This window comes from Lactuca virosa, chromosome 1 (genome assembly GCF_052849685.1).
Source record: "Lactuca virosa cultivar CGN04683 chromosome 1, Lactuca_virosa_CGN04683_v6, whole genome shotgun sequence".
Classification (NCBI taxonomy): domain Eukaryota; kingdom Viridiplantae; phylum Streptophyta; class Magnoliopsida; order Asterales; family Asteraceae; genus Lactuca; species Lactuca virosa.
This window is the reverse complement of record NC_136426.1, coordinates 95,804,452-95,876,540: the sequence shown is the minus strand read 5'-3', so window position 1 is coordinate 95,876,540 and position 72,089 is coordinate 95,804,452. Positions and strand designations below refer to the sequence as shown.

The 72,089-nt window shown below is 37.7% G+C and overlaps 2 long non-coding RNA genes and 3 pseudogenes across 2 annotated transcripts; 4 read left to right on the top strand and 1 right to left on the bottom strand.

The window, feature by feature from the left end:
• The first annotated feature begins 37,483 nt into the window (after positions 1-37,483).
• LOC145105715 (uncharacterized) lies at positions 37,484-38,349 on the top strand. Its single transcript, XR_013707401.1, has 4 exons — positions 37,484-37,528; positions 37,730-37,779; positions 38,019-38,170; positions 38,250-38,349. It is a non-coding gene; the product is annotated as an uncharacterized LOC145105715 (long non-coding RNA).
• A 389-nt stretch (positions 38,350-38,738) lies between these two features.
• LOC145105712 (uncharacterized) lies at positions 38,739-39,090 on the top strand. Its single transcript, XR_013707400.1, has 2 exons — positions 38,739-38,780; positions 38,876-39,090. It is a non-coding gene; the product is annotated as an uncharacterized LOC145105712 (long non-coding RNA).
• Positions 39,091-39,865: 775 nt separating this feature from the next.
• On the top strand, positions 39,866-41,547 carry LOC145151930 (UDP-glycosyltransferase 73E1 pseudogene; annotated as a pseudogene).
• Positions 41,548-41,903: 356 nt separating this feature from the next.
• On the top strand, positions 41,904-43,735 carry LOC145151914 (UDP-glycosyltransferase 73E1 pseudogene; annotated as a pseudogene).
• Positions 43,736-48,642: 4,907 nt separating this feature from the next.
• Positions 48,643-50,352, bottom strand: LOC145151898 (UDP-glycosyltransferase 73E1 pseudogene; annotated as a pseudogene).
• Between the last annotated feature and the right edge of the window lie 21,737 nt (positions 50,353-72,089).

The window sequence follows — 72,089 nt, the reverse complement described above, 5'->3', positions numbered from 1 at the left end:
TGTGTTATGTGGTAGAGATAGCTTTTATAGCTAATATTGTATGTGTTATGTGGATTGTGTGTGGGGTATGCTCTGGGGGACTCACTAAGCTGCGTGCTTACGGTTTACAGTTTATTGTTTCAGGTATCATCGGTTTTGAAAGGAAAAGCCCGGATTGATCGCAGTGCATACACCTATGATTTCCGCAATGAATGATTTTGGGATGAACTCTGCTAAATGTTTTACTTAATGATGATTTTAAATGTTCGAAATAAATGGTATCAATGTTTTAACTATATTAAAAATTGAAATTTTACCCCTGATTTTTGGGTCGTTACATTCAAAATTGTTTCCTAAACAAAATTACACACGAAGATGAACATGAAGATCCATGGTTTGGTGTATTGGCAAATCACTAATGAAGAATAGTGTCCCAGATCAATGGGAAATGGAGATTGAGGGTTCCAAATATACGTTCCTAGAACTTTCATTAGATTTGACTTCACTTTTTTAGAAATCAAGATTCACAGCTGATTCTTTGGAGATTTTGCTTGGAAAGCCATCATTTTCATCACCGAATTTCTCTAGAGATACACCGGATTCAATATTCTTATTGATTGTTGTAAGTTAACACACAAATAGAATATCAAAATCGAAGAACACTTCAACCCTATAAATAGACACAAAATCACACTACATATTGAACGTGTGTGTGTGTGTGTTCACTTCGTTCATCCGTAGAGAAGCTCTTGAAGTCAATACTTTCCTCCCTTAACAAAACCCAAAAATCAATTTACATGTTTGTGTTAACCGTGTTCATCTATGAACCCATATATATTGAATTAATTTGTGTGTGTTTCCAGAAACTCATTCAAGAAATTGAAGATCTTTGTGTATATGTATTTGTATTGATGTTTGGGGGTTGCATTCTAGTGGTTTGGTTGGAGAAGATGAATCGGGTGGCTTCGTACAGGAGAGAGGGGGGAGAGAGAGAGAGAGAGAGAGAGAGAGAGAGAGAGAGAGGGGGGTGGGGGTATATGGGCCCTATCTTTATTTAATATATAAAAATACTTATAGAAAAAATCAAAATGAAAAATAAAAATATAACAAGGGTAATTTAGTCATTTCAGTTTGGGGAAGGGTCAAATTCACATATAAACATGGCCAAAAGGACTACAAAGCAAAAAAAAAAGTTGAGCTTTGGATTAAACCTCGGAAAAAATACATACCACAATGACCATTTTTGCAGTTTTGTTTTTTTAATCACTTTCAGTTTGTTCACTTTTTACCTTGCGACGTATTCTCATCTCCAGAATAGAAGAAGCTATTTCTTGACCAATTTGCTTTTGTGTGCATGGCGGGTCCAAACCAATTAGGAAAAAAACACAAACAATATAAGTTGGGGAACCGACTTGGGCCTCATGAAAGCTTGAAGCCTAACTTTATATTTGTTTTGATTAGTTTATAGGGATAATGACTTAAAAGAATAATATCTCTTTCGATTGTACATATTTGGTCATTTAAGTTTTTTTTGTCTACATTTGCCCCTTCAACTTGTTTAACTATACACATTAAGTCCTTATAACCGGCTAGTTCAGGTAAGTCGGAAAAAACGACTTAATAGGTCATTGTTGTTTTTTTTACACATTAACTTATAAATGGTTTCTTTAGGTTTTCTCACGACATCCTACACTGGACAATCGTTAATGAGGTGTTCGGGGTTATTCAAACTTATGGTCACCACAGCCTCGATTGTTTGGTGCTTAGGTCTTGTCTTCTGAACATCGTAACTTCTTCATACGTTCTCGGACTTTAACGATCTTTTTATCCATATGTTCGTATTTCAGTCTACTACGATTCATTTAGATTACTTCCATTAAAAGTAATATATTTTTACTTGCGATATTTATATTCATGCATTCGTTATGAATATACGTATGAACGTTTTTTATAAAATCATAGGTACAAATATATTACTTTTTAAAGGGAATAATCTAAGCTGCTTAGTTGCTTAGATCTTGTTATTTAACTTAGGTCTTGTGTTCTAAACGTCATAACTTCTTCATACGATCTCATATTTTAACGATTTTTATATCCACATGTTCGTATTTGAGTATACTCTAACTTTCGTTTAGATAACTCCCGTTAAAAAGTAATATATTTTTACTTATGATATTTATCTACATACGTTCTTTATGAATGTATGTAGGAACATTTTTTTTATAAAATCATAAGTAAAAATATATTATTTTTTAATAGGAGTATTTAAATGAAAATTGTAGTATACTCAAATACGAACGCGAGTATATAAAGATCGTTAGAATCCGAGATCATATGAAGAAATGATGAAGTTCGGAAGACAAGACCTAACCGCCAAGCAATCGAAGCCGCGATGAAAATAAGTATGAACAACCCCGAACACCTTATTAATGATTCTTCTATGTAAGATGTAATGAGAAAAACCTAAAGAAATCGTTCATAAGTACTGAAAGTGTATAAAAACAAAAGGACTTATTATGCAATAAAAAACTATAAAGGACAATGTTCACAAAAATATTAAGGACTAAATGTGTACAAAGTGAGAAATATATTACCCTATTAATTCATTTTTTTCAGCTTTCCTGGAGTAGCCGGTCATAAGGACTGAATCAGTTAAACAAGTTGAAGGCGCAAATGTGGACGAAAAAAAATTCCGCGACCAAATGTGTACAAATCGAAAAATATATTATTCTTTTAAGTCATTATTCCTATTTATATATATACACTTAAATAATATATAAATAAATTTCCATCCAATGAAGAGGTGGTTTAAGCTGAGGATTTGGTTTGCGCTTATGATTCCTAGTCTCAATCCTCTATATAATTTCTTATAGGATGTTGTTCGCCTCTTGTCCTTTGCTTTTTAGGCAATTTTGAAGTTTATATTTCATAAGACTTATCAGGCCCACACGGATTCGGGGTCCCACGAATTTTTTGATATCTATGTCCAAATGCTAATTTTTATGGAACTTTTTTACACTTTATTTTGTTTTGATCTTGCTTTCGGGCATAATTTTCTATTTTATAAGCCTTTTATATAACCATTTAGAATAGAAAAAAAAACCCATTTCAAAACCTCTTAATTCATATCGAATTTGCAAGATTAGGGTTTTAGCAATGTATATTATGTTGAAACAAAGAACGTTTGGAAATTCTTAAGAAGAAATTAATGCATTGAAATAAATTAAACAAGCAAAAAGAATTTCATTTTCTCCGCGGCTTCACCAACATTAAAAACTTGATATTAGTTTCCTTATAATTATCTTCAGAAATTATTAATGTATTGATTTTGTTGAGCAAGTTTCTCCGTGTCAAAATTGGTCAATAGAAGATAAAAGTAAAACAATATCATATGTTTATTGAAAACCGACTCCAGTATTACTTTTTGGATTGGTAACTTTTTATGCTTAATTTTAATACCATTTATAAGTCGTGAGTGAAGTTGAAGTCGTAAGTTACAAGGAGACTAGATACGCATTAATTGTTGATACGTCTCAAAATACGAATTGTGTAACATCCCAAAATTCAAGGCCAAAAAACTCAGTTTTAAATAAGTTATTATAAAAACATAAGTATAAAAACATCCATAATAACATCTCATGTCAAAACTAAAGTGTCAATAGTCAAACATGTTTTTATAAAATACTATCAGAGTGTAATCCCAAAGATCTCATGTGCGGAAAACATAGTGTGATGCGCTAGGATCGAGCCGACTCCTTTCCTTTGAAAACGAAGTACCTGAAACCAAAACTATAAATCGTAAGCACGAAGCTTAGTGAGTTCCCCCGTCATACCACATACCATATAACAAACATACTGCTAGGAAATTCTGGGGCGCCCGACCTACCCTTGTCAAGCAGTTCTGGGGTGCTTGGCCTACCCTGCCAGGCAATTCTGGGGTGCCTGACCTACCCATGTCAAACAATTCTGGGGTGCTTGGCCTACCCTGCCAGGCAATTCTGGGATGCCCGACCTACCCTCCGGTTTATCTCAACCGGCTACGAGGACTATTTCACCCCTACCATTACCATATAAAAACATAACATAACATACTGTCAAGCATATATGGGTTCCCGATCTACCCTTCGGTCCTTACAACCGTAACACGAGGATTATTCTCCCTACTACCACTAATACTCAACATCATATCATGCTAACACATAAAACATATCAGGTGGTAGCAAACCTAGATAATTATCACAAAGACAATTATCTATCAAACAACTTCTACTAGTGGGTCGGCATTGTGGCCGTAGACCCACTTCTACTGGAAGGTAACTCACCTCACACTGTTGAAGTCCCGCAGACAAAACCCTGGCTGCTGGATGACAGATTCCCGAATTGTCAACATCAAAATAACACCCAATCAGTAATTGGGTTCCAACATATATCCATAAGTACATACTTGGGGTAAATACTACTTTACCCCTAACTTAGCTTTATTCAAGCCCAATGCCCAATCTAAAGGCCCAAAAGTCAACTATGAGTCAAAGCCCAACATATGGCCCAATTTTCCAAATTGGGCCAAACCTTCACATGGTCTTATACTAAGGCCCAACTATTTATTCCAGTCCAAACATTTAACATTCTAATGGCACAATATCTCATGATCATAAAGGCCCAATTATGGCCCAATTTTCCAAATTGGGCCTAATCCTTATCATGGGCCTTACCCTAAAGCCCATCCAATTATTCTAGTCCAAATGATTGTTCTTGGATGGCCCATCAATAGCCTAATCACCAAAGCCCAATAGAAAGGCCCAACTTAAGGCCCAAGTAAGATTAGGGTTTCACATAAAATGACAATTAGGGTCAAGTGTTTCTCACTTAACCCATTAATGACTTAATCCATTAAGTTCATCATTCTACTAGATAAATCATATGGTGTGATCGGGCTTAATACATAGTCCAATTACAATGGCCCAAAATACGGGTCCCGATAAGTCCAAACCAATAATTCCAAAATTAAGGTTTTCTAAACCCTAATTAGGGTTTTCAACCCAATCATAACCCAATTAGGCCCAATAGCTAAGTCTTTGGATCAGTTAGGGGTTCATTAGGTCAATTAGGGGTTTTCCTAAGTCGGGCACCACCCACTACCACCTCGGGTAGTGGTGGTCAATGACGTCTCACGGCGGCGGCCACCACCTCATGGTAGTGGTTATGGTTCTAGCCCATTTTGTCCAAGCATCCCAAACGAGTCAAAACATAAATAAGGCACACCGCCACCCAACACGGCGGCTGGTGGCGGCAGGAGGCGGCAGCCACCACCTCACGGTGGTGTTTATGAGTTTTCCTTTCATTATTTCATCACCGATTACAATATACAACACCAAAAACCCAATTAAACACACACACACACACAACCACCCTTGTGGTGGCTGGCGGTGGTAGATGATGGCAGCCACCATGGCTGGCGGCCATGATGGGCATCTTTTCTGTTTTCCGCCCATCAAACACCATCTACAATCACACACACACGATTCTGACTTGTTCCAAGGATCCAGCCACCCACCTGGTGGCGAACGGCGGCGGTAAAGGCACTAAATGGCAGCGACAACCGTGGATAACGGCGGTAACAGCAGCATTTTCGGCGACAGCCACCATGGTCGGCTACCATGGTGGTTCTTTATGACTTCTACTCGACAGAAAAGGAGAAGAAGGCTCCTGCCCGTCGTCCTCGTCGGCAACTGGAGCGTCAACGACGTCAGATGGCGGCATGGCGTCGGCGACTACGTTTTCCACCATTTCAGTGCAACAGGGGCATCAAATTCTAGTGGTTCACGACCCACACCATCACTTCCTGTTCCTGGCAGTGGAGGCGGTTGGAGGTTCGTAAGGTGGCGGATGAATAAGGAAAAGGAGAAGAATAACGGCTTCTGGTGGTCGCTGTCGGCGGCGGTTGACGATGGGTGTTACAGCTTCAGCAGGCAAGGGGCGGCGGCCGGAGGGAGTGGGAAGGAGGTGGCGGCTGGGAGGAAACGATTAGAGTTAGGTTTTGTTAGGTGATGACGGGTTATAAACCCAGCCTCAAGAAACTTTTGTCCATAATGACATAATCAGTCCCTCCTCTCCGAAATGTTTCCATTTTAGCTCCAATATTTACCAAATATACCCCAGCTTCCATAATTCCTCTCAAATTCGATCCATAATTTACTGAACAACCCCTTAGTCTCCAAATTCTCTTCAAATGAAGTCCCAGAAGTTACCAAGTAGTCCATGCCTTCATAAATATTTACGAAACCAATCCGAAACTTACACTTTTAACCCCTGACTTCTAAAATTGTGACAGTTAGCTCCTCGAGACCAACACCTTGCTATACAATTATTGATTTTAGGGCTACAACTCATTCACCAATTTTATTTATTTAACAAACAGGGTGTTACAACTCTCCCCCACTTAAATTGGATTTTGTCCTTGAAATCATTCTCTATCATCCTTTACATACCAGACAACTTGAACGATATGGCCACAATCCCGAGTATAATCTAGCCTTTCCAAGGCAATCTAAATCATCCTTCGCAGGGTTCTCAAACCCGGAAATGAACGAATTTCTTGCAACAAGATCACATCTACCCCGTCTAAAATCCGCAGTCTCGAGGTGGTCTGACTCTCTGACAGACCGCTCATGTTGAGCTTTACCAAGCTTAATTATTCTCGACTGACCGACCAAATGCACACTTTCTGCCTTGGTTAGCTCTATGCTACCATTAGAGCAAAATCATTGACCATAGTCAACAATAGAGCACTTACTCTTGATAGAAGACTCAAATAATCCTTCGAGTAGAAGATCAAACCCTGCAACGGTTAGACTCAGACGAGAGTTGCGCATCAGGATCAAATCGACTACTCTTAGATTATTTAACCCCACTGTGAGTGACTTATCACTTCCCAATCAATCAGTTATTCCGTTCGTACTTGCGGCATAAAACCCTAATACTAATACTGCCCCAAACGCTAAAACTGCCCAAAACTGCATGCTGTTGCATGGCTGCTTTCCAAAGTATACCGAGACCTTCTGGGTCTCCAACCAATTGGTCCATGCGTCAAATCCGGATGTCATCAAATCCAAGGCTAAAAGTGATTGCTACATGACCAATGGTAGCCGTATATCACAAACGACCTTAAGCATTCCCTTGCTTCCTTGATCTCATAACTGTAGTGGCGTTCCTACATTCTTATCACTGGCTCAACTAGATCTAACCCCTTTGGGTAATTCTGTAATCTAATATGTGGATTTCCATATCCTCGCTGCTGCACCAGAACTGGTGGGTACTACTGTTCCTTCCGCGTCCTAACAACGCACTCATGCTATCTACCAACCTAGTGAATGCTACGGCTACACCCGCATACTTACATCACTCTAGCACTATCTGCTACCCTTGTGAATGTTACGGCTGCACCCACAGACTTACAACACTTCTCTCACTATCTGCCAACCTAGTGAGTGCTACAGCTACACCCGCAGACTTACAACACTTCTAGTACTATCTTTCAACCTCTTGAATGTTGCGGCTACACCCGTAGACTTACATCACTCTAGCACTATCTGTCAACCTCGTGAATGCTACGGCTACACCCGCAAACTTACAACACTTCCATACCGGTCAAACACGCACTCGACCTGACACTCAACTGAACTTGAGTCCTAACTCGAGCTCTAACCTGGTTCCCGAAACCTGCTGTCTGTTGCCAAGGAAAAACACGAACCAAAACTTGGAACGTTTTCTATACTCCCAACTCACCCAATCCTCAACCTAGACGGCCACCCGACCGCCTTCCGTCCTGAAGAGGATGCGAAAATCTTCCTAGTTTCACACCAATTTCTGCTTCTGAATACCTTATCGATTCTCCCCCACTTAGATTCAACTAACTCTTCACAACACGTGAGAATTGAAGGATTCCCAATCCTTCTTGCTTTCTAATAATCCACTGATGACAACCTGTACTTACCAATGCTAGCGATCAGTCACCAATTAAACCTTAAGATCGCCCATCCTCTGAAATCTAGAAGAGTACTCTTAAATCTGGTCCAGTCTGACACCTCACTCTATCTCCCATGCTGACAACTAGAGGCCTTAGTCTTCACTATGGCTGACGAATCCTCGTTCCCACTTCCAATCTTGCAGCACCACTGAACTCTATCGATCACAACCCATGCGAAAAATACAATTCTCTTGAACATCCAATGACCAACCACTTATGCATCTAACACCCGCAACTGACACCACCATCTTCATACTACCAGTCCTTTCCTAGCACCGATAGTGCCTTGAACTCCAAAGTTATTCCATAGGCAATTGTCAACCATACCCGAACAAATGATAGAACCATTGAACTCTGACTTCGTTAGAGAGCTATCGCTCTAACCCTGACCTAATATTCTCTAAATAATACTCCTTCACAGATCCCGACAAAGATCCAGAATGATAACAGTACATGTGGAACCTACTTCGCAAGGTACGTCCCTCTGTAGGTTCATCGAGGACTTTTCGGCATGCAGAATGGCATATAACAATCCTTGATAACCCAGACAATAGCATAGAACCGACCCGAGATCTAACTTGTTCAAACTCAATCAAAATTCCTAAGTAATACAATTTCCCAATATCCCCCTTGAAGTGGTAGAAAATAGCACACTCACAATCATCTGAAGGAAGCCTGATCACCTTCTCCCGAGATACTTCGACCCTCCTGAGATCATGGTGCAAAATTCCCTTCCGATCTTGATGACAGGAACTAACTATAGGATCCTCCTTCCTGAAGGATCTTTAATGGTTCATAGGCTTTGGGCTTCAGATGATCCCCTAACTGTTCCGCGACAAATATGTACTATGAACCGAGAGAACACTGAACACCCCGAACCAGCAAAAGGGAAGCAATCTTACACTAACCACTCGTAATTCACGGTATGCAGTTGGCATATGGCGATATTTGATGATCTAACCCAATAGGAGCAAAGAAATAAACTAGGGATACACTTACTCATCCTGCTACAGTATCCCAAACCACAACACAATTTCCACAACAATGTGCAGATAAAACTGAAAGAAGGCAAGGTTACATACCCGCAACATAGCCTGCTGGATTTCTGACTTCTCCTTGTTAGAACAATGTTCTATCAGGATCGTTTGATTCTAAGCAATTAAACAATTAAGAACGTAAACAAGAACACGAGTATGGCTTTGAATATGTCGTATGATTAATACTTCAACACCTCAGAAGAGCTCGATAAAGAAATTCGACAGTAGAGGTGTTTAGGGTTACAAACTATTAACGTAATTAATCAACTCCGTATAATGCATACATGCATGCATATATATAGTATAACCCTACTAGCTATTCTAGATAATCACGGATGGACAGGCCCAATCCGGATACAAAACATAAGGCCCATGACGCAACACTTATGGACTCAACAATCTCCCCCTTTGCGTCTTTGGAGCCGAAACCTCAATTCTGTTTAGCAACAGAAGTCTTCTTCACAGTCTTGAACACCTTCGGTATAATGGCCAAAAGATGATAGTGGAATGTAATGTACCACCGAAGCATGTCTGTAAAGTTTTTCTTGTCAGCCTCTGAGTTCTGCTTGCACTGATGAATTATGTTGATGATGTGCTCTAAGCAGTCTGTGGAAAATAAGTGCTTATCAACCAGAGCAAACAAAAATCTGTGAGCTTCGCCTTTTGTAAACATCACAGTAAGATTTGTTGAATCTATTTGGCCCATCTTCATCTTATCAACATCTCCTGGTTTTGGTGTAGGCTTGACTTTCGGTTTCTTGTTCAAGACTTTTGCAATCTCCTGATCCATAGCAGCAACTTCATGGATATAGGAGGCCAACATTCTCTTCAAGTGTTCCAGAATAGGCTCATATTCCTTCGGATTAGTGAGCAGAATGTTGTATAGCAGAATCCAATCATGAGGATTGAGATTAGGAAGGTCTGCAAGAGAGATAGTCGACACTGTGTTTGCTGTACCACGAGTGATCTTGAAATTGACATTGATAAATCTCTCTGCAAGTGAAGGTTTGAGTACCTTGACTGTAATAATCTTCTGTGCACTCCAAGTCAAGTACTGCGGTTGCCCATACTTCAGATAGAAGTCAATCAGCTCACGGTCAACCCTTGGATGAGGAAAAGGAACCTCAGCAGTTGAATCAAAACAGTGGAATGTGAACGCCTTCCTTGTAATTGGCATGTCAAACTGCGAGTCCTTTGAATTATCACAGTCAAACGAAGCAACAGGTTCCAACCAATAGACTGATGGAAACTCTATAGCTTGATTGACAAGTGTTTCTCTGGTCCATAAGGGAAACAAGGCCTTTTTACAATTCATGGCTTCTTCTACTTCCTTGTTTCTCCTCTCCCTCTCCTCAGCTTCCTTCGCTATTTTGAGAGTTTCATCCAACTCTCTGTCTCTCTTCTTTCTCTGGAGAGCTTCAGCAATTGTTTCTTCGACATCACTTTCATTATCATCATTGATCTCCTTTCGCTTAGTTTGAGAACCAGAACCTGAAGCTACATTATCCTTCAGTTCGGTTGTAACTCTCGGTTGAGCACCTTCTGTCTTTATAATCACTTTCTGTTGAATAACACGAGCACTTTCTCCCCCTTGTTTCGGAGGTATGAACCTCTCAGAAACACCCTTCATTTCATTGAGCATTGCAAGGGCAGGAAGCAGTTTGGTTGTGAGATGATTTCGAACGGGATCATGAGCACCGAGGAGAGTGGTCAACATGTCCTTTACATCTCCTGCACAGCTTTGAAAGACAGCCCGTTCTGTTTTTAATAAAGAAATTTCTTTTTCAGCTTGGGCTAGCTGCACCTTCTGGACTTCAATAGTAGACGCTTGTTTAGCAAGATCTGCTTCAGAGCACTTTCGGTTGCCAAGTCAGCGTGAAGAGAGGCAAAACGAGAATTCACTGAACTTAAAAAGGAAGTGTTCTCGGTTTGGATAGATGAACGCATAGCTTCAAACTTGGTGCTTTCTTCCTGAAGGGACTTAGAAAATGAATCCACAGAGGCTTGTACTTTCGCTGCACTTGTATCAGCATGACCTTTCAATGATTCAAGAAACATCTGAGTTGTATGAACAATCTCAGTAACATCATTGGTTGCCTTTTTATAGGAAGAAGTAGACTCATCAATGGCTTTAGTAGACTTGTCAATTGACGTTGTGTATTGTTCTATGGCAGTCTCTAGGAAAGCTTTAAGAACCACACCACCATAAGCCTTGCTGTCTTCAAGCAATCGATCCAGCTTTTCATGAATGCCCTGCAAGTGTTGGCTGTTGATAGGAACATCATTATCTTCATCAGTTGGAAGCCGGTAAGGACTAAAGTATGTAGAGTCATACTCATCATTCTCTCCCCCGAGAGTGGCACCTGAATCGGTTGAGTGAGTGGGTGAAAGTGGTTTAGTGATGACTGGAGTTTCTGTTGCAGTAGTGGCCCCCGTATCAGATACGTTGACTACCACCGTTGGTTTAGGAATCGTAGTGGTGGTGGTTTGGGAAATTATAGGAGTTGATAACAGAGGTGTAGAAACAGGAGTAGAAGTAACTGGTGGAGGTGGTGGTAAAGAAGTTGGGATTTATGATGTGGTAGGTGGAGGAACAGGAGGAACCAAAACTGGAACTGTCTGTTTCGGTGATGGAGGTGGGGTAGGAATTTTATCATCACTGAGTTCGGTTGGAGTTGGGGATCTGGGAGGTGTATTACCTCTCGGTGATTCATGATGACTCTCCTCTTCTTCATCATTCTTGTCATTGTCTGAGCTAGGAGGAGTGGGACTCTTGGATCTTCTAGCCATCTTTTTAACTTTCTTGGGCTTGGAAGAATCTTCTTTATCAGACTTTCGCTTTCGTGGCTTTGAAGCCTTAGACTTGTCCTCCTCTGTTGGTTCCTTTTTGGAAACCCTTTTCCCTCGATTGCTTGGCTTATCCACAGCATCCAGAGCAGCTTTCTGTTCTGGAGAAAGAACTCTCGGTCCAGTAGGAGTAAGTTTTCGATAGTCAGCCATGACATGACTCTCGGTTGCAACACAACGATACATGGACTCAGGAATTGAGCCATTGTGAGGGAACTTGATTGGATCCGAAATAATGATCTTCTTTGTGTGAAAGGTAGCGATAGACGCAAGCAGAGCATCTTTCATAACCGGAATATCCAATGAATTGATCGCCCTTCTCGTAATGAGAGTCCAAAATCTGCCACATGATACTTCAGAATGCCGTGTAGAAGTATTGAGGCTCTGCACCACCTGAGACCAGATAATCGACCCATAATCAAGATTAATGCCGTTGTAAAGACCATAAAGAAGGGTCAGAAAACCCTTGCTGGTGCCATCTGATCCACCACTTCTTTCTGCCAAACCCTTAATAAGTAGTGTAAGCACACCATTCCACTGGGATGGTAAACAAGACTTCTTAACTTTTGTAATGGTGGTGAGCACATCTGTATAACCCATCTCGTAGAGCATCGAGAATAATTGAGTCGTCGTGATAAAATCCGGCGAGATGACAGAGGAATCAACGGCAAGATGCAGTATCGAACAAACTTTCACCTTGAAAATTGTAGCCTTTTTATCATGTATTTGAAAATAGATGCGTTCTTTGTTCTTGTCATATGTTGCTGTAGAATAGACTTGCGATAAGAGGGACATTGGTACAGCTTCAACCTGTGTTAGGGCTAAAACTAGCGGTGAGTACTTCAAACATTCGACAACGTGAAGCATATATGAATCATACAGGAACGGGTTAAGTTCGATGATCATATTTTGATTGGGCTTGATTGAAAGCAATGTAGACGACGCAGTCTGATCGTGAACTGAGGAAGAAGTCGCCATTGTTGATCGAAGAAGGAAGATGAACAGTTGATACTTGCCTTTTAATTTTTTAGAGAATTTGTTGCTGGTAAAAGACAAATAAAACGAAAAACCCTTTATATACCATTGCCAGGAAAGAGAAAAATCATGATGATAATGACGCGTTCACTAAAACGTCGCCTGAAAAAGCGCGATGTGACAGTGTGGTTACTCCTAGGTATACATCAGCACGCGTGGGTATAGAAACCGTTCAAATTCACGCGCCCAAATCCTTATCCTCAATCGTCGTTTGAAATTCAGTATCGTTCCAAGAAATAGGAATACCCCTGTTTGGCCATAAGATTATCAAAACTCGAACCAATCAGCAACTAGAATTTTGGAAAATAAAATTTTCGTGCAATAGAGTGTCAAACGATAAAGAAGTAAATCAAATGTGTATAGGATGTGAGTGATGTCTCATTATAAGACAGAAAGCAGAGGATTCCGGGCAAGAATCACTTCCTTCAGAGTCAAGAGAGACTTGAAGTGCTTGTATGTTTTCCCAAAAAATACGATCAAGTGTTTGTTGAGAAACAATGAAAGGCTTCTTTTAATGTTAGGCTAAGGGTAGCTCATCTTCAACCGAACTTCGAGTCTTAACATAAGTCCGAACGTTGGAAGAAGTACTTGTGAGACCGATGCGGCCTGTTGAACAAGTAGGTAGGATATATTTTATAATGACTAAAGAAGTTATTGAAATCTTAAAAACAAAAATAAACTGGATCTTTACGGGAAGAAAAGTCTTGGTGTTAGACAAATTCATAAAAGATCACTCAAAAATAAAAAATAAGATTTCAGTAGGTAACCAGTAAGAGCTTGAATGTAAAAAAAAAAATTCACCGTCAATTCATTATAGGTGTTGGATTTTGGGTTTCACTCAGCATGTGGTATACGTATCTAAGATCATAAACACAGATTTTATGCAACCATAAACCTCAGTGGTAAGAACCGAGAGTCTCAAGGGTTACAATGGTGAACCGAAAGTGGATGGAGAATGTAAGGAGGATGGCTAAAGAACCGAAAGTACCTTCTGCTATAAAGACATGACAAAGCAGAAAAACTCTTAACTCATATGAGAAGAGTAAGGTAGCTCTAGACTGAGTTTATATTAATAGCCTGATTGGGAAGATACGATAGGTATAGATCGAATCATTAAGGCCTTGCTCTAAGTCGTAAAGACATTGGTCAACATACAGCAGCATGCTTCTAGGGACCCTTAACTAGTTCTTATGTAAAAGATTGTACCTGCCTTAGCTCCAAATTCTGTTGTACTGGAACACCGTGACCTAATTAAAAGAAAGAACAAACAAACACACCACACATACAAAACAAACAAACAAACAAACGAAAATATTTTTGGATTTTTGAAGTTTTCTGAAAAATAATAAAAACAGAAAGAGAAAATATTTTTGGAATTTTTAAGTTTTCTGAAAAATAATAAAAACAGAAAGAGAAAATATTTTTGGAATTTTTTAAGTTTTCTGAAAAATAATAAAAACAGAAAGTAGCATAAAGAATAGAGATTATAGAAAATACAAAATATATAACCGAAACCTTATCTTAATTGAGTGAAGCGAAATAGACCGAGTGTTCGGTTCATTTCGGTTCCTTAAAATTCCAGAGCCGAAATAGACCGAGCGTTCGGTTCATTTCGGTTCCTTAAAATTCCAGAGCCGAAATAGACCGAGCGTTCGATTCATTTCGGTTCCCGAAAATTAAAGAGTCGAAATAGACAGAGCGTTCGGTTCATTTCGGTTCCTTAAAATTAAAGAGCCGAAATAGACCGAGCGTTAACTCCATTTCGCCTGTCTAAATTTTTAGTGCAAGATTTGAGGATTCGGTACGGACTCTGCTTCCATCATTCCCAGGCCTTGTAAAATTTTATTGAAACTTGCTTCAGGTAAGGCCTTTGTGAATATGTCAGCCAGTTGATCAGAGGATCGAACAAAATGTACTTCCACGTTTCCATCTTCCATATGATCCTTGATGAAATGATATCTAAGTGCAATGTGCTTAGTTTTTTAGTGTGGCACCAGATTGTGACAAATCCTTATTGCACTTTCTGAATCACAATAAAGAGGAATCTTCTTCATACAGAGCCCGTAATCTCTCAGTTGACTTTGAATCCATATAACTTGAGATGTCCAAGATGCTGCAACTATATACTCAACTTCTGCTGTTGAAAGTGACACACAGGTTTGCTTCTTGGCATCCACCTGTAGTGCTCTTTCGGTCCAGACCACATCCTCCAAGATCAGCATAAGAAAAAGCTTGAATGAAGAATCCAGATTTTGCAGGATACCAGAGACCGAGAGATGAGGTTCGCTTCAGGTAACGGAATATATTCTTCACTGCCACCATGTGAGGTTCTCTTGGATTAGCTTGAAACCTAGCACAATAACAAACAGAAAACATAATATCCGGTCTACTAGCTATTAGATACATAAGGGACCCTATCATTTGACGATATAGTGTTATGTCAACAGCAGGTTTTTCCAGAGATGGTGTTAACTTAGTGCCAAATGCCATAGGAACCTTCACTTTAGAGTCACCCGTCATACCAAATTTCGTCAGTAAGTTCTTTGTATAGGCCTCCTGGTTGATAAATATACCTTCTGGTCCCTGTCTAATATTCAAACCAAGGAAAAAATTAATGGGACCCATTGCGCTCATTTCAAATTTAGTCTCCATCAACTTCCTGAATTCAGCTGTTAAGCTAGGATTCGTAGAGCAGAAGATGATATCATCAACATAAATCTGAACTATCATTAGATGTTCGCCTTCTTTCTTTCGGAAGAAGGTTGGGTCAACCGAACCTTGTTTAAATTTTGACATTTTCAAAAAGCGAGTTAAGGTTTCATACCAGGCCCTTGGTGCTTGCTTTAATCCGTAAACAGCTTTATCCAGCACGTAGCAATGATCAGGGAATTTCTCGTTTACAAAACCTGGCGGTTGCTCAACATAGACTGTTTCTTCTAATTCTCCATTCAAGAAAGCACACTTGACATCCATTTGGAAAACTTCGAAGTTTTTATGAGCAGCATATGCCAAGAAGATTCTAACTGATTCCAACCTAGCTACTGGAGCGAAGGTTTCCTATAATCTATCCCTTCCTCTTGGAAATATCCTTTCACAACCAACCGAGCCTTGTTGCGTATGACGTTCCCCTCTTTATCTAACTTATTCCTGAAGACCCATTTCAAGCCGACCACAGAAGCATCCTTTGGTGTGGGAATCAGCCTCCACACTCGGTTGCGTTCAAACTCATGAAGCTCATCTTGCATTGCTTGGACCCAATCAAAATGATCAAGTGCAGCATTTACAGTTTTCGGTTCAACTTTGGAAATAAACGAATTAAACATACAAAATTCAACTTTAGAGAATAATGCAGTTTGTTTCGCTTTCAATTGAGAACGAGTAAGAACTTTCTCAGAAGATTCACCAATAATTTGTGCTTTGGGATGGTCCTTGGTCCATTTTACTAGCGGAGGATAGTTTAGATCATATGCTGGATCTAATTCAGCATCCACTTCTACTTCAAATTCTGATTGATCATCATCGCCTTCGTGAGTTGCATTCTTTTTCTCCCCCTCGACTGGCGAAGTGTATCCTTTGGCAGCATCAGTGTTTGCATCCTCTGTTAAAGTCAGATTCTTCCCCTCGAATAGACTACTGTTGGGTGGTATTGGATCAATACTTTCCCTTTCGCCTGGACCTTTATGAGTTGGGGACAGAATTGGATTCTCCCCCTTGAAAGATACTTCGGTTGTCTTTGGTGCAGTTGAACTCTCCCCCTTGAACTTTGAGCCATTACTAGGAGAGTCATTTGAGGGTAGACCACTTGTCGGTTTGGAAGGTTCACATTCCATTTCTTTGGCAGCTTCATCTATTACCTTTTTGAGATTATCAATCTTGTTATCTGCTGCTTTCGCCTCTGAGTTTGTCGCTTTCTCTGGTTCATCAAACAGCCGCATGTACTCTTCAAACAGGTTGGAGATAGGAACCGAGACATGTCCAGATTCCGGAAATATTTCACCTAAGTCACTTTCATTCCTTTGAACTTTCTTTATGTAATTATCGTCAAAGGTGACATAGTAGGTTTCTTCAATTCGCTTAGAGCGTTTGTTCAACACTCTGTATGCTTTTGATGTTAATGAATAACCCAGAAAGATTCCCTCATCTGCTTTCACATCAAACTTATTTCGGTTCTCTTTAGAGTTGAAAAGAAAGCACCTTGAACCGAATATGTGGAAAATTTTGACATTCGGCTTCCTATTATTTAAGATCTCATATGGAGTGATTGAGAATCTCTTGTTGAGCAAGGACCGATTCTGAGTGTAGCATGCGGTTGCAACAGCATCAGCCCAGAAGTATAATGGAAGTGAAGCGAAACTGAGCATGGTTCTGGCTGCTTCACATAAAGAACGGTTTCGTCTTTCAACAATTCCATTCTGTTGTGGTGTATAAGGGGCCGAAAAATTATGAGTGATCCCCTTGTCAGCCAGAAAGCTTTCAAAATCGTTATTCTTGAATTCCAGACCGTTGTCACTTCTGATATTCCTTACCATCTTCCTCAGCTGCACCTCAACTTGCTTGATAAATGTTTTCAACTTGGAAGTTGCATCTGATTTCTGCTTAAGAAAGAAAACCCAGGTGAAGCGTGAAAAATCATCTACAATAAGAAGAATGTACTTACTACCACCGATGCTTTCTATAGCCGAAGGTCCACATAAGTCAATGTGCAAGAGTTCAAGAGCTTCAATAATCTTTGTATTGATTCGTGTAGGGTGGCTCTTTCTGCTCTGTTTGCCCATTTCACACGCTGCACACAGATGCTCCTTGTCGAACTTGAGAAGAGGAAGGCCTCGAACGTAATCACCAAGCACCAACTTATTAATGTCTTTGAAGTTCAGGTGCGATAAACGTCGATGCCATAACCAGCTTTCATCTGTGTTCGCCTTTGACAACAAGCATATTGCTGGTTTTCCTCGAATTGGGTTGAGATTTAAAGGGTACATATCTCCCTTGCGTTCAGATTTCAACAGAACCTTCTTGGATTGTTTCTCAATTATCTCAGAGCCCTCATCATCAAATGATACTTTCAGACCGGTTCCCAAAACTAATTGTGACACGTTGATGATATTATGCTGCAATCCTTCCACATATGCCACTTTTCGAATTGAGAAATCTCCATTTGTTATCATACCGTATCCCTTAATTGTTCCATAGGAGTTATTTCGATACTTTACACACCCACCATCTTTCAGGGACCGAAACTCCCTCAGCTCTTCCTTCCTTCCTGTCATGTGACGCGAGCAGCCACTGTCTATGTACCATTCATCGTCGAACTGCTCGTCACTGATTACCTGCAAATTCAAGCAGATTTAGGAACCCAAAGTCTCTTGGGTCTTGGTGAGTCTTTCACAGAAAAAGGAATTACAGCAGAAATATCAACCAAATATGTTCTTTTTACTAAGGTGGTTTGATCTTTTCTTTTAATTGTATACACCTTGATTTTAGTTTTATCTTGTTTAATTTCTGGTGCATTACTTGGTGTGTTGTTAGATGGTTTATGATTTTTCTTTTGACTCCTAGGGTTAGCTGATGATTTCTTATTGTCGAACTCAGAGTCCGGTGCTAGCTTTCCCTTTCCTTTGACGTCCTTCACATGATTTGATTTGCATTGAGACTTGGAGGAACTGGAACTGGGTTTAGGACCGAAACAGGGTTTAGGACCGAAACTAGGTTTAGGACCGAAACTAGGTTTAGGACCGAAACTAGGTTTGGGACCGAAACTAGACTGAGGACCGAAAGTTGACTTTCGGTTCTAAGTGACGGTGTTGGGACTGAAACTAGGTTTTCGATTCTGGGACTTGGAATAGTAAGAATTAGGACTGAAATTTTCCTTTAGTTTTTCCTTTCCTTTGTCCGTTGATTCTTTCTTAGGAGGGACATAGTTTGGATTTTGAGATTGCCAGTGACTTTTTCGCTCATTCAGATTCTTTGCATATCTTTGATTTCTCAAGCGTTTCTGTTCAGCTAGCTCCTTCTGTGATTTGTGGATATTGAAGCTGGCCTTTGGCTTCTCTTTTTGAGTTTCAGTTGTTTTGGCTGGGACTTTCGGTTCTTCCTTTGGTTCTTCAGGGATTTCTTTGGTTCCACTCGTGCTTGGTTTGTCAAAACTAGAGGGTTTGTTGATGGGTTCAGCAACGTATCTTCCTTTAACCCTCCACGAAGTCTGCTCAGACAAGCCTACAGTTTCGTCTGCGTTGTCAATAGGGGCTGACCAGAAGTAGTCATCGCACCCTTCAGCATTATCTTTATCAACTAAGATTCTTAATTCTGACGTCTGCTTTGGAGTGACCCCTGTAACTGCATAAACCTGATTTGGCACAGTTTGAACCTTTTGATAAACCATAGCCTTTTCTTTGAGTTTCTGTTTCTTGTCTTTTGACAGACGAGCGAATTCAACCGAATTTTCAGAAATTAGGGGTTTCTCACTCTCGGTTTCGCTCTTCATAAACTCAGAGCAATCAACCACGTCTTCTACTGAGATTTCACTCATCTCACTTTCCTCATCAAATTCAGACGTATTTTCTAAGTCCATTTTATTTTCAGAAGTTAATTTGGCATTAGATTGATCAAACGATTGAATAGTGTCTGACTTGATTTTCAACCTATCATATTCATCTAAAATATCTTTTAGCATACATTTGTGTTCCTTAGAATCGATGAAGGTTTCTATTTTGTCCAGTCCAATTTTGTAAGACATGGATGTCTCTTCTGATGACACTACTGATTCACATTCTGCTATGACCTCATCTTCCTTAAATTCAAGGAAGGGCAGAATCATCTTATGAATTTTCTTTCCTATCTCACAACTTAAATGCAGTTGAGCTATATTAGTATATAAACGCTTAGCAATTAAACAAAAAACATTCCTCTGTTTTAAAAACTTTAAATTGTCTCTTTGCAAATAAATACTTTCGTCCTTAGCCCTAACTAACTCCGCCTCCTTCAGCTCAATCCACATCCTTCTCTCCTCACTCTTTGAAGACACCCTGCTGAGTTGGTCAGTTAGGTTAGAGTTCGCTAAGCGAGTTTGCATTAGACTACCACTTAAGTTAGAGTATTTAAATTTTAATTCATTTAATTCTTCTTCATAATCTGTTATTGGAACTTTAAGTGATTCTAGGATGGATTGTACCTTTTTGATCAACCGGTCGCAGTCGTTGATCTTCTCACTTACTGGCTTGGCCGCAAAACACTTGTCCTTGGTCAGGTTCGGTTCCTCATGTGCACTTTCGGTTGATGAACCACCTGTGACAATCAAACACTTTCCAGCCGAACCTGCTTCCTTTGCCACATAAGCCTTTCCATGAGTGGGCTTTCTCACCTCTTCATCCTCAGAGTCGGTTGACCAAACTTCAACTCCACCGAACTCATCATCATCAGCATTCTCCTTCACAATCAAGGCGTTCATAGAACTGTTAGTCGCCTTCTTTTTCTTGATCTCTTCCAACTTGCGCATATAGTACGCCTCATCATCTTCACCATCTCTTTTCTCAACCATTTTTCTCAGCATGCAATCTTTGGCAAAGTGGTTCTTGCCTTGACAGTAATTGCAGTCATATCCTGAGTCTCCTGCAAGCTTGCTCTCCTTCTTATCTTCATCCTTTTGTGAGGAGACTTTCGCTTCATCCTTTACCTTCTCTGAGCTGTAACTTCCCTGCCAGTTTCAGTTCTTGTTGACCGGAAATTTTCTACTTGCAAACTTCTTTGGATTGGTGACCATCATAGCGTACTCTTCGCTTGTAAGGTTACACTCAGACATATCAGACTCTTCTTCTTCTTCTGCAACAATTTTTCCTTTTGAGACAAGAGCCAACGATCCCACACCAGAAACTACTTTCGCTTCTTTGGTTACAACACTTTCATGGGACTTAAGTATCCCCACAAGTTTCGCTAGCGAATAAGACTTAAACTGTTCATGCGCCTTCACAGTGGAAACCACAGCCATCCATTCCGGTCTCAGCCCATTCATGAAAGTCACCTTCTGCTCGATCAACTTCCTTTCTATTCCATGCTTGATCATCTTACTTAGGAGATGATTGAACCGATCGAAAGTTTGTATGAGTTTCTCCTCTGGTTTCTGTTCGAAAACTCCAAATTCTGATAGCAGCAGGGTTTGAATGGAGTGTTCCAGATCTTCATCAGTTGAATAGAGTTCTTTCAACCTATCCCAGATTTCTTTGGCCGTCGTGCATGAACCAACTAACCGAAAAGTGTCAGATTGCAAGGCGAATCTTATCATTCTCATGGCCTTCACGTTACACAGTAGCTTGTCTTTCTCATCCTGTGGCATCTTCTCTACATCCGTCACCAGCTTGTTATAATCCTTTTGGGACTTAACATTCGTGTTCATTCCTGAATGTACAAACGGTCCAAGTGTGATAGCTTCCCAGATGAGATAGCCATTATCTTCAGATCCAACCACGTAGTCTTCAAAGTGATGCGCCCATACTTCATAATCTTGAGTATAGAGTATGGGTATCCTAGTTGTAGATCCAATGTTGTTTGAGATGTTGATGGGATTTGTTTGCGAGTCTTCGTGAGACATGGTGAGCTTCTAGAATCAAACCTGTAAACTTGAGATTAGGGTTTTATCTGAAACAGAGTTGCCGTCGAAACAAAGAAGACGACTTCTATTTATACGATAAAAGCGGAAACCCTAAGGAATTCTGAATACAGAAGGAATGTGTATTGATCACACAGTCTCCTGCTCTGATACCAATTGTTAGAACAATGTTCTATCAGGATCGTTTGATTCTAAGAAATTAAACAATTAAGAACGTAAACAAGAACACGAGTATGGCTTTGAATATGTCGTATGATTAATACTTCAACACCTCAGAAGAGCTCGATAAAGAACTTCGACTGTAGAGGTGTTTAGGTTTACAAACTATTAACGTAATTAATCAACTCCGTATAATGCATACATGCATGCATATATATAGTATAACCCTACTAGCTATTCTAGATAATCACGGATGGACAGGCCCAATCCGGATACAAAACATAAGGCCCATGACGCAACACTTATGGACTCAACACTCCTGTCTGACACTGCAGGGCCTGACTCCTTCTGCTGACATGACCAACCCCGTTACACTTGCAGCAGCCTAAACCCCTGGAATGTCAAACTCCTTTGTGTACTTTCCCGCATGTGCTGCACTGACTTCGGCCCTGCTGTCCTTTCTCCCGATGATCAGAAGTCTTGGGTCTCTCCCCGGGACCCTCTACTATATGCACCTGGCATGACCCTCTCATCTCAAAGTGCTCCAAATCGATCTCGCATCCTCAGACTTAGAAGTCGTATCCTCCAGGGTCTGACACCCTGTCACGCTCACTAGCTCACTTGTCAATGGTTGAGCTGCAACAGTTGGAACATCCTCTGTCCCCAAACCAGGTCACAAACTCCTCCCCAAAGCTTCTCAGATTCTCCAAGACTCTCACCGATTCGAGTATGGATCCTGTGCTTTGAGTAGTACGGGCCCAATACTACCTTCCATACCTATCCATACATTCCTCAGCAATCCTCCCGAATCCTCCAAGTCACTTCCTCAAACTGATGTACCCAAGTCTCACTAATCCTCACTACTAACCCACTGAAACATATCATAGGCTTTCCTAGGTTCCCGAACCCACCCAGTCCTCAGCTGCTGAAAGATTCCCAGTAATGTCAACTAGCTACCTCAGGAATATAGCCACATGCAACAGAGATCAGATAATCCTTCGAGTAAAAGACACATCCCTAGAACGGTTGGACTCAAACAAGAGCTGTGCAATAGAGTCAAGTCCATCACTCAGAGATTATACGGCCTGTGTCCCATGTGACTTAGCATATTCACTTATTAGCTAACTCACATCACTAAGAGTCCCACAAAGCACAAAGCAAACAGCATTCAGACAATGGAAAATCTAACCATCATATTCCAATCAAACCATTCTATCCTCTAATCAAGAATCTGTACTAGCATGTAATTTGAAGGCTCATACAATCAGGCATAACCTAAACAGGCTATCCTATCACTGACTGATGAGTACTAGCATGCATATCTACAAGCACATACAGTAGGCACATAAGGCATCCTTCCTAGTTCCTTATCCCTAACCTAGCATACAGTTCTCATAAACATATCATATCATAACATAACATGTATGGGTATCTTTGGGAAAACTTACTTGATCTCGGCTGATTGCACGCATAACACACCTTGTTCTTTTCTCTTTTCAAATTCTTTTCAAAGTTCTTTTTATAAAAATGATTTTTCTTTTGAAAATTTTCATACCAAGTCCTCAGTTTGAGTTCAGACACACCCGAGAGTGTGCCCGAATCCCTCAAACCAAGGCTCTGATACCAACTTGTAACATCCCAAAATTCAAAGCCAAAAAACTATTTTTAAATAAGTTATTATAAAAACATAAGTATAAAAACATCCATAATAACATCTCATGTCAAAACCAAAGTGTCAATAGTCAAACATGTTATCATAAAATAATATCAGAGTGTAATCCCAAAGATCTCATGTGCGGAAAACATAGTGTGATGCGCTGCGATCGAGTCGGCTCCTTTCCTTTGAAAACGAAGTACCTGAAACCAAAACTATAAACCGTAAGCACGAAGCTTAGTGAGTTCCCCCGTTATACCATATACCATATAACAAACATACTGCCAGGCAATTATGGGGCGCCCGAACTACCCTTGTCAAGCAGTTCTTGGGTGTTTGACCTACCATGCCAGGCAATTCTGGGGTGTATGACCTACCCATGTCAAGCAATTCTAGGGTGCTTGACCTACCCTGCCAGGCAATTCTGGGATGCTGGCTACGGGGACTATTTCACCCCTACCACTACGACATAATAACATAACATAAAATACTGTCAGGCATATATGGGTGCCCAATCTACCATTCGGTCCTTACAACCGTAACACGGGGACTATTCCCACTACTACCACTAACACACAACATCCTATCATGCTAACACATAAAACATATCAGGTAGTAGCAAACCTAGATAATTATCACAAAGACAATTATCAATCAAACAACTCCTACTAGTGGGCCGACATTGTAGCCGTAGACCCACTTCTACTGGAAGGTAACTCACCTCACACTGCTGACGTCCCGCAGAAAAAACCCTGGTTGCTGGATGACATATTCCCGAACTGTCAACATCAAAATAACACCCAATCAGTAATTGGGTTCCAACATATATCCATAAGTACATACTTGGGGTAAATACTGCTTTACCCCTAACTTAGCTTTATTCAAGCCCAAGGCCCAATCCAAAGGCCCAAAAGTCAACTATGATTCAAAGCCCAACATATGGCCTAATTTTCCAAATTGGGCCCAAACCTTCACATGGTCTTATACTAAGGCTCAACCATTTATTCCAGTCCAAACATTTAGCATTCTAATGGCCCAATATCTCATGATCATAAAGGCCCAAAAGTCAACTATGATTCAAAGCCAAACATATGGCGGCCATGGTGGGTATCTTTTCTGTTTTCCAGCCATCAAACACCATCTACAATCACACACACACGATTCTGATTTGTTCAAAGGGTCCAGCCACCCACCTAGTGGTGGACGGTGACGGTGAAGGCACTAAATGGCGGCAACAACCGCGGCTAATGGAAGTAACAACAGCATTTTCGGCGGCATCCACCATGGTTGGCTACCATGGTGGTGCTTTATGACTTCTACTCGACAGAAAAGGAGAAGAAGGCTCCTGCCCGTCGTCCTCGTCAGCAACTGGAGCGTCAACGGCGTCGGATGGCGGCATGGCGTCAGCGACTACGTCTTCCACCGTTTCAGCACAACAGGGGCATCAAATTTCGGTGGTTCACGACCCACACCATCACTTCCTGTTCCCGGTAGTGGTGGCGGCTAGAGGCTCGTAAGGTGGCAGATGAAGAAGGAGAAGGAGAAGAACGGCGGCTTCTGGTAGTCGCTGTCGTCGGCGGTTGACGATGGGTGTTCTAGCTTCAGCAGGCAAGGGGCGGCGGCCGGAGGGAGTGGGAAGGAGGGTGGCGGCTGGGAGGAAACGATTAGGGTTAGGGATTGATAAGTGATGACGGGCTATAAACCCATCCTCAAGAAACTTCCGTCCATAATGACATAATCAGTCCCTCCTCTCCGAAATGTTTCCATTTTAGTTCCAATATTTACCAAATACACCCCAACTTCCATAATTCCTCTCAAATTCGATCCATAATTTACTGAACAACCCCTTAGTCTCCAAAATCTCTTCAAATGAAGTCCCACAAGTTACCAAGTAGTCCCTGCCTTCATAAATATTTACGAAACCAATCCGAAACTTACACTTTTAACCCCTGACTTCTAAAATTGTGACAGCCAGCTCCTCGAGACCAACACCTTGCTATACAATTATTGACTTTAGGGCTACAATTCATTCACCAATTTTATCTATTTATTTATTTAACAAAGGGGGTGTTACAACTTGATAGATTGACTCTAGCAAGGCATCTTTAGATTTCTAATTAAGTGCAAGAAAAAAAAGACATTTCATACTGAGGATGAAATATCAAATATCAAATGCCTTTTAAATGGGCCTTATATAGCTTGGTGGTGTTGGGCCATCGCCCAATCTAGCCCAATCTATCCTCCGGTTAGGCTAGGCTAGGCTCACCTTTCCATGGTACATAGTTTGAGGAGTAAAGTTTAATGGTGATAATTAAGTCCGTAAACGAATGAAAAGTTCGGTGAATTGTTCGGAAGAAAGTTCGTTTATGTTCATTTATTTATAAATGAACGAACATGAACATAAATTCTCGTTCGTTTAGCTAAACGAACGAACATGAACAATGGTCTCGTTCGTTCATTTATATTCGTGAATTTCCGTTTATGTTGTTTGTTTATGTTCGTTCGTTTAATGTTATTTATGTTCATATATGTTCAATTTTTTTATTAAATTATTATATAATATGTCCATTTATATTCATATATGTTCAATTGTGTTTGTTTATCTTTGTTTGTTTATGTTCGTTTAGCATGTTCACAAACATAAACAAACGATGAACAAGGTAATGGTTAAACGAACGAACATGAACAAGAAAACTCATTCGTTTATCTGTTTGTGTTTGTTCGTTTGTTCGGCTAACTTTAATAAACGAACATGAACAAGCATTTGTTCGTGTTCGTTTGATCTGTTTACAGATAATGTTGGAAAGTGGGAGGGGAGATTCAAGGGAACTTGAGTAAACTAACTATTATAAATAAAGTTTTCAAAAGAAAAAGAAAATCATTTTTTGAAAAATAATCATTTTCTCTGGAATGCCTAAATCCAGAGTGTTGTTCATATTCCGGAGTTTATATATATATATATATATACATGCAAACCCTGAAGCTTTGGATCTAATTTGTCTAATGAACATGCAATAATCATCCAAAGCCATAAACCCTAGATCTAGCATACAATAATCAAATTAACATATGAATTAGGGTTTAGATCTTACCTTGATTGTTATGTAGCAATAACAATATCAATTCCTCTTTGTAATTGACTTCTGAAAGCTTAGTGTCACAAGTGTCACACCTCTAATGGCTCACAAACACCAAGAGTAAGCAGATGACTTAGCAGAAAAGAAGGAGGCACCAAAAACCATCCAAGAACCCTTAGGGATTACTTCCACACGTTTTTGGGGCCTTAGGGGTTCCTTATATAGTGAGGTTATTAGGGTTTTGAACTAGGAAACCCTAATCTGACTGCTTAGGCTTTAAGTAGCCCATTGACTCCCTCCTTAAAGGCCTTGGACGAATTCTCATGGGTTTCTCCATAGATTTCATCCACTCCAACCTTTATGGAGTCCATTAGCCCAATATCCAACTATCACACAATTGACAGTTCTAGTCCCCTTTATTTAATTAATGTCTTTTAGCCACAAAATTAATTCTTATTAATTCTTGACTAATAATAATTAAACAATATGATTTCTCTTTTAATATATTATTCATATAATATATGAACAAATCATAATCAATCTCTTTCTCCACAAATCATCCTATCAAGTTGCTTTGGTGAAGGCAACCCAAAAGGACCATGCTCACAATCGGGTCAAGTACATACCAAAATAGTTTTGGGGTTAGACACCTAATCCAACAGTCTCCTACTTGGATAAGTCTAATAACTATTTTACAGACACGACTTCGGAACCTGATCAGCAATCGTAGCTTTCAAAAGCCGCTGTCGAACTCTGATCTTATCAGTAACGCTTCCTTTAGATAAGGGATCATATATTCCTCCATTCTAGATATCGTATGAACTGAGACATGGATTTTAATCATACTCTCTGTTCATGTGTTGTTTCTCGATTTCCGATTTATGACGACTGGCAACAGACTACAATTGAACACATCAACTCAGTCCTGACTTGGCCAAGCGCTTAGAGGTGTCATCACTAAATCATCGAGAGGCCCACATGTATCGCTTTTATCTCACATTGGGTAAAAGGAACGGATAAACTTCGACTCAATGCTCGCTTGTACCTACTCATCAAATCACACACAACAATATGTTTTATAACACCAAGTTACTGGTGCGTTTACATATTATCAATGTGCAACCAACTTGTAAATTACAACTCACACGTCTCGGTTTCAAGAATATAAGATATTATCGTCTCACCAATCACTCGTGATAAAATCCATGAAGCTATCCAAGTGAGCGTGGGTTTAATCCAATGCTCAAATCTTAATTCATAAGCACTCATGAAGGTTGTAGCAAACTTTTGCTATGTCTAATACACTTTAGACATTCTACAAGCCAATTCACGACAGTCTTCTTTCATATATACTTCCAAAATATGAACGACTGTGGAACGTTTGAATAATCTTATTATTCGGGAAGTCAAAACATGCAAAGTGAAACACAAGAATAATCGAATCCAATATGGCCCCAAACTTTTGAGTATAAATAAAACTCCTTTTATTTAGTCACCATATTGATTACACAATATTCATTGTATAATGTTTCGGATAATCAACTTATTACTTGAATTATAACAGCAGTTGTCCCATGCACCAAGCATGCACACTCTGTTTACCTATGGTCCTTACTTTGTGAAACAAATCAATTGAAAACATTTCTAATGATGCTCATTTCACAATCCCTAATCATTATCGTTAGTGTAAGAACACAAAATTCTTGCCACTATTAGAATATGTCGGATTCTAACATTTTATGCAATGATCATTTTTGTAATCTTATTGCACAAAAGTCACCAAGACTTTGCCAACGAAATTACAAAGTGTTCTATTGGAGATTGTTACAAGGCAGTTCCATAGACACGAAGTCTCACATTCAAAGTACATTCCTTTGAACATCCTTCTTGCATAAAAGTTTCTAATCTAGACATGGATTCTCAATATCCAACTCCAAATATGGAAACATTTCCATATTTGCCATATGACAACTCATTATTAATAGAATCATATCTATTAATAATAATGTCGATATGGTCCATTCATTACTATACTTTCAACTGCTTACAAGCGACCAATCCTTAGCAAACCTTAGATTGTCGTTGACAGTTGTTCAATTTAATTTAGTCAAACCAGTTCTAGTCCCTTTTCCCTCTTAATGCCCTAGGCATTTGGAAAATTTTAGAATGGTCAAATATTACAGCATATGCGATTAGGGGTGTCAAACGGGTAAAATTTTCGGGTTTCGGGTAGAACGGGTCTGGTAGAACGGGTATTTCCTTAAGAAAATAATACCCGATACCCGACCTATATTGTAATTCGGGTTTTCGGGTTTCGGGTATTCGGGTTTGAGGTCGGGTCGGGTAATTATCGGGTATACCTGAAACTTTCTTAAATGACATTTATTGATAATTTATTTTTATTTTTTTTTATTTTTACATGTTGGTTGGTTTAATAAAGAATCGGGTAGGAAAATATTCCATACAATTAACAAGTACATATATAATAACAATACAAATCATTATAATATGTTATGTACTTTTTTAATTCCATTCTGTGCGATAGTGAGAAACTGAGAATTGTGATGACGGTTCAGGACTTCAGCTTTAGCGTCGTATTCCCTTTGCAAGTTTGCGTTGACTGTCGAGTCGTCATTCATAAGAAGGAAACGAATGGTTTTGTTTTATTTGAAGTGTGCGTACGTGACTGCATTGTATATTTGATATTATTTAAAAAATGAATTCGGGTATTCGGGTATACCCGAAAATAAATATTCATACCTAAAACCCGACCTATATTATTATCGGGTTAACCTATTACCCGAATGTTCATACCTGTTACCCGTTCTACCCGACCCATTCTACCCGAATTCGGAACGGGTCGGGTGGGTAGAACGGGTTTCGGGTTTTTTTGACAGGCCTATATGCGATCGATCCTATACCAGAAGCGTATGGGACACGATTCATAATGTCTTACATAAAAGCATGATACTTTATCACCCATTTGCCATAATATTTCTATTTGTCACATGCTCACAATTCGAACTATGAAGAGGGATGTCGTAATCACAATCGAATTTTGAGAACGCAATTAATATATCCTTGACTAAATTTGATTAAAATTTCTCGATCTAAGCTTTTAGATTTCGAAACAAAGTATAATATTCTCTCCCTTAATTATAGCAAAACAACTTTTCAACCCATGCAACTTTGCAAAGTGAATCTTTTGTTTTCTATAATTAACATTGCTAACTTGCAACACTTAAAATAATAATCATGCTCCCACTAACATGATGATTATATCCATACCAGCATAACATTTATGCTCCCACTAGCTTTGACACGTATTCAGAAAACCATTGGACTTCTAGAAGGCAATACTTATTGACTTCCAAAGTTCATATTTCTAATACGATATGCTTCGATAAGCCTTTATCTAAGCTTCTCATACACCTTTCCTTAAATAACTCACATGTGTGTCTAAAAAATTCTAGAACTTACAGCAATAAGTCTCGAATGTTCAAACTAATTGCCAAATCTCACAATTCGAACTATGAAGAGGGATGCCGTAATCATAATCGAATTTGAGAATGCAATTTACACAATCGCTATCTCCTTAAAATCTCTCTTAGTGAAAGCATTTCCTCACAATCATTTTCATGAAGGAGAGAAACCTCATGACACTTAGATTTTATGGTGTATGTTTTCCTATCCATGTGAATTTGTTATAACCATAATCATAAGATAATGTTTTTGACAAATCCAAACTCTTATGGACAGAACTTGTTCATTCTTAATTTATCGCCATCAAGGGTCCTACCATTGCTTCCAAGTTATTTAGCAGCTCACCCCTACCTATCAATGTACTTTCCATTGATCAGGGTGCTTGCCTTTATGTAGTCAATTGAGAACTCATAGAACTCATATGCATAGTTGACTTAAACTGGAATGGCACAGAAACAAAAAGTTGTGTCAACACGATAGGTTACAAACCTTAAGACGTGTGCTAGTGTTTAACAATAGGTTTACCCTTGATTAGTTCTTGAAACTTTTCAAGATCATTTAGAATCCTACTAACCTCTTGACATATAAGATTCTCTTGTCAAGAAACATTTCTTGACAAACAAATATTCAAGAGTTAGTGCAGATTCTTATCAAGACAAACCATTACACACAATTGGTCTTGGTTGGTCTTTGTCTTACCCAATACATCACAACTTACCAATTTCAAGCGTACAATAGCAAGAAAACATTTTCCTACTTCACATTTGATGAGTGTGTTAAAACTTCTTAAGATGTGTCACTCAAGTCACAATCTTGGAGTATGACTCTAAGACTTGATTTTTGAACGAAGTATGATTCACTTATTGATTTAACCATTTCAACAATTTCCAATTCCTCTTCTTAGCCATACTAGTGCACTAAGATTTACTTAGAGGATCAATTGTGACACGGCTATAAAATCACTAAGTTAATCATAAAACAGATACTTAAGTACTCTCCCATCTTTTCAGATTGGAGAAACTTTTATCTTTCTGCCTAATTGATTCTTCTTATTCGTTCTGCTATTATTGAAACTTTTCAATGATTCAGAATTACACTTAATCTTGTAAGCATAACCATATTTACTAGACTTTTAGTAAATCATGATGAGTATTTTATCGTTCTTTGTGTTGGACTTGACCAGTGCGCAACATTGTGTACCAGCTCTCCTAGTCCTTCACTTGACTCTTTGTCAAGGAATTAGTCTCAATTTTCCAAATATGAAAGTTCTCATTCATCATACAATACAAGTTGTATGATTCCAAGTTTCTATCCAATTGAAACTTGGGCGATAAGAATCTTTCCTTATTTGGTAAATTTCTGACATTACCACAAATAACATAACTAAGAATCAAATCCATTCACAATATTGCTAACAATAGAAACATTCAAACACCAATTTTCATAAAATCCATCGCAAGGAAACATAAATAAGACAAAATCAAAATTTATTTTATTGCGGAAAAATCTTGTCATTACAATGCGATTACACATGAAAACTATGTAAATATTATTTAGCAATCTGTCCTAACTCTAAAGTAGCAGCTAAAAAATCCGATCTTTGAATCATGCGATCGAAATCCATTTCTTCATGACCAGATTCAGCTCACTTCTTTCTTTTAAGCTTCCTTTCTTTTCTTCGATCCTACAAAACACCAAATGTAATCATATCACATCATGTATTAAGAATCTAAAAAGGAACTTAATAGAGTTAGATAGTGGATTTTACCTAAATCAGAGTCATACAACTTGACTCTCCCATCTCTTAGATCTGTCAGGTAATCAGGGCAGCTTCGTAACCAATGCCCCTTTTCTTGGCAATAAAAACAAGTGGATCTCTTCGGAATAGCACACGTGACAATCTCAGACTCAGCCTTTATCTTGCGTAGAGAAAACTTTTCTGGACTTCCAATGTTGCCATTGGCCATAGAAGATTGGGATATTGATTTACCAGACAAATTTGCTCGACCAGTGCGCCAAATCATTTCTGATTCAGCAGCAATAAGCAAATAAGTCAAATCAATGAGGGTCACGTCGTGGTCCATCATATAGTACTCTCTAACGAACTTACCATATGATTCGGGAAATGACTGAAGAACCAAGTCAACAGTCAACTTCCCCGAGACATCGACACCCAACATTCCCAATCTATCAATATGCAACTTCATATCCAAGACATGAGCGCATACCGACTTTCCATCTTCGTGTCTTTTCGCCAATAGGGCTTGAGTGACCATGAACTTTTCAAGTCTTCGAACACATGGGTCAGGGAGAATTATTGGAGGAGGTGGAGGAAGCGAAGCATGATTTCCATTTCCAAAATCTAATCGTGGAACATCATCTTCATATGAAAAACTTTTTCCTAAGGATTCGGGAAGACTATATTTGTCAGACTTTGACATCTACAAAATAGGAGAAATTCAAGTTAGTTGATTGAGTCCTTAATAAAACACCCAAATAAGATATTAAGGCTAGGACCCAACACAATATTCTACAATTTGGAAGAGGGATGCCATAATCCAAACTGCAGAACATTTGAAGGTAGGTAAATGACGATTTACCAATTTCCACCATGAAAAACGAAAATTGAAAATTAAGTTTTAAATGAATTGAAACTCCTAGATCTTTTGAGATTCATTGAACTTTTCAATAGCATGTTTAATCTCGATTATGCCCTTCATTTGTGACTAGGATGCTGAGGATCGCAAATAAGGTGTGAATAACCATGCGAATGTACGTGGTGCCCTCAATGTTACAGTCACCTAATTGACGTGCCGGTTAACCACACACGCTCCATCGATCTATGACAAACATCGAGTCACCCTTTGCCACCAATGCCAATCCCAACTTAGTATGCCGGTTAACCACACACGCTCCACTAACTGTCTCTGCAAGGGTACAAAGTGTAATTTCATGGAATTGCATCAAATTCACTTTTCCTAAAGTAACTAAGATTTGGGAATTTATAAAAGCGTTTAGTTACTTCGTATTTCATTATACTTATAATGGAAGGGTGTGTCATATCCTACCCGTTCGGCTAACGACCCTCCACTAGTCAAGAGTGTGGTGGGTAAGAGTGGATACCCATTCAATCGCCATTTTATAGGCAATTTCCTTAAACACCCCTTAGAGACCAGCTTCGTGAATGAGGCCTACTAACGGTAAGACTGACTCTTTACTCATACATATATAATATGTTAGACTTTTAAATGTTATATAGTATAAGGTGTATTTTACACTTTTAAAATACTATGTGGTCTAAATTAATAAATTACACTTTTAATTTAATTAAATGTGAACCAAATTATTATGGATTTATTAACTCTCTTTTAATTATACACTTAATTAACATAATAAAACCATAAGGGTGTAATTTGAACTTTTCAAAAAACTAGGGTTTTAGAATTTAATATTTTAAAATTAAACTTTTAATCAAAATTCTAAATTCCAAAACTTGAGGCAAGTTTTGAAACTTTTCAAAACATTAGGGTTTAGAATTTAAATATTTCGAAATTAAACTTTTTAATAAAAATTTAAATTCCAAAACTTGAGGGAAAGTTTTGAAACTTTTCAAAACATTATCAAGAACATTCTAGATCAAATTACAAATAATAACAATTAAACAATTAATTGGTGATTATCTAAATATGACCTAATTCAATTTCTTGCAAGATAATTCAAAACAAAATTACAAATAATTAATATTTATCTTATAAAACAAGTAATTATCTTAATTTTGACAATTATCTTCTATTTTGGTAAGGATAATCACCAAATATTGATAAAATTTGGATTTTATTAATGAAAAACATTTTTGGTAATTATCCCACAACAAAATATGGCAAAATCCCGAAAATTCCTCCTTCTGACCATCTGACTCGTCGAGTCAGGGATGGACTCGTCGAGTTCCCACTGGACTCGGCGAGTGCACCTATGGACTCGGTGAGTCCAAGCTCCAGAAGGCAGAATTTTCGACTTTCAGCAATGAATGATCATGAAAAACATCAAATACATCAAACAAACAGCCTAGGCTCTGATACCACTGATGGGTTTTGAGCACTACATCATTTCTATGGTGTACATGCAAACCCTAAAACTTTGGATCTAGTTTGTCTAATGAACATGCAATAATCATCCAAAGCCATAAACCCTAGATCTAGCATACAATAATCAAATTAACATATGAATTAGGGTTTAGATCTTACCTTGATTGTTATGTAGCAATAACAATATCAATTCCTCCTTGTAATTGACTTCTGAAAGCTTAGTGTCACAAGTGTCACACCTCTAATGGCTCACAAACACCAAGAGCAAGAGGATGACTTAGGAGAAAAGAAGGAGGCACCAAAAACCGTCCAAGAACCCTTAGGGATTACTTCCACACGTTTTTGGGGCCTTAGGGGTTCCTTATATAGTGAGGCTATTAGGGTTTTGAACTAGGAAACCCTAATCTGACTGCTTAGGCTCTAAGCAGCCCATGGACTCCCTCCTTAGAGGCCTTGGACGAATTCTCATGGGTTTCCCCATAGATTTCGTCCACTCCAACCTCTATGGAGTCCATTAGCCCAATATCCAACTATCACACAATTGAGAGTTCTAATCCACTTTATTTAATTAATGTCTTTTAGCCACAAAATTAATTCTTATTAAATCTTGACTAATATTAATTAAACAATATGATTTCTCTTTTAATATATTATTCATATAATATATTAACAAATCATAATCAATCTCTTTCTCCACAAATCATCCTATCAAGTTGCTTTGGTGAAGGCAACCCAAAAGTACCATGCTCACAATCGGGTCAAGTAAATATCAAAATAGTTTTGGGCTTAGACACCTAATCCAATATATATATATATATATATATATATATATATATATATATATATATATATATATATACACACTTATTCATACGTATTCATAAATGAATATAATCTGTTCTGTCGGCCCGGTACGCTGGAGGGTTTAAACGGTAGATTCAAAATGAATGACACATATTCATTCCGTCGTTCTCAACTTTTTTTCTCAATTGAACCCTCCCATATATATATATATATATATATATATATATATATATATATATATATATATATATATATATATATATATATATATATATAGGGAAGGGTTATTTGGAAAACAAAAAAAACCCTAAAAAAACCCTAAAAATCATAAAAATGCATAAAAAAATACTTAGAGATTACAAAACTTTTTTTTTAATTTTTTTTATAAAAAAATCGCAGGTTTTTTAATAAATTCGCTGAAAAAAAAATCATTTTTTTAAAAAAAATGTTTTAAAAAAAATCAGCGAGTTTATTTAAAAACATGCGATTTTTTCATAAAAAAATTCAAAAAAAAGTTTTGTGATCTCTAAGTATTTTTTTTATGCATTTTTATGATTTTTAAGGTTTTTTTTAGGGTTTTTTGTTTTCAATAGAACCTAAACCTATATATATATATATATATATATATATATATTATATATATATATATATATTCAAAGAAATTTGTTTATTTTATTTTGGAATTGCAAATATTACATTTCGAAATGTTTAATGTCACCATTTTTCAAAAACAATATCTAATTTCATGCAGTAATATTGTATATAGTTTTTGGATTTCATGTTTAAGTATGTTTTTTTTTTAACTTTTTGTTATATTTAAGTAAAAAAAACAATTTTTTTTCTCGAAATTCCGGAATTGTTTTCGGATTTCGAACTTGTTCTTGAAATTCCGGAGGTTTTTTTTTCGAAATCCAAAATTTTAGTATAAAATCCGGAATACTGGTTCAGAATCCAGAATGTCATTTCAGAATTAGTCAAAAAAAATCTTAGTTGAAAATACTCATTCCAAACAAAGTGGTTATTTTTGCAAATAAATAAATAAAATGTTCGTTATTTTTTTTCAAATTATTATATATATTAAAATTGTGAACAAAAGAAATAGTGAACATGAGACTTTTTGACCAGTTTTGGTCCCTTAAATTACATTTCCGGTCCCTCTATTTTTGTTACATTGGTCGTTTCTGTTTGTGTTATTCTTGGTCCCTACATTTTCTGTGTTTGTCACTTTTAGCAACAGTAAAGCTGTTGCTACGCAAATCAGCTCTATTTATATATGGTAATATCTCCACCGCCTTTCACTGCTTTGAAACTTTGACCACATTCTCGATTCTTCTTTATCTTTTCTGCCTGTACCATCTCAGATAAACATCCAAATTTTCTTCCTTCTTCTATCTAAACCTTATCATATTTTGGGGGTATTGTTGCTCTGTCAGAGCCGTCCTCAAATTCTTGTCGGTTTTGAACAGATCAATGATCGATACAGGGAAAAAGAAGCAAAAGGTCACCGCCTCTTCAAGTTACTAAAATTGAAAGAAACGGAGTTCGGCTCATGCATCGCCGATTCCCTATTTGCTTTACTTCTCACCCGTATATCTTCGATCCTCTCATCCGATTACACTCCACTTTTGAAGGATGACCCAATCGATTGTTCATATTACTGCTTCTCCACCCCATCCTCCCACCGCCATCGACTGCAAATCGCTTTCCTCTTTTCTTCGTTTTGTGGCCGGAAATCGGTCTTCTTAACATATCTGATGGCCGATGTATCTCAGTTTTCTCTGAAATTGATGTTACGAAGTCGGTAAACGGAGAAGGGACTGAAATCAATGCTCTGGTAGTCGGCTTCCCCCTTCACCGTCCACCGCCTTTCTCCATCTTTTATCTTATGGTTCCATCTTCCGGCTTTCTGGATAGGCCAAACGATTCCATCGATGGTTTTGCTATCCTAAGACTACTCTAAATCCCTATTAGTTCATGTACACCTCAATTTCTTCAATTTCATGAAGGTTGATTTTGGATTTTTTTTATTATTCTCTTCTTTTATCCATGTCTTCTTTCCTGTTTTCTGTAAATTTTGGGGAATTTAAAGGAAAAAAAAATCGTTACCTGTGTTGTATCATAAAGATTTGGGGATGTCAATCGAAGTTTCGTTTACCCCGTGGTCAGCGATTTCATAATTCTTCTGAAACTTCGCCTCTATTACTAACGCAGTTTCATGGCTTTTTGAAAAAAAAATCCATTTCCAACCTCACAGAGAGGTTCTGTTGTGAGGTTCTGGGTACTGGACGAAAAGTTGTTGAAGGAAATCCTAAAGTTTTTTGATATTATTTACTTTCAATCTTCCGCCTTCTCTCTTAATCAATTTTAATGTTTCGAATTTTACACATTAGAGATAGGGGAAGTAAGAGAGCATCATGAGGAAGGAGGTAGCAAGAAGAGCTGGAATTCAAACTCTCGGGACCTCTAAAGCATTAGTTCAACAGGATGAACAGAGCATCTTGGCCATTTTGCTGTGAAAATCATGTAAAAAGGTAAATTCACCCTTTGCAATTTTGTTGTAGAATACATTTACATCGTATGGAACATAGTTTTACAGATCTGAAGTGCAATGTGGCAGGCAACAATTGAAGAAAACTCAGAAGTCGGCTTTATATTCTGTCTTTTGCATTAAAAAAAGTAACATCAAACCTTTTTTTTGCGGGAGAAGAATATCACATGGCCGGATATCTTTGAGGAGATACATGTATGTTCTTTTTACAACATTACTATATATATGTCGCACTTCAATATTAAATGTTGTTTGTTAGAATACTATGAAACCGATATGTTTCACATTTTAACATATCAATGTATTTACGTTTTCTACAATTTTCTACTTCCACTTGGTCTTATTCTTTAAACTTTAGGCTAATTATTATAGTTTTGCAGGACCATGTGCGTGCAGAAACTTAGAAGACAACCATTTTACAGCATCAGAGTTATATACAAGGCATAGTAAGAAAATATTTTCAACCATATGTGTATCGGTTTATGCCTTATGATTTAGTCTAAATTTGATTATTTTTTTTTTCATTTTTGGTCATATAAAATGGTAAAAGTATAATAAATTACTAACGATATGAAATATTTTTACAGGTTTTAGAAAATGTTAAATAACACTAAAATTTTGTATTTTACTATATGGTAAATTTTCGATTTCCTTTTACTTAAAATTGATTCACAAATGTTTTTAGGAAGAAAAGACGTTGAATTCGGTGGTAGTTTTCACAAAGGTATTTGAACATTTAACCAAGAGTGGCGAATGTGAAATGACAACTCTGTCCCTGTTGGAAACTTTAAGGTTGAGCCGCCTGAGTTGTTCTAAGGTCGTGGGGAGCATTTGAAGGTTAAATAACAAGTATGTCCCTGTTATGAAAGTTTGTATTGTAAACTATTAAATCATGATTTTTATCTTTGTTATTTAGATAGGAATGCTGAAAAGTCGTATCCGCCCATGTGATATCGCAATAAATATTGGCAATGCTTGCATGATTGGGGACAATCCTTCGGATGATGTCAAGGCCGCAAGATAGATTTGTTTTATTACTTTTTAATTTTTATTAAATTGAATTCTAACTTTATATAAACATTCGTTTTCCCTTTTTATTTATATATTGCAGGCAAGACATCCACGTTTTTCAATTTTGACAAGGATATGTGTTTTTAGAGGAAGAGAGAACCGCTCAGATTATCCTGTTTATCGGGTGAGTTGGAGTTGAAATGATTTATGATCCTTTTTTTTCAAAATTTATTTGAATTTTGATGTTGAAAAGTACTTATTGATGCATAATAAATTTTGGATGTGTGTATGTCTGATCCACTTTGTATGTGTGTGTCATATGAGATGAATGTGTATGCTCAGATTTTATCATGGGTTTTTGCTTTCTAATGTTTTCATGTAATTACTGTGCAGGTCAGGTAGCAGAGTTTATGTTGTCCGGATTAAACGCAATGAGGTATTATTTTCCAACTTTTTCTGGCCCTTAATGCCTTAATATACATCATTTCGTTATCTAATAGTTGTGGCATTAATTTATAATGGTATGGCCAGCTTATATATGCAGGAATCCAGCACAATCCGGCTTCCGAGTTATACCCGATTATAAAGCCTTGGCCATTTCGAGGGTGGGCAAGGAGCTACGTTTTTTTTTTTTTTTATCTAGCGTAAGTAGAACTAACATAAGTGCAATCTTCCGAGAAGAGAAGAATGTTACCGATCTAAATATTATGCTCCTAAGCTTTTCAAGGTAAGAAAATTTGTTATAATTCTAATAATGTGAGTCTGGTCATTAAATCTCTGTATAGGGAGATTGTTGTGCTAATGTACATTTTTTTTTTATTCTTATTTTTATAGCATACTGCAACACTTTGATATATTTTCTTATTAACACATTGTCCTGTGGAAATTCTATCCAATTATTGGATTGTATTTTCTTATTATAACATTTACACGTTTGTAAATGGACAAATCTCCTACAATGACAACGTACTTTATTGTGGCTAACAACTTAGGCAATGTACTTTACTTTGACGCAAAAGCAACACCTTCCGCCCCCCGCAACGCTTGGGGGGGGGGGGGGGGGGAACTTTCTAGTACAAATTAAAAAAGTTAGATTATTTGGTCGCTTGCAGTGACTCTAGGGCATGCGGCATAGTCTCATGTTTGCAGCGGGGGATTAGTCGGTGCGCGAAAACTGACTCGGAAATCGTCGTTATGGAAGTTTAGTTAAAATATATAGATTAGATGGTACAATAAAATTGAAAATATTTTATTTTATATTTAATGCTAAGATATATTATCTAATGCTGATACATTGGTTAGCGTCTTTTTTAAACCAAAATTTCGAATCGCATCAATGTAGTTAGATGATGCCAAACATAAAATGCAATTTGTTGTGACCACACCTTCTAGAACGTTATCATCTAATATTTTAATGTTTTTGTTAATTTACGTAAGTCGACTTTCTTTCTTTTTTCTTTTTTTTTTAATATTACAAAGCGACAGATGGTACGCCCTTAATTACCAATGTTGTCATGGTATTCGTAGAAGTAGTGCACATGCTTCAGTAGTTTCAGAAAGAATCACCAAAGGCAACATCCGAAACAGCAATGGCTTCCCCTTCCACCGACCTTCACTTCGTCTTGCTTCCACTGATGGCTCAGGGTCATATGATACCCATGGTGGACATCGCCAGGATATTAGCCCAAACCGGCGTAACTGTTACTATAATCACAACTCCTGTTAACGCAAACCGTTTTAATTCAGTCATTGATCGGGCAATCGAAGGTCAACTCAACATCAAAATTCTAGAAGTCCAATTCCCATTCGTTGAATCCGGTTTGCCTGAAGGATGCGAGAGTTTTGACTTAATTCCATCAGCTGCGTATATAGTCAACATGTTCACAGCTATGAAGAAGCTAGAAGAACCAGTGGAGAAGATGCTTCAGGTTTTATATCCACCTCCAAGTTGCATCATCTCAGATGGTGGTTTTCCTTGGTCTACTAATCTTGCAAAGAGATTAAATATCCCAAGACTAGTTTTCTATGGACCTGGATGCTTTGCTTTCTTGTGCATTCACATAGTGAACAATACTAATATACTAAACGAAATCGACTCCAACTCAGAGTACTTTGAAATACCCGGGCTTCCTGATCGGATTGAAATTACCAAACCTCAGGCTTCAGGTTGGGGAAAGGGAAACACAAAAGAAACCAAGGAGTCGTTTGAACAAACACAAGAAGCCGAGAAAGATGCATATGGGATTGTGGTTAATAGCTTTGAGGAGTTGGAGCCAAAGTATGTTGAAGAGTTTGCAAAGGCAAAAGGTAAAAAAGTGTGGTGTATAGGCCCTGTCTCTCTATGCAACAAAAGTTTCCAAGATATAGCCGAAAGAGGAGACAAAGGAGTTAAAAACGAGCATGATTGCATGAAATGGTTGGATTTACAAGAGCCACAGTCTGTAGTGTACGTTTGCTTGGGAAGTCTATCGTATGCTACCAAAGAACAAGCCATTGAGCTTGCTTTGGGATTGGAGTTATCAGGCATACCCTTTATTTGGTTCATTAGGCAAACAAGTGAAGAGTTTGAGAAATGGCTTTCAGAAGAACGATATGAAGAAAGGATAAAAGATAGAGGCTTAATGGTTCGTGGTTGGGCACCTCAAATCTTGATATTGTCACACCAAGCTATTGGGGGTTTCATAACACATTGTGGTTGGAACTCGACTCTAGAAGGGATTTGTGCTGGGATTCCAATGGTTACATGGCCACATTTCGCAGAGCAATTTCTAAATGAAAGGTTTATCGTAGATGTTGTAAAAATTGGAGTCAAAATTGGTGCAGAGTTTCCACTTATGTATAGAGAGAAAGATAAGTTTGAAGTGGTAAAGCAGGAAGACATCAAGACTGCTGTGGAAGTTTTGATGAATGAGCAAGAGGAAGGAGAAGCAAGAAGAAGGAGAGCTAGAGAGCTTGGGGAAATGGCAAAGAAAGCAATGGAGGAAGAGGGTTCTTCTTACTTTAACATAAAGTTGATGATTCAAGCTATTTCCGAAGAAGTAGCCAAGAACAATAAACCAATTCAAGATATTGTGTAGCCATTTTAAGTATTACAACATGCATGATTTTTCAAGACAAAACATTGTGCAAGTATGCTTTATTTTGTGTGTTCGCAATATCTAATTATTTCATCATTTGAGTGATTAAATTGAAAATTACTTTGATGATTTGGATGCCTAGAGTTATAATGCTTTATTTATTTATTTATCATTCAACCGACTACCAAAAACAATGTATCACTATAAGTGATAAAGTTTTAATTTCAAGATTCCTCAAAAAGTTGCATTAATAGCATCCAATGGACCAAATCTAAGGTGGTATATAGATGCTGCCGAACACACAAAGATGCTGATAATGTCAATGTCACAGCCGCTTACGTAGGTTAATTCAGTCACATCAATAGAGGTAGATTCTGCCGAACATAAGATGTGATATTGTAAAATCCAATTTTTTTGGCTCTCATGCTACCATAGTTATCATCAAATTTCATTTATCATTTCAATGTTGGTTTTCGAAAACTACAAAACAAAAAGACACATTGTAACCACTTGTTCATGTTCGCATGCTATTTAATTTGTAGAGTTCACGAAGCTAAAGTAGTTTCACACATAGCCACTAACATCTATCAAATTCCAAAACTCCAATGGCGTCCCTTCACATAGTCTTATTTCCATTAATGGCTCAAGGTCATCTCATACCAATGGTTGACATAGCAAGGATCCTAGCCCAACATGGTGCTATGGTCACCATAATCACAACTCCAATCAATGCAAACCGTTTTAAATCAGTCACAAATCGTGCAATCAAAGCTAAACTCAACATCCAAGTTCTTGAACTCCAACTACCATTATCTGAAGCCGGTTTACCCGAAGGATGTGAGAATTTTGACTTGCTCCCAACAGCAGCACAAGCGGTCAACATGTTCACAGCAATGGTGTTGCTAGAACAACCCGCGGAAAAGATGCTCCGTGGGTTATACCCGCCTCCAAATTGCATCATCTCAGATGGTGGTTTTCCTTGGACTATGGATATTGCAAAAAGGTTAAATATTCCTAGGTTTGTATTCTATGGGCCCGGATGTTTCGCGTTTTTGTGTATACACATTGTGACAAATACTAATATACTAAATGAAATTGACTCCAACTCGGAGTACTTTGTAATGCCTGGGATTCCTGATAGGATTGAAGTTACTAAACCTCAGGCTTCAACGTGGGGAAAAGGAGATACTAAAGAAACTACTGATAACTTTGAAAGACTGATGGAAGCCGAGAAAAGTTCAAGTGGGATTGTGGTTAATACTTTTGAGGAATTGGAGCCGAAGTACGTTGCAGAGTTTGCAAAAGTGAAAGGTAAGAAAGTTTGGTGTATAGGTCCGGTTTCATTATGTAACAAAAGTTTACAAGATATATCCGAGAGAGGAAATAAATCCGCGATTCATGAACAAGATTGTTTGAAATGGTTGGATTTGCGGGACCCACAGTCTGTAGTGTACGTATGCTTGGGAAGTCTATCGTATGCTTCTACAGAACAATCGATTGAGCTAGGGTTAGCATTGGAGTTATCGAATAAACCTTTTATTTGGTTTGTTAGGAACGCAAGTGAAGAACTTGAGAAATGGATCTTAGAAGAAGGATTCAAAGAAAGGGTTAAAGATAGAGGATTGATGGTTCATGGCTGGGCTCCACAAATGTTGATTTTGTCACATCGAGCGATTGGGGGTTTTGTGACGCATTGTGGGTGGAATTCGACTCTTGAAGGGATCTCTGCTGGGATTCCAATGGTTACTTGGCCGCATTTTGGAGAACAGTTTTTGAATGAAAGATTTGTGATAGATGTGTTAAGAATTGGTGTGAGGATTGGTGTGGAGGTTCCTGTTATGTTCTATGAGCAAGATAAGGCGGAAAAATTGTTGCTGACGAGGGAAGAGATTAGGGCAGCTGTTGAAGGTTTAATGGATGGTGGAGAGGAAGGAGAAGCGAGAAGAAAGAGAGCGAGAAAGCTTGGGGAAATGGCGAAGATGGCAATGGAAGAAGGGGGTTCGTCTCATCTCAACATGACATTGATGATTCAAGCTATTACAGAAGAAGTAGCTAAGAAGACTATACCGATTCAAGATATTGTGTAGCTAGTGTGCAACTTGTATGCTTTGTTTTCTCCTTTTACCTCATGAAACCTTGGTGACTTTCACCAAACGATTTCTTTTACACACCCAGTTCAGAAAATGCATCAATAGCTACGTTCTTGAACTTCAAGAATAATGTAATCTTACTGAGTACTTTTATCGAACGCCTTGTGTGCAATCTTTCACACTCCACCTAAGCACAAGATTTCCGTGTGGGTGAACCCAGTTTTCAATGCAATTCACTAAAATAAAAACGAATTTGATTGTAGTAATTATCTAGATTCGAAATGGATAAATCTCTCCAAAACTTTCTTCAAAGCATCGCATCTTTGATAAACCCTTAAATAAAAAGCCAAGGAATATCCCCAAACAGCCACTATCGATCAATAAAAGCTCCTCTCCCCAACGTGATACCAATTTGTTGTGTTGTTTTTATGTGCAACAAAACAAGAAGAACCTGAATTTTGCCACCGTGCATAAGTGTTTTTTTTTAAGAGAAAATTTATGAGATAAACCAAATTTGAGGGGGTGTTTTAAGCATTTAACCAAAAAAATTTGAGTCTTGGAAAATAACCACGAGATCCGCAGATGGGGCTCTGTGGATTGCTTTAAACCTCTCAAGAACGATGAATAGTACCGAGGAATTGACGTTGCATCACTAAAAGACAAAAAAATATGGTGGTATCCGCAGAGAAATCAACAATTCCGTAGAGGTGTTGCATGGATCCGCAGAGACGGCTCTGCGGATCTGTCGGAGAGGAGCAACTATCATTTCCTTAGAGAATTTAAACTTCCGCAGAGGGTTAAATGGATCCGCAGAGCCACTTCTGCGGAACCATGATACCCACCATATTTTGTCTTTTAGTGATGTCACGTTAATTCATCGGTACTATTCATCGTAACTCAGAGGTTTAAAGCGATTCACAGAGCCCCCTCTGCGGATCTCATGGTCATTTTCCAAAACTCAAAATTTATTGGTTAAATGCTTAAAACACCCCCTCACTTTAGTTATTTCATGAATTTTCTCTTTTTAATCCAAAAATCAATGATAGTTTTGACTTTGACTACCTAACAAGAATATACCAAATATCCCTTGTACTAAGGCCCGACGAAGTAGCCCTCCCCAATAGCTCGCCAGGACCATCCCATCAAAGCTACAAGGCTCGTCATCAAGGTAGCTAGAGTAAAAAAGAAGAGAAAGAAAATGGAAGAAGTCTGTGATTGGCTTTTTTTTTCTTTTCCTTGAATAAAACCTATTAAAAGAATATATTATTATTCTCTGCTTTATACAACTTTGATATCAAAGGCCTTCTAGTCTATCAGTATTGTCTTAAGTGAGATTAGAAATAATTTAGTAGGATTAGATTAAATTTGTTGTTCTAAAAAAAACATACAACTTTGATGCTACCACTACAAGGAACAGGAACGATACCTATACCGACGACTTTTTCAACACCTATGCCGACGACATGTCGTCGGTAAAACATATGTCGACGACTTGTCGACCGTACAAAGTCGTCGGTAAAAGTCAAAATTGTCGTCGATATAGATGTCGTCGGTACAGATCCATCTATGCCGACGACTTGTAGTCTATAAAGGATCGTCGGGAAAGATTTTCGAGGTAAAAAAAAAGTTTTATTATAAATCTATACCGACGACTTGTCATCGGGAAAAGTTTCCAACAGTTTTTACAGGTAAAACCTATACTGACGACATGTCGTCGGTATAAGATTTTTTTTAAATAACAAAAAAACAAGTCTTCATCATCAAAATAACAAAAAGATTAACAAAAGCACAAAATAAGAAAACAGATCTTCATGTTCAAATCTACAATTATAAACATGAAATCAAACATATATAAAATTTAAAAAAAAATTAGAAAACAGGAAAAAAAAAAAACACTAACCTGTTTTGTTCTTCTTGATGTGATGGTCGGATTCCGGTGGTCGGATTTGATGGTGGTCCTCCGGTGGTGGCTGGTGGGCACCGGAAAAGCACAAAATAAGAAAACAAAAGAAAAACCCCTCAAAATCAAAAAAACAAAAGAAAAACCCCCAAATTTTGAGTTAAAAACTTGATCAATCATAAACAATCAAGAAAACAATGACCAAATATGTACCTATATCTCGTTGCCGGTGAAGATGGTGCAAAATCGCTGGTCCAGTCCGAGAGAGAAAGATTGTATCGTTCGCTGCAACTGAACGATGAACGATGCACTAATAAGGGTAAAATCCTATGCCGACGACATGTCGTCGGTATAGGGTTCAAATAACGACGTCGTTTCTATCTTTTGTCTTTATTAAAAGAAATTAAAATTTTCACGCGGATCACCACGTTGGATTCTTACCCTATACCGACGACTTGTCGTTGACATAGAGTTTCAGAAAACTATGTCGTTCCGGTTTTCTACAATATCGAATAAAAATAAATAAATATTCAATTTGTCATACCCTATACCGATGACATGTCGTCGGCATAGAGTTTCAGATTACCGCGAAAATTTTTGTCTTTCCCGCCCACACTGTCCCGACGATACCTTTTAAGGTCAAACAGATCTGGTCAAAGTAGTAAACGTTTTGGAGACTACTTGTCGTCAGCAGAGACCACCTTTTAGCGACGAATTTTGTCGTCAGGATACGTGTCGTCGTGATAGTCTATTATTCTTGTAGTGTACCATTTCATTTGGCGCATGTGGCTTCAAAAAATCTGGTGGATGTCATAATACATATTATCATAATTTTAAATTGTAGTGTCATTCTTCCTTCACCTTTGGGTATCATACCACACCTTACTATAGTACACATTTTTATGCACAAAGTACTATTTTTGCAAAGTATGTTTATTTTTCCCGTGCGGTACCCATATCGCGGTGTGCGATATACAACATTTCGAAAGACATAAGTTTGTTACCACTCTCACTACAAGAAAAAAGGGTATTGAGTCGCCACTACTGTCTCGTCGCTATTGCTCAAAAAGTCGCCGGTAATGCTACGTGTCACCGCTAATGATAATGTCGCCGCTAATGCTACTTGTCGCCGCTAATGCCCAATGTCGCCGCTAATGCCCAATGTCGCCGCTAATAGTGTCGCCGCTATTGCTTTTTTTTTTTTAAAGCAGCCATTCTCGGCTATCCAAAAACCGATACGTAATAACGTTAAATGCAGAAAAACCGATTACATAGCATCCAAGTTTTATAATACCATACATACACCAAAATAAATAACAAAATTCTTATAAATTTATGTCATACTACAATCTCTAATAAAAGATAAAACTAATACGACTTGTCATCATCCCCGCCACCATTGTTCCATCCTATAAGTTCCACAGCTGACTCCGGATCGTTGGACATTGATCGAAGATTCTCCAACTACATATTAAATAACAACATATAAACTTGTAAGTTAACCTATTAACTTAAACCAAACTAAAAATTACCAAATGATAAGAAAACTAACAATTACCAATTTATCTATATATCAACAAACTATCAAATTAACAAACCAACTAACTAACATTAACCTTCTAAGTTAAACCAACAATCAAACTAACAAACCAACAAACTAATAATTACCAATTTATCTACAAATACACATTACGTAGGAACTATTATAGTAATTTACTTTAAATAACATTTCAATAATAGCGTCCTACTTGTTTTTTGTTTCTTTTTTCCATTATGACATTGTAGTTTACACATTGTATACATATACACTCCAAATTGAATACAAATACACACATACATACATTATACACATATACACATACTTTTTATACACATAAAACAGCCATCAACACACTCCAAATTGCACATACATACATCATACACATATATACATACTTTTTATACACATTAAACAACCATAGACACAATCCAAATTGCATACAAATACATATATACATACATTATACACATATACACGCACATATATGAAATACACACAATTTTCACACACATATATATGAAATACACACACATATAACATATTTCACACATATATGAAATACACACATATATACAAAATACACACACAAATGCACACATACAAAACAAATTACAAAAAATGCACCTGTGGTTCCCAAAAACTTTTCCCTCTTTCAACTGGTGGTGGTAGTCTTCAGTGCTGCAACAGCGGTGGTGGTAGTTGATGCCGGTGACAGCAACAACCGACGGTAGTGGTGGTGACCGGAGAGGAAAATAGATTTTTGAAAACAAAAATGCAATTAATCACAAATTCTTATGGAAATCAACATTAAAATAGAAAGAAAAGAAGAGATGAAGAAGGACACACGAACCAGGGAAAAGGAAATTGACAGCAGCAACAGTATCGGTGGTCGGAGAGGGGTAGTTTTCAGTCGTCGGCGGTATCTCTTCTACTATATGTTGTTAAATGAGGGAGAATCGTTGGAGGAAGGGAGAATTGTCGGAGCAAATGATCGGAAAATGGAACAAAATGAGAGGAGATCGAAGCAGAAAGAGGAAGCAAGTGGGTATAATCTGCGTCGACCTTTAGCGGCGACAACAGAAGCAATATCGGCGACATCCAATCTTTAGCGGCGACATACGTAGAGGGAAAAGAAGGCGCGTTTTTTTTCGACCTTTAGCGACGACAATTTTAGGTCTTTAGCGGCGACATATTGTCGCCGGTATATATTGGTTTTGTGCGTTCCACGAGTTTCTCAGCCATTGGATTACAAAAATGATCGAACGTTTGGCGTTCACCAGAACGTGAAAATGCGAATTCGGATAGGTAGACATTACCGTCGACACCAATAGCGGCGACAAGACCTTTAGCGGCGACTTTTCGATTTGTCGCCGCTAAAGGTATTGTCGTCGGTAATGGCTGTATTTCTTGTAGTGTCTCCCGGCCTAAATGGTGAACTAAAGGGTGTTTGGAATTGCTTATTTAATGAAATATAAATTTTTTGATAAAAGTATTTATTAGTTTATTTAATCAAATAAATATTTTTCAATAAAAGTGTTTAGCTTATGTTGTGAAAAAAAAATTAAAAATGTTTGGATTATTTTACATACAAAATGATTAAAAAGAAAACATGCTTACATAATATCTTTTCATAGTTCATGAAAAAGACTAGTTTGGGGTTGGTTTGGAGGGTAATGTTCAACAATATGCGATTCAAGGGAAAAAATAAAACCTTTTCAACTTTTTATAACGTGTCAAAGTAGTATGAAAAAGAAATAATAATAATAATGTGACAACTTAAAGATGTCCTTACAATGCATTCCCAATATCTTGAATTGGCATGGTGTTATTGGCTAATTCTTTGATAATATCTTGAATCATCAACGTCATGTTGATGTGAGACGAACCCCCTTCCTCCATCGCTCTCTTCGCCATTTCCCCAAGCTCTCTAGCTCTCTTTCGTCTTCCTTCTCCTTCCTCTTCTTTGTCCATTAGACTTTCCACTGATGTCTTGATGTCTTCTTTATTAATTAAAACTCCAAACTTGTCTTGCTCTCCAGCTATAACCGGAAACTCCATGCCAATTTTCACACCAATCTTCAAGACATCTACCATAAATCTTTCATTGAGAAACTGGTCAGCAAAATGTGGCCATGTAACCATAGGGACCCCAGCCGTAACACCTTCAAGAGTTGAGTTCCATCCACAATGTGTTAAGAAACCTCCAACTGCTCCATGTGATAGAATCAAGACTTGTGGTGCCCATCCAAGAAAGATAAGGCCTCTATCTTTCACCCTTTCTTCATATCCTTCTTCTAAGAACCATCTCTCGAGTTCTTCTGTTGCATGTCTCACACACCAAATAAAGGGTATGTTCGATGACTCCAATCCTAAAGCAAGCTCAATGTTTTGTTCAGTACAAGTACGTGATAGACTTCCCAAACAAACAAAGATTACAGAACTTTTCTCCCTCGAATCTAACCATTTCAAGCACTCATGTTCGTTGATTCCAGCCTTACTTCCTCTCTCAGCTATATCTTGGAAACTTCTGTTGCATAGTGAAACCGGGCCAATACACCAGACCTTCTTATCTTTCACCTTCGCAAGTTCTTCAACATAGTGACGCTCTAACTCCTGGAAACTATTAACAACAATCCCGTTTGCAGCTTCTTCTGCTACACGCACTCGTTCTAACATTTTTGCCATTTGTTCGTTGTCTTTCCTTCCCCAACTCAACCCTTGAGCCTTAGTAAGCTCAATCCGGTCAGATATACCAGGAAGCACAAAGTACTCTGAATCGGACACCGTTTCATGTAGTATATTAGTATTCATCAGAATATGTATGCACACGAAGGTGAAGCATCCAGGTCCATGGAAAATAAGCCTGGGAATACCCAACCTCCGAGCTATATCATTAGTCCAAGGAAAAAGATTATCGGAAATGATGCAACTTGGAGCCGGAGTTAGTCGCCGGAGCATGTTATCTACCGGTTCCTCTAACAAATCAGCCGCCTGAAACAATTTGACATAGAGGGCAGCAGATGGAATCATGTCAAAGCTCTCACATCCCTCCGGCAATCCAACTTCAGCTAATGGGAGTGGGAATTCATGAACTTGAATCTTGAGTTTATCTTCTATTGCCCGAGCAATGACCGGTTTGAAACGGTTGGCGTTAATGGGAGTAGTGATTATGGTAACTGTAGCGCCACGTTGGGCTAGTAATCGGGCAATATCCACCATGGGTATCATATGGCCTTGAGCCATTAAAGGAAACAAGACAAAATGAAGGTCTGTGTGTAGGGAAGCCATTGGTGTTTCGCAGTTTCGGAATATAGTTTTGCTGGTTCCCTGTGAATTAACTACTGAGAGGAAGATTGATTTTTATGGGCGATGTTTTCCAAGATCCACCGTCTGCTATGCATGTGGATGGTATCTTCTTCCATATCGCTCCAAAAACCGAAACTGCTATCCATCTGATCCTCCAAAAGACTAAATATTAAGTAAATATATTTTTTACCAGATAATCTTTTACTCGTCATATAGGTAATCATGTTAATATTATTTTTGACAATAGTTATACAGAACATACAATTAGTTATTTGACAGTAGTTGTATTATACTTTGCATTGTATACTCTATACAACTTGTATAGAGTATACAATTAACTAGTAGGTGATCCGGACCTCGTCCAAAACGTATTTTTTTATTAAAAAATATATATATAAAAACATGACCAAAAGTGTCAAGTTCAATAAAATCTAGGGACTATTTATGTAAATTAAGCCAATTTAGGATACGGGTCAAATGGTCATGTCATGAGACCTTATGCTTCACGTCGTGAGGTTCGAGGATACGGGTCAAATGGTCAATAGGATTTCTCATGTCGTGTCCACTGTGGCTCACGATGTAAGCCTCCTCTAAAATGCAAAAATTCAAGAATTTAAGTACCTCAATGATTCGGATGCTACACATTTGTTGCTTGGTAATTTGAAGATCCATTATTTAATCAAGAAATTAGACAACTAATTACTAAATGAACATGTAAACTCATGATAAAGACATATAAGTAGCAAGAAAAAGTTAAGATGTAAAACACTTTCAGATCTAAGAACAAGTTTACGGAGTTCTTCAATATGCAAACAAACATTCAAGCTAATATACCAAAGTTAACCAAGATTAGTTTAGCCTAGCATGGCTAAACACAAGAAAACAAAATAAAAGTTAAGAGTACCAAACATATAGCAAGAATCAAGAGCAAAATGATGATTTTCTTGAAGTGTTCTTGACTCTTCAAAATGCAGAGAAAAAGCTCCAAATTTTGGATGTGAAGAAGCGTGGAAAAGTTGCATTTCTTTATAAATTGTTTTCCTATGATTGATAGGTGACTTTTGATGGTTCGATATGAAACTTGGAAATGGATGTCAATGATTCTATTATGCTTTTTATTCAAAAAAAAAATGGTTGTAGTTTGTAAACTTGAAGACATTCAATGATTGGAGTTCTTTTAACGTAGTTTTGTAAGATTCTATAAATGGAGTTTGTAACGGGGAAATCCTTGATTCTGCATTGAAGATGGGGATGTGGACCGTTTTTTTTTCCCAAGGGGGATGAGGCATGGATTCAAGGATTAGGTCTCACTATTCCTGATACCATTGCTAAACTAGTTGTTGATGACAATAATGTAAATTACCTTCATTGTATTATTGTATTATGTCGGTAACTTCAAATGGATTTCTGACTGATATAGGCCTAGGTTATTCTATTCAAAATAATTATTGTGTTATTGTATGCATAAATGTGGGCCAATCAATTTTACTTATTTTAAGAAAGTGATTAATATATATTATTGAATTAAATATAATTGAAAAATATCATCTAATTTAATTACAATGGTATTTTAGTCAATTAATATAGATTTAATAAAGGAAAATTGCATATTTTAAGGGATCATAGATTCTATTAATTTTAAAAATCCGATTTTACGAATTATAATTCTTTTAATTCGGACATTTTGACAGAATGTGTTTTTGAGTATATTCAAAAATAAAAATATTCTTGAACCATAAATAATAAAAATATTCTTGAACCTATTTATTGACCATGACTTTAAAAACTTCTCGTAGAATAACAAATTCTAGAACAATTAATTGAAGAATAAAAACAAAAAATACATTATTTCTTATAGAATACGGGTAACAATTGTTAAGAATTACATTTATTGTTAAAGAATAAAACTAAAAAAACTTTCAAAACCGGAAAGAAAACATCAAAATCTAACAACGACACTACTACATTCTAAAAGAATAATGGTGCTTAGAATCACTTTCAATTTTGCGGTCCGTTCTTCAAGCATCAAATTCTATGAAAACAAAACCAAATTGTAGTTTAGATTCCAACAGAATTGGAATTCATGATTTCATTCCAACAGAATTAGAATTCATGATTCCATTCCAACAGATTGGAATTCATGATTCCTTTTATCTTCTTCATGTCAATCTCAAGAATTGTACCACACGTTTATGTTTTCTTTCTCTTAGATCACAATGTACTCCATATCTATCAAAATTCACAACTATACAATAAGATCAAGAGAATTGATTTTTTTTTATCTATTTAACTAGTAAAACCCAATCAAAAGAAACATACCCAATTCTGTTTTCCTGCCAAAGAACAACACTAGAGATGGGTAAACTTGGTTATTGCTTCTATATATATGACACAGTCGATCTTTCACCTCGTAAAACTACAGTTCATATTCAAGTTTTATGAAACATATATGTAACAAAATAAACACATATTCATGAATTTTATGAAATAAATGCGTAAACAACAAAAAATAAAAAGTTCATATTCTTTAATAAGTGATTTAACAATTTGAGCCCTAAAACTGTATAGCACCCTAAGCAATTTAACAATTTCCAAGAAGAATTAGCAATTCAAATAATTGAACAAAGCAACACCAAACTGTGACATATTTTAAGAGACAATAACATATATGCAATACCCCATGGACAAAAATACCCTTCCAGCAATACATTGAATGCATAAAGCAGAAAGCAAGTCCCAAAAAATACATTGAATGAGATACAAAATAATAAAATGATAAAAACTCAAACCTGAATGCAGAAAGCAAGTCCCAAAAAATATTATGTCAACACATCGAAGCCGAAGATTATCTCCCTCTGTTCCCAATTCCCGATTGCAAAACTATCGTCCCCAAACTCTGAAGCCGGAAGAATTACCTGAGGTAGGTTAACTAGAGACTCATCGGAGCTGAGTTGCCGCCGGTCAAAGTCAATATCATCTCCACCTTCTTCACCGTAATCTTTCTTTAACAACTGTTCGCCCTTCGGTGGTGATTTGAAATTTAATTTCCTCTTCTTCCATGGTAAGATGTTGCGTTTCGGAATCTGAGTTATACTCTGTTCAGAACTCGAAGCGATCGGGTCATTTTCCGGTGAGCAACGCTCACTCTCATCGGATTTCTGGTTACTATAATAAAGATTGTCCTCGAAAAGAGATCCACCGGCGTAATTTGCATATGCCAACGTGCCATAGCTAAATGATTTCTGAACATTAGCATTCTCGAACGATTCACCGTCTCCGGAATCATCACCTGATTCAGAGTCAACAAGATTGGAATTGGAATTGGAATAGTCACCTTCGTCACTCCTGCTTTCGCTAATTTCATTATCATCCTCGCCGGAGGCTTTTTTGCCTCTTTTAATCGAGACGTACTCCTTGAAGATCTTAACTTTTCTTAATCCCGCGTTAAGTGTTGAATGCTCGTCTTTATCCCCCGATGAAGTTTCCGATGATTGATTTTGAGTTTGAGCAGCTCTAGGAAAAGCGTTGATACCCTCTAGGATGCTAGGGCTTTATCTGGTGGGAGATTGAGGAAGACACGCTTATTTATTTAGTCAATACCATGATTATAGGGATTATTTTTGAAATTTACTAAACAAATTACTAAATTACCCTTATTTATTTATTTAATTATTTAATTTTTTATTAAGTTTTGATTGGCCCACATTTATGCATACAATAACACAATAATTACTTTAAACACATGAACATATATATATCTCTCTCTCTCTCTCTCTCTCTATATATATATATATATATATATATATATATATATATATATATATATATATTAATTTCGATAATTTCCAATAGATACATTTATGTTGTTAATATGTCACAAATATGTCGCCAAGTTCTCTTGTTGGTATTATGTTGGCATTTTAAATAGATTTTTTTGGTTAGTAAAATCTCATGATAAAAATATCAAATTACATGTCTAACCTCATCAAGAGAAAATGGAACCTCCAAGGAAACATCCTTGTTCCTCCGAAATTCCTTTGAGTTTACCACTCCAAAATCATTGAATGTGTGTTACATCCTCTTGAATATATCTAAAATATAACCACGGAAAACCCTTTAGTGGTGTTTTGTATATCTATAACTACGGTTTGCACGTCCTCACGTTGCAACGGATACCATATGTTTGTTTAATAAACAAAATCTAGTGACAACAGTATGGTAGTTCGTTAGTCGTTCAATGATATCATGAGATCCTTGTGTCGGTAAGTTACTAATATGAATGTAAATACCATAAGTTAAGTGTTTCCTTATTAATATTAATTATTGACGAAACTAAGGGTACGTTTGGTTCTCTAGAATGGAATGGAATTCGGGAGAAAAAGAAATCCAATTCCACCACATTTCGGTATTTGGTGCAACTTTGTATGATGGAATAAGAATCCTAAATGAAAAAAAAATTCCATCAAATAAGGGAAAACATTTTCCTTCAATAAGATGATGGAATTAGTTCCATACTATGAAGGAAAGTGGCATTTTACCTTATTACTCTTATTTTAGTTCACAACATAAACTATATTACCATCATCCACCACCACCACCACCACCTATCATCACCACCGCCACCTACCACCGTCACCACCACCACCTAACGCAACCTCCATCACCACTTACCTTGTCATCACCACCTACCATCGCTATCACTACCGCCACCACCATCCACCTATCGCCACCACAACTGCTACAACCACCACCATCTATCGCCATAGCCACAGCTACCACCACCACCACCACCACCACCACCATCCTCTACCGCCAGTATTACCCACTATTACCGCCACTACAATCCACCACCACCAACTACACCTACGAAGGCCAATGCCACCGCCATCGATCACCGCAACTGACATGAATGTTCAATTAATAAAATGAAATTTTACTATTTTGTAGTTTATATAATATATCTTTACATATAAGATAGAAAACAAAGTAAAATTAAGCAAAACAGATAAAAAGAAAACTTTAGTCATTTTACATGGATATACAATTTCATTTTCTATCAACCAACAGAATCTATAATTAATTTCAATTTTGTTTCCTGCCAATCAAATAGAATATAGAATTGGATTCAAATCCCTAACATATTTTTTTCAATCATAATTCCAATTCATTTAGAAACATTCTTCAAACCAAACAGCTCCTAAAAGAAAACAAATTGAAAAAATATTTGTAAACATGAAAAAAGAAAAATTAAAAACATATTTATACAAATATGTAAAAAAATGTAGAAATGCATTCGTAAAACTAAGTTGTAAAATAAGATGTAACACAATTAAAAAGGTAATATTAAAAAAAATTAAGATCTTAAAAACATATTGTCACACCCCTGAACCGGAGAAATGGCGGAAACATCCGGGAGTTGGGTGTATTCATCTTGTAATATCATCATAGTGTATATAAATGAATCAAAGACAACATCATCATCGTACATGAAATATAACAACCATCATAGTTTTACATAAGTGTGTTTGTTCACAAATTACATCCCCTAAAAATATTAAATGTATGATGACAACAAATTACAACAAAAGTCCACATTTCCTTGACAACCAACCTGATTAACGAGTTCCTGAGAATACAAGTTATTTTGAAAAGCGTTAACATATAGAATGTTGGTGAGTTCATAAGTATGTTTGTATGAAAAGTTTTGTAGTAGTTTGTAATCACCAGAAAATCTGATATTTTCTGTAAAAATGGTTTGTAAGTTTTTGTTTCAAATCTTGTATTAGGGCATGTGTAATCTTGTCTGGTAATGTATAAAAAGAGTTTCCCAGAAAATCCTATATTTTCTGTATAAATGAAAAGGTGTGGTCTTGGCCCTAAGACCCGAGTAATGTAACAAATGTTTAATTTGTACCATGTATCAAGAGTATAGTATGTGTATTCCGTAAATTTATTTGTTTGTTATTCTCTATGTGAGTCGCTATAACCATGTTTGATATGACTGCTATGGATGTCCTGACGTTCTTCAGGCGTCGCGTTAGGTAAGACATTTGTCACCCTAGACTGGCCTGTCTAGCTGTAGCGAGCAGCTCAGGTGTGGGGTGTCATCCCCGTATAGATCTATACACAAATTCTCGCTCTCCCTCTAGGAGACTCTGGTTATAACTACAGGGCTTACGGTGTACGCTAGGTAGGTACAAATGAAGGTGTCTCACAAGAGCCTTAACTAATCTTACGTGAACAGTGTATCAAATTATTTAATATTTTAAAAAAAATCTTCGATAATGTAATTGATTACGAAACATTAGTGATAAAATACAATTTGTTTTTATCGAAATATCAAGTATCTATTTGTTGTAGGCCTGGTTAACGTAAAGTATGTTGTAAGGCCCAATTAGGGTAAAATGTTGTAAGAAACCCACTTGTAAACAAAAATGAACGTTTTAGTCCAATTAGTGTTAAAATGACATTTTAGGCCCATTTATAGTAAAAATGACATTATTGGCCCATTTTAAGTGAAACTTGTCATACTTGGTCCATCTTATCAAAAATGACCATTTTGGTCCAAAAATATCAGATATGACATAAAAGGTCCATTTTTTGAAAATAACCATTTTAGTCTCTTTAAAAACGAAAATGACATAAAAGACCCATTTTGTTCAAAAAAATCATTTTAGCCCATTTTCACTTATTTGCCAAATAAGGTCCTTTCTTGTATTTTCTTTTAGTTTCAGAATAACTTTGTAAACATGTTTATCATATCCAGCTATTTTATGAAGCAACATAATGTAACTTATTTTGTAATCACTTCAAAACATGATGAAATCTTGAGTTCATGGAAGTTTATCAAGAGTTCATAGCATTTCACACATAATATCATGAAAATATACACATGCAAGCATAAATACTAAGATCAAACACAAAACTAAGCTTGTATTCCCCCCTTAAGGTAGAAAAACACGAAAATGAGGGGTATGAAGCTCACCCTGGGTGCTTTTGTGGGAAGGTTTGAAGTGTGGAGTAGAGTTTGTTGAGCCAAACACAAAGATTTTTCTTGAAGAACACTTGAAGTCTCTAACACCTTATAAAGTGTCACACACGAAATTTTTGTGTGTAAATGGAATGAAATGAATACAAATGAGTGTAAGAACACAAGGAGTTTGTAGAAGTACTTACCAAGAAGCAAGAATCACTTGGATGATGGGGTTATTTGAGAGTTTAGACCTTGTTCTTAAAGAAAATTGAAAACTGTCTAATGTTGGAGTATCAGAGAATGAGAGAAGGGAAGTAGAGTGCAAATGACTTGAATAAGTCCCAATTCGTGGGTTATAAGATACAGAAGTGGCATGGACGTTTGATGGATATTTGAGGGGATAGTGTGGAAACTTGGTGGATAATAAGAGGTAAGGCCAAATTTTGTTTCCAATGCACCTTTTACGTATTGTAAATCTATTAAACAGTTGTTATCCACTGAAAAGTCTTTGATTTTGACTGAACACATATTAATTTATTCAAGGTATGGCCGATTTTAGTTTCCTAGGACAACTTCTACTTACAGGAAATCTATTAAACAAATGATATTCATTCTGAAAAGTCCTTGAATTAACCGAACACATATTAAATATTCAAAGCATGACCGATTTTATCCCAATAGAAATCGGTTTCTTTAAAAGTTTGGAAATGAGGAAATCAGTCCTATATTCCCATTCTATGGAGAATTCGGTCTTGTAAGGCCCATTTAATGGGGAATTCGGTCTTATGAGGCCCAAAACAAGGTGTGTTCGGTTTTTAAAGTGGCCAAAACAAAGTGTGTTCGGTCATGGTGTTCCATGGCCGAACACTTAATTGTTCCATAAATAAGTTTCATACTTTGGTCATTTTTGGTCCCTCTTGACATTTAAATTTGTGTTGTTTCAATATCTCACATGTTTTGCTTATGGTGCATCCAAAATATGTTCATCTTTGACTTAACATAGTCTATTTCAATTATGTTATAGAGTGTTGGTGCATGCATACAATCATAAACCAAAATTGCTAGTTGTGACATCATCCTCCCGTTAGAGGGAATTTCGTCCCGAAATTCATTCGAGAGTAGTCACTAAGAACTAGAGAAGAGGTAAGGGTACTTTTGCATCATCTGGTCCCGAAATACACCTACTTCTGGTGTATGGCTACCTTCCTGTTCAGCCATTCTTCTGAAAATTTGGAGCAAAATAGTATTTAGAATATTAGGATTTATTATTACCTAATACTTTACTTAAATCTTTCCTATGGTTTGTATCCATATATTCCTAATGAATCCGTTCATATATTGAACTTCCAACGCTTTAAGTCTAAATACCAATCTGTGATATTTAGTTCACTTAAACTATTGCTCTGATACCATGATTGAAATACCCACACTTTCATATTTGACAATTGTTACTCCAAAACATGCTACATGCATATTCATAAAAAACAATATTTTACATTGATAAAGTGATTACAAACAACTGGATACAAACCGACTATTACAAAGTGTTATATACTACACAACTACCCAGGATACTATACTTTTATACATACATGATTACTAAATACAATAGTTTCAAACTATTCAAAATCTTCTATCAGTATATTACTATATTGGTTGCTTATTGCCTGCAATTGTTAAACATTGAGAGGGGTAAGCGGTGACGCTTAGTGAGTTCAATAATAGATACAATATAACGTTATGCCGTATATATATATATATATATATATATATATATATATATATATATATATATATATATATATATATATATATATATATATATATACTTTAATATGGCAGAAGCAAAGAGGAACAAGAAACAACAAAGGCATATGTGAATCATGTGACAAGCTTTCCATATCAATCAATGATTTGATTCAAACATATACAATCAATGAGACATAACAATTTCCATACTTGATATACATCAATAAAGCTTCATCCCAAATGGCACAGAAGACATAAACTTTCTAATTAACATTTTGGTAGAATTCAGGCTTTCAGCCCTATTTGACCTTCTGCCAATGCCATAGAATAGAAGTCATTCTCTTATGAGACATGCTCTACATGGCCAGAGGCTACATACCAATACCGCTGTGAATCTAAGTCCTTTCACTGATCACGTGGCCAAAGGTATAGCTTTGCTATCATAAATAGCGGAAATAATAACAACGGAAAAGCACATAGTACATATAACACATAACATACAATTGTTCCTATATATTGAACTCACCGTGAAATAACCGGGGATTAAATAATTTGGGCAGCACTTCGGCTCTAAATATGACTTTCTGTGACGAAACCGGGGAATTTAGTTGAAAACCGGCCTTACTCGGGCAGAGTTTCGACTTGAAAATATAATTTTCTCAGGAACTTCGGAGTGTCGGGACTTGCTTCGGGTGTCGGGAATGATACCGGACCTTCGGGGTGTTAAAAGTGGGTAAAAAGGGGTTTAGCGAGTGAGAGATATAAGAGAATGTAACATAAAACCAGAGACCCTCGATCTCTATTTATAGGGGACCGAAGCTGCTGACTACGCTGAGCGTAAGTCCTCTATTTGTTGGGCGTACTGCGAGGCGGCCATCTACGCGGGGCGTAGCCCTCGTACGCAGGGCGTACATGCAATGAGTTATCTGATCGGAATCCGGGCTCGGACGTGGCTGATACGTGGCTCGCATGTGAAGACCGGCGACGTGGCTGACTCCGGGTCGCATACGTGCGGAGTACGCTGGGCGTACGAAACGAAGTACGATGGGCATACCCGTCGGATAAAGCTTCGAATTTTCATTTATTTTTATTTAAAAACTTCAAAAATTCATATCTTTTGTGTACGAGCTCCGTTTTTGACATTATTTATATCCACGCGTAGGTGAGATTATACTTTATAACTTTCGTTTAGACTCCGTCGGCCGTCGACTAATTTTGATTTTCATTTTAAATATTATATTTTTAACGGGCCGGGACAGGAAAAGTCCGTTAAAAATTCATAACTTCTTCATCCGAAGTCCGTTTTCGTCTGTCTTTTTACCGTTGTACTACTATTGACGAGACCTTCGATTCTCGTTTAGGTTGCGTTGGCTAAAAATCATTCGATCTTTATTTCGAGTTTTTAGTTGTCTACTGCTGTTCTGAAACTTAGAAAATTCTTAACTTCCTCATATGAAGTCAGATTTGGACGTTCTTTTTATGAAAATTCTCGGTTTAAAGAATACTACGACTTTTGTTTAGATCATTAAAGCTAAAAAGTAGTTTATCAAAAACTCACTTTTTACGTCATTCGGTGTCGTGCCGGTTTTGTCGCGGATCTTCGATTGGTCATAACTTCTTCGTTATAACTCGGATTTCAATTAGGTTTTCGCCTAAATGCTTCTAATGAAATTATCTACAACTTTGAATAATAAAATTTTACTTATTTCAAATTTTATATTTTCGTTAAATTTCGATATTTTGACTTTTAATTGGAATCTCATAACACTTCCAATATATATATTCCGAGTGATTCTAAACATAGTTTTACTTCACTTCTAGTAAAAACTATCTGTTAGAACTCAATACTCAATATCACATAATATTTCATAATATTATTTAATTTTAACAATTACAAAACACGATTTCAAAACGTGTATGTTACAAATACCTCCTCCTTTTGAGGATTTCGTCCCCGAAATTACATCGATTAAAATAAGTGGGGATATTTCGTTCTTATCTCATTCTTATTTTCCCAAGTATAATTTGGGCCTCGATGATGTTTCCACTTGACAAGCACCAACTCTACTTCTTTATTACGTAGCTTAGTCGTTCTTTCGTTTACAATCTCTTCAGGCTCTTCTACATAAGTTAACTTATTATCCAGTTTCACTTCGGATAATGGAACTGCTTCATCATACATGCTTAAACATTTACGCAGATAGCTCACATGAAACACATCATGAATACCTGCCAAATCTTCCGGCAATTCCAAGTGGTATTCTTGTTTACCAATTTTCTAGATGATTTTGAAAGGAGCAACAAATCTAGGGCTTAGTTTTCCTTTCTTCCCGAATCGCATAATGCCTTTCCACGGGGATACTTTCAGCATTACGAAATCACCCACCTGGAATTCTATGGGTCGTCTCCTCTTTTCTGCATAGGAATTCTGTCGATCTTGGGCCGCTTTCATTCTTTCTCGTACAATTTGAATCTTGTCGGTGGTGTCTTGAATCATTTCAGGGCCTCCAAGGATCTTCTGTCCTACATCACGCCAACATAATGGCGTACGACATTTGCGACCATATAATGCTTAATATGGTGGCATTTTGATTGAAGCGTGGTAACTATTATTATACGAAAATTCGACAAGAGGTAAGTATTTATCCCAGTTACCACCGAACTCCAAAACACATGCACGAAGCATTTCTTCTATTGTTTGGATTGTTCTCTCCGTCTGACCGTCTGTCTGGGGATGATAAGTTGTGTTGAGAGCAACTCGAGATCCCAATTCACGTTGCATACTCGCCCAAAAGTGAGATGTGAAGCGAGTATCACGATCAGAAATGATATTTAATGGCACACCATGTCTTGCAACAATTTCATCCAAGTATACTTGTACGTATTTCTCCATTGGAGCCATTTCACGCATGGCAAGAAAATGAGCGCTTTTAGTCAGGCGGTCGACGATTACCCAAATGCTATCATGCTGGCTAGAAGTCTTTGGCAATTTGGTAATAAAATCCATGGACAGTTCTTCCCATTTCCATACAGGAACACTAAGACTTTCCGGAGTTCCATAAGGCTTTCGGTGCTCTGTTTTGACTTGTAAGCATACTAAGCATTCCTGTACATATCTTCCAATGTCTCTCTTTAATCCAGGCCACCAATAATCAGCTCTTACATCATAGTACATTTTACTTGTACCAGGATGTATTGACAGTTTAGACTTATGGGCTTCATCTAAAATCTTCTTTCTTAATCCACCAATCTTTGGAATCCATAGCCGATTCTTGAATACCTTCAATCCTCGTGGATCATCAAGTTAAACATCAGTATAATGTACCATCCCTTCTTTCTTCACATTTTCTGGCTTTAGGGTCTCTACTTTCCATTTCTCTAGTTCATCTAGAATAGTGAACTTTACTGTAGTGTGAGTAATAGCATAACACATACTATTACGATACACCTTTCTGCTAAGTGCATCGGCAACTACATTGGCCTTTCCAGGATGGTACATGATTTCACAGTCATAATCTTTGATCAGCACCATGTCTCTTTGTTGTCTCATATTCAGAGTTTGCTGACTGAATATATACTTGAGACTCTTGTGGTCGGTAAATAATTGGCATTTTGTACCAAAAAGATAATGCCTCCAAAGTTTTAGGGAAAATACCACTGCAGCGAGTTCGAGATCATGAGTGGGATAATTCTTTTCATAATCTTTCAGTTGTCTTGAGGCATAGGCTATCACTTTACCACGTTGCATCAACACACAACCGAGTACCAATCTTGAAGAATCGCTATATACGGAGAAATCATCATCACCTTCTGGGAGTGATAAGATTGGAGCATGAGTCAAAAGATCTTTTAGAGTTGAGAAAGCTTTTTCTTAGGCTTCACCCCATTCGAACTTCACTTCCTTTCGTGTAAGACTCGTGAGAGGTACGGCTATACGAGAAAAGTCTTTAATGAATCTCCGGTAATATCCCGCAAGACCCAAGAAACTGCGAATTTCAGAAGCATTACGAGGCACTTCCCAATTTTGAATGGCTTCGATTTTGGTAGGATCTACGGATACACCGTCACCAGAAATAACATGGCCGAGAAATTGAACTTGGCGAAGCCAAAATTCACATTTCGAGGATTTAGAATATAGTTTCTCCTTTCGAAGAAGTTCTAATACCGCACGAATATGTATGGCATGATCAACTTTAGACTTGGAATAGATTAGAATATCGTCAATGAATACGATGACAGATTTATCGAGCATTGGGAAGCATACCCGATTCATCATATCCATGAATACAGCAGGAGCATTTGTCAAACCAAACGGCATGACAAGGAATTCATAATGTCCATATAGAGTACGAAAAGTAGTCTTCGGTACATCCTGCTCGTGTACTTTCAACTGATGATAGCCAGACCTTAAATCAATCTTCGAGAAATAGCTAACACCCTGAAGTTGATCAAATAAATCATCAATGCGAGGTAGTGGGTACTTATTCTTGATATTTACCTTATTTAGCTCACGGTAATCAATACACATTCGCATCGATCCGTCCTTCTTCTTGACAAACAATACCGGAGCACCCCAAGGAGAGGTACTCGGTCGAATGAAACCTTTGTCAAGTAGTTCCTGCAGTTGGATCATCATTTATTTCATCTCATCTGGCGCAAGACGATAAGGAGTCTTTGCAATCGGGGCAGCACCAGGCACAAGGTCAATTCGGAATTCTACTTGCCTGTCCGGAGGAAGTCCAGGCAATTCTTCGGGAAAAACATATGGATATTCTTTAGCAATGGGAACATCATTTACCATTTTCTTTTCCTCTTTTGAGATATCGACTGTGTAGGCCAGATAGATAGAACACCCTTTCGATATGAATTTACTAGCTTTGAGGAAAGAGATTATTATTAAGATTCTTTGTTCACCGTAGACATAGATAGGATTCTCCCTTTCAATGGGAATACGTACTATCTTTTCATAGCACAAGATTTCTGCGTGGTTTTTTGACAACCAATCCATGCCGAGAATAATGTCAAAGTTGGGCAAGGAGATAGGAATCAGATTAGCAAGAAAATTGTAGCCTTCAATTTCTATGACACAATCCCTATAGACTTTATCAGCAAGTAATAATATAATTCCCGCAGTATCTACGTGAAATGGTTGCGCGAGTGCATAGCAAGGAATTTGAAAAGAATGCGTAAATTCATGAGACACAAAGAATCTGAGGCACCAGAATCAAATAAGATGTGAGCAGGTTTAGAGTTGACAAGAAATGTACCCGTCACAACATTCGGGTCCTTGCGTGCCTCCTCTGTAGTAATCTGGAATGCACGACCCTTAGCTTTTGGAACCTCCTCCTTTTTAGTTGGAGTACCATTTGATTGTTGAACAGGAGCTTGACTTCTCGCCGGTTGTTGAACAGAAGCTTGACTTCCCGTCATATGACTAATAAGAGTAGGGAAAAAACGCTTCTTGTGGCCAGTAATACCACATACATAACAAGTAACATCCTTCCTTGGGCAAGCTGGCTTTATGTGACTCGTTTCTCCACATCCATAACAGACAACGGATTCCTTGTCTATTTTGCATTGGCCCGGATGATTCCTTCCACAAATGCGACATGAAGGCGATTGAATAGAAAAAGATTGTGATCTACCGCGGCCACGAGGGGCATTTTGAGTTTGCACTTGATTACCAGGTTCAGTCCGAACGAATTGAGCTGGTGGAATAGAGGGAACAGGAATACTTCTTTCAGTACGTGGATGTTTCGGAACAGTAAAAGTGGCACCACGTATTTCTAAGTCATGCTCGCGTCTTCGAGCATACTCAACGGATTTATCGAATGACAGAACATCCCGATTGGCAACGAAATCGTGGATTTCGTGTCGTAGTCCCTCCATGAATAACTGAATTTTCTCGTCTTCAGTTGGAATATACCTTATAGCAAACATTGCTCTTTGATTAAACTGAGTTTCATACTCATTCACAGTCATTCCTCCCTGTTTAAGCTCGAGGAATTCCTTCTCCAATCTCCTCCTCATGTCTAGAGGACAATACTTCTCTAGCAAACGAGTTTTGAACATTTCCCAAGATAAATTCTCCTGATCATACTCTTTAAGAGCTGCAAATGTTGCTTCCCACCAGACCAGGGCTTCTCCGGTGAACATTGCAGAAGCATAATTTGCCTTGTCCTCATTATCCACATGAGAAATACGAAATACTTTCTCTGTGTTCTGAATCCAAGTTAGAACAACAATAGGATTAATGGCACCTGAAAACTCCGTAGCACCACTACTCTTGAAATCTTTGAACGAGGGACGCTTCACCTCCCCTTTTGAAGATTCTCCAGTGGCCTTCTCTTTGCATTTATCATTATTCTTCTTGTGTTCTTCGAGAGTCTGCCGAATAATACCAGTAAGTTTACCCAAGAGTCGCTCCTCTCGAGGGGATACTGGAGTATTTACTTCACCAGGTTTAGGATCTCCACCCACTTCTGGTGTATGGCTACCTTCCTGTTCAGCTATTCTTCTAAAAATTTGGAGCAAAATAGTATTTAGAATATTAGGATTTATTATTACCTAATACTTTACTTAAATCTTTCTTATGGTTTGTATCCATATATTCCTAATGAATCCGTTCATATATTGAACTTCCAACGCTTTAAGTCTAAATACCAATCTGTGATATTTAGTTCACTTAAACTATTGCTCTGATACCATGATTGAAATACCCACACTTTCATATTTGACAATTGTTACTCCAAAACATGCTACATGCATATTCATCAAAACAATATTTTACATTGATAAAGTGATTACAAACGACTGGATACAAACCGACTATTACAAAGTGTTATATACTACACAACTACCCAGGATACTATACTTTTATACATACATGATTACTAAATACAATAGTTTCAAACTATTCAAAATCTTCTATCAGTATATTACTATACTGGTTGCTTATTGCCTACAATTGTTAAACATTGAGAGGGGTAAGCGGTGACGCTTAGTGAGTTCAATAATAGATACAATATAACGTTATGCCATATATATATATATATATATATATATATATATATGTATATATATATATATATATATACTTTAATATGGCAGAAGCAAAGAGGAACAAGAAACAACAAAGGCATATGTGAATCATGTGACAAGCTTTCCATATCAATCAATGATTTGATTCAAACATATACAATCAATGAGACATAACAATTTCCATACTTGATATACATCAATAAAGCTTCAGCCCAAATGGCACAGAAGACATACACTTTCTGATTAACATTTTGGTAGAATTCAGGCTTTCAGCCCTATTTGACCTTCTGCCAATGCCATAGAATAGAAGTCATTCTCTTACGAGACATGCTCTACATGGCCAGAGGCTACATACCAATACCGCTGTGAATCTAAGTCCTTTCACTGATCACATGGCCAAAGGTATAGCTTTGCTATCATAAATAGCGGAAATAATAACAACGGAAAAGCACATAGTACATATAACACATAACATACCATTGTTCCTATATATTGAACTCACCGTGAAATAACCGGGGATTAAATAATTTGGGCAGCACTTCGGCTCTAAATATGACTTTCTGTGACGAAACCGAGGATTTTAGTTGAAAACCGGCCTTACTCGGGCAGAGTTTCGACTTGAAAATATAATTTTCTCGGGAACTTCGGAGTGTCGGGACTTGCTTCGGGTGTCGGGAATGATACCGGACCTTCGGGGTGTTAAAAGTGGGTAAAAAGGGGTTTAGAGAGTGAGAGATATAAGAGAATGTAACATAAAACCGAAGACCCTCGGTCTCTATTTATAGGGGACCGAAGTTGCTGACTATTCTGAGCATAAGTCCTCTGTACGTTGGGCGTACTGCGAGGCGGCCATCTACGCGGGGCGTACATGCGATGAGTTATCTGATCGGAACCCATGCTCGAACATGGCTGATACGTGTCTCGCATGTGAAGACCGGCGACGTGGCTGACTCCGGGTCGCATACGTGCGGAGTACGTTGGGCGTACCCTTCGGATAAGGCTTCGAACTTTCATTTATTTTTATTTAAAAACTTCAAAATTCATATCTTTTGTGTACAAGATCCGTTTTTGACGTTATTTATATCCACGCGTAGATGAGATTATACTCTATAACTTTCGTTTAGACTGCGTCGGCTAATTTTGATTTCATTTTTAATATTATATTTTTAACGGGCCGGGACAGGAAAAGCCGTTAAAAATTCATAACTTCTTCATCCGAAGTCCGTTTTCGTCTGTCTTTTTACCGTTGTACTACTATTGACGAGACCTTCGATTCTCGTTTAGGTTGCGTTGGCTAAAAATCACTCGATCTTTATTTCGAGTTTTTAGTTGTCTACTGCTATTCTGAAACTTAGAAAATTCTTAACTTCCTCATATGAAGTCAGATTTGGACGTTCTTTTTATGAAAATTCTCGGTTTAAAGAATACTACGACTTTTGTTTAGATCATTAAAGCTAAAAAGTATTTTATCAAAAACTCATCTTTTACGTCATTCGGTGTCGTGTCGGTTTTGTCGCGGATGTTCGATTGGTCATAACTTCTTCTTTATAACTCGGATTTCGATGAGGTTTTCGCCTAAATGCTTCTAATGAAATTATCTACAACTTTGAATAATAAAATTTTACTTATTTCAAATTTTATATTTTCGTTAAATTTCGATATTTTGACTTTTAATTGGAATCTCATAACACTTCCAATATATATATTCCGAGTGATTCTAAACATAGTTTTACTTCACTTTTAGTAAAAACTATCTGTTAGAACTCAATACTCAATATCACATAATATTTCATAATATTATTTACTTTTAACATTTACAAAACACGATTTCAAAACGTGTATGTTACAAACGTACCAGTAACCACCGTCGGATCTTGAACCGCCTCCCCCTGCCCCATTGTTAGGACCCTTCATGATCCTCCTGCACCCTAAGTGTTGGCCTTGGGGCAGTTTCGTTTAAAATGAACAGTCTCTCCACATCCATAGCAGGTTTGATTGGCCCCGACGTTGTTGTTGTTGAGCTGCTGATTTTGTTGAGGCTGAGTCCTGCAGTACCGGGCGGTATGCCCTTTGCGGTTGCAGTTGGTACACTACATTTCTCTGCAAGCGTCGTGGTGGTGATAGTTCCATTTGTTACATTTCGGTAAGGTTCCTGCGTAGGGCTTGGTAGTATTTTGCGAGGATGAGGCTGGAGCAGCTGGGGCTGGTGCAACTTGAGCGGTAGCAGCGTGGACTGCTACGGTTTGCTGCTTTTTAGAGGATCCCTGGTTCTGTCGTCCCTTTCTTTTGTTTTCCCCATTCTTCTTGTTATTCCCTTCCTTCTTGGTCTCAGTCTCAGCAGTTTTGGTACTTTCCTTGTTGCCATGATCGTAAAGCTTCTGAGCTAGCCTTTTCGCACTGTCAAAAGTATCAGGTTTTGCTACAATCACGTTTCCTTGGATTGGGGAAGTCAATCCCCAAATGAACCTCTCAATCTTCTTTCCCTCTGATGTGATCATACCCGGGCACAGAAGGGCTAATTCACTGAACCTTGAGATGTAAGCCTCGATGTCTGAGTTTTGCACTGTGAGGTTCCATAACTCCTGCTCCAATTTTTGTACTTCCCCACGGGGACAGTACTCTGCCATTAACATTTCCTTGAGCTCCTCCCATGGCATGGCATTTTCCACTGGGAGTGTCATAGCCTCCACATGACCATTCCACCACGAAAGCGCTTGGTCGACAAACGTGCAGGCTGCAAATTTCACCTTGCATTCTTCAGGTCATCCGTAGATCTCAAAGACTGACTCGATCTTTTCCATCCATCACTTTAGAGTTATCACGCCTCCCGTTCCATTGAATGTTCGAGGTTTGGAATTTGAGAAGTCTTTGTAGGTACAGGCTTTTGTAGGACCTTGGTTCATTCCTTGGTTCGAGCTTCCAGTTCCTTGACCGTTACCGCCACCATTGTTCCAAGTTTGAATGTGCGCCAAGGCTGTTGTGACTGCAGCCGAGAATGTTGCTTGGAAAGCAGTAGAGTTTACCTATGGCGGAGGCGGTGGTGGTGGCGTCGTGTTGTTATTCTTGCGAATTGGTCTCCTAGGCATCTTCTGTCATGGAACAGAAGGACAATGAACACATTGTTATTATCTAGAGGTTGTAATGTTTTCGGTTGTACACATAAGTGAATCTATATAATATCATGAAACAAGGAAAATAGAACACATAGCAGCTAACAACATCACAAACAAAACATAGAACTATTTCATTAGTGATAACCCTTGTAGTATAATACGTGAAAATTCGCCTTGGACGACGTACAGTACATAGAGACATATATGATCCGACAACATAACGGCTTTATGAGTAGTGTAGTCACTTAATCATAAAGTCGGTCCTACATACAATAGTACATAAAAGAGGGCTATAACAATAGTGGTAGTGGGTGGAGCTGATCCTAGTCGCGGCGGGAAGTGTCTGGTGGTGCTGATGATGAGGTGGATGCACCCTGAAGTCTGGCCAGATGATGCTCGGTGGCTCGTAGTCGGGCCTCCAACGCTGCCTGTCTCGCCTGATAGTCCCTAACCACCTCATGAGTCATTCTATCCGCGCGCTCAACCGCAGCTCTCATTGCAACCATCTGACCGGAGGTTGCCTGTGCCTGCTCACCTATATCACACGTCCTCCTAACCATCACTGGCAGTGCTCGATCTGCAAGTCCGCCGTGACTCAAGGTGTAATAGTCTCGGTTCATGCCGAATGGGGGACGCACCCCCTATTGGCGACTCCACCTCCAGATCTCATGTGCCCATGGGGGTGTAGGGTCGTTGGGACCCATCCTGTGCGGGGGCACTCTGGCCACATATGGCGGATTAATGACTTCGGACTCCGCGTACGAGCCATCTGCATCGTCACCGTCAGACTCCTCCTCCTATGAGTCCACCACCAGTTCTGTTGTTCCTTCTTCGGGTTCTTCTTTTGGTTCCTCTTCTGGTTCTTCCTCTGGCTCTTCCTCCGGTTCCGGCTCTAGCCATCCTCCGTTCCCCTGGTTGGGGAAGTAATGATCTTCGGGGTGATGAAATCCAGCCATAGAGTCTGCATAGAATTATATGAATGCGGGAAAAATGGATAGTATGCAAGAATACTCCTATAGTATTTTAATTGTTTACGTTTGGGGTTCCTTAAAACTTTTTTGGATACGAGTTTGGTAAGTTTCTAGATTCATTTCCCACCATGATCACTTCCAAATACATGTTGGTCGTATTTTAAATAAATATAGTTGATCAGGCAATATTTACCCCCAATACGATTACATAGCTGCCCGGGTTTAACCGCGATGTTCAACTCCTCTAAAGACTTTTATTGTTTCTTACTGTGACAGTACCCTAAAATCCACACATAGGTATGTATTTTATTTTTGTTCAGAGTATTTTAGTCCCAATGTATTTATAGTTGCATATCCTGTATGATTAGATATGCCAGTTCACTATAAAACATTGCTCTGATACCAATCTGTCACACCCCCGAACCGGAGAAACGGCGGAAACGTCCGCGGGTTGGGTGACTTCATCTTGTAATATCATCACAGTGTATATAAATGAATCAAAGACAACATCATCATCGTACATGAAATATAACAACCATCATAGTTTTACATAAGTGTGTTTGTTCACAAATCACATCCCCCAAAAATATTAAATGTATGATGACAACAAATTACAACAAAAGTCCACATTTCCTTGACAATCAACCTGATTAACGAGTTCCTGAGAATACAAGTTATTTTGAAAAGCGTCAACATATAGAATGTTGGTGAGTTCATAAGTATGTTTGTATGAAAAGTTTTGTAGTAGTTTGTAATCACCAGAAAATCCGATATTTTCTGTAAAAATGGTTTGTAAGTTTTTGCTTCAAATCTTGTATTAGGGCATGTGTAATCTTGTCTGGTAATGTATAAAAAGAGTTTCCTAGAAAAACCTATATTTTCTGTATAAATGAAAAGGTGTGGTCTTGACCCTAAGACCCAAGTAATGTAACAAATGTTTAATTCGTACCATGTATCAAGAGTATAGTATGTGTATTCCATAAATTTATTTGTTTGTTATTCTCTATGTGAGTCGCTATAACCATGTTTGATATGACTTCTATGCCTGTCCTGACGTTCTTCAAGAGTCGCGTTAGGTAAGACATTTCTCACCCTAGACTGTCCTGTCTAGCTGTAGCGAGCAGCTCAGGTGTGGGGTGTCATCCCCGTATAGATCTATACACAAAATTCTCGCTCTCCCTCCAGGAGACTCTGGTTATAACTACAGGGCTTACGGTGTACGCTAGATAGGTACGAATGAAGGTGTGTCTCACAAGAGCCTTAACTAATCTTATGCGAACAGTGTATCACATTATTTAATATTTAAAAAAAATGCTTCGAGTATGTAATTGATTACGAAACATTAGTGACAAAATACAATTTGTTTTTATCGAAATATCAAGTATCTATTTGTTGTAGGCCTGGTTAACGTAAAGTATGTTGTAAGGCCCAATTAGGGTAAAATGTTGTAAGAAACTCACTTGTAAACAAAAATGAACGTTTTAGTCCAATTAGTGTTAAAATGACATTTTAGGCCCATTTATAGTAAAAATGACATTAATGGCCCATTTTAAGTGAAATTTGTCATACTTGGTCCATCTTATCAAAAATGACCATTTTGGTCCAAAAATACCAGAGATGACATAAAAGGTCCATTTTTCGAAAATAACCATTTTAGTCTCTTTAAAACCGAAAATGACATAAAATACCCATTTTTTTCAAAAAAAAATCATTTTAGCCCATTTTTCACTTATTTACCAAATAAGGTCCTTTCTTGTACTTTCTTTTAGTTTCAGGATAACTTTGTAAACATGTTTATCATGTCCAACTATTTTATGAAGCAACATAATGTAACTTATTTTGTAATCACTTCAAAACATGATGAAATCTCGAGTTCATGGAGGTTTATCAAGAGTTCATAGCATTTCACACATAATAGCATGAAAATATACACATGCAAGCATAAATACTAAGATCAAACACAAAACTAAGCTTGTATTCCCCCC